The sequence below is a fragment of the Mesoplodon bidens genome, assembly GCF_964165515.1.
Source record: "Mesoplodon bidens genome assembly, chromosome: X".
In the NCBI taxonomy this organism is placed as follows: domain Eukaryota; kingdom Metazoa; phylum Chordata; class Mammalia; order Artiodactyla; family Ziphiidae; genus Mesoplodon; species Mesoplodon bidens.
Window position 1 is genome coordinate 48,610,894 of NC_138163.1, and position 60,948 is coordinate 48,671,841.

A 60,948-nucleotide genomic window follows, 5' to 3' on the forward strand; every position below is an offset into this window, starting at 1 on the left:
GGTGAGGTCTGGGGGGGCGAGTACCAGGCAGAGGGCCCCCCGCCCTGGGAGCTGCGGGAACCCGCAGAGGGGGCGGCATCCCAGAAGGCAGAGGAACCTGCGGCGGCGGTAGTGGAGGCCGCGTTCTGGGTGTGCGAGGTCCTGGCTGATGGCTCCGAGTCCTGGGAGGCTGGGGCGTGTGGACCCGACGACGGGGCCGAGGCTGGTGAGGGGCGGCCCAGTCCCCTGTCCCTTGCAGCCCCTGACTGGGCATCGGCCTCAAAGGCAGGGTGCACTCAGCGCTGGCCTCTGGCGGTTAAGCAGCGGGTCAAAGCTCTCAGAAACCTTCAGGCACGATATGCACAAGTAGAAGCCCAATTCTCTAAAGAACTTTAGGATCTTGAGAAAAAGTATGCTGCCTTCTACGAACTGAAGGGCAAACGAATGGCATACCTCACTTTTGGTTGACGGGCTTCTAAAAATGTTAAGATTCTTAGTAGGATGACCTGAGAAAATGATGAATTGGCACAGGGGCACTTTTCAGTGGTTGAGGAATCAATGAGGTTCACGGTAGAATTTGTCTTGAAATGGGGTGAACATTTTCCAGTGACATTCTGGCAGAAACATACAAAATTGCTCTCAGGATCAAATGATTTCGATCCCTTCTCTAAAGGGCCAGAAATAATCAGCAGCACAGTGTGTGTGAGATCTCCTGGAAAGAGGGGGAAAATGTTGTGAAAACTGTCAAGCAGCAGAAGTGTGAGGGCCAAGGAAGTGCTGAATCAACCAGTAGGAACATGACCAGCTAGTCTTCTTATTTATTTATTTATTTTCTTACATATTTCTCTTCTCCAGATCCTCCTGAGAGCAGAGAACTAGATTCTGCTGCTGATTTTAAATCGGGAAATGTTTCCCACCACCTTGGGATGCCAAAGTCCGTATCATTCGACACTAAAGAAGAGAGTGAATATCATTATGAAAATGCTGAGGAAGAGAAAGAGGATGGAAATGAAAAAGCAGAAGAAGGACCGAAGCTGGATATGGTCTCAGCAGAGGGCAGCTCTGGAGAATACAAGGTATTATTGTATAGTGCCACCGGTCCTGACATATACCTGTTACTGACAGCTTTATGTTTTGTTTTGTTTACATCCTTAATCTATTTTTTGTTTATCTTTTTAACATCTTTATGGGAGTATAATTGCTTTACAGGGGTGTGTTAGTTTCTGCTTTATAACAAAGTGAATCACCTATAGTACACCTATATCCCCATTTCTCTTCCCACTTGCGTCTCCCTCCCACCCTCCCTATCCCACCTGTCTAGGTGGTCACAGAGCTCCGAGCTGATCTCCCTGTGCTACGCAGTTGCTTCCCACTAGCTATCTATCATGTTTTTAATTTTTTTGTAAAGTAAATAAGAAAAAATTGTTGAAATTTAGTTTTGGAAAAACAGTTTAATGTTAATAATGTGCTTGTATTCTAGATGGTATGGAAAGAAGTGTGTTCTGAAATGTATTTCATTTACAGCCACAAGTCCATTGTCCTGGAGCTTTAAGTCTACTGCAGATGGGAAATGTATCAGACCTGGAAATAGAGACCTATATTTTTTTAGAGGTCTAATATATAGAGACCTATATTTTTAGAGACTGGTCACCAGGAGAAGCAGCTAAAGCGACTAAGCTGTGCACTAGCTGTACCTTCATCACCTGGCCACAGAAATGAAATCTCTTGGAATAGCAATGCCTTTGAGACGGGGACTCCTTACAAAGTAGTAAAAAGTTTAGGATTTCAAATAAGACTGCATTTCATGAGTAATTCACAAATATTAGTTCAATTTAGATGTTTTATTCAAAAGGAAAGAAAATTAGCCATAGTATTATTATTGGCTCTCACTGAGTTGGTAATTCAATCCTAGTTTCTCTTTCCGCTACCCATTCATCTTTTCCTTTCTCTCTCTCATCTCTCTCTCTCTCTCTCAGTATCACACTCTTTCTTTCTCCCATTCTTAATTTTCACACCTGTGGATATTTGATAACAGCCTCATTCTCATTATACAGATATGGAAACTGAAGGTCTGGGATTATAAGGGATTTATGATTTGGTAAGGAGCATAGGCTCTTAAGGTGGAAAGACACTTAAATCACAGAGTGGCCTTTCAAGAAAAAAAACTAACATATATAGTGGTTGGCAAGAGAGAGATGTGGTTGGTGTGATGAAATGATGTGCACCCTGACAACCAAGGGTCTGGGTTATAAGAAGAAAACATTTTGTTTTCTCCTTGGAGAGCCAGGAGATGTACATAGTATTGACTCATATTTAGAAAGTCCCTGGTGCATGTTATTGGTGTACAATTGTTAATTGACTCTTATCCCATCCTACAGTTGGAAGACATAAAAAGAAGTGGACAGCGAAAGAAAAGAAGAATTTGTCCTTCACGGAGATTCTAGTTTTCATTAGCCCACAACACAGATTTTGTTTCAAAGTTCAACATCCCAAAATGATATTAACTGCTATCTGACTTTATTCTTACCTTTTACATATAAATTTGACAGTATTGTTCACACTGAAAATAAAAGCTTGTTTGACATGAATAAGCTGCAGAGGTTTTTTTTTTTAACATAAATAACACTGACTCCAATGTATCTTTGTTCTATGTATTTCGGCCCACCTTACTGTCATTGAAAGGGATTTCTTTCAAGTATTTGGTAAGCCTGTTTGACATCCTTTTATAGCAGCCTCAAATAAATTAAAATATTAGATTATAAACAACTTGTGTGATGATAGAGATGGTGGCCCAGCCTCTAGTATATGTTATTGAATGAAACTGATGGATGACCTAGCTTGCCTGGGGACCAGATGGTGCTATTGGCCCGCCATGGAGCAGCAGCATCAGCATCAGCATCAGCATCAGCTGGGAACTTGTTTGAAATGCAAATTCTCAGACCCTGCCCCAGACCTACTGGATTGGATATTCTGAAGGTAGGCTGCTAGCCATCAGGTTTTGACAAGTCCTCCAAGTGCTACTGAAGCACACTAAAGTTTGAGAACCACTGCTTTAGAGCAGTGGGGGAAACGTTTAACCACACCTACAGTAGAACTAGCCTTAATTCACTGACTTGGTACTATTGCAGGGAAACTGAACAGGATGGTAAGATCTGGACTGAGGAAGGTACTAGAATTCTCAGGGGCCTGAGACACAAAGACCTCCCGGAGGGAGGTGTTAGTTTCCTAGGTTTACCGTAACAAATTACCACAAAGCAGGTGGCTTAAAACAACCGAAATTTATTCTCTCACAGTTCTGGAGACTAGGAAGCCCAAAGTCAGGGTGCCAGCATGGTGGAGTTCTTGGTGAGGGCCCTCGTTTTGCCTTGAAGATAGCCGCCTTCTTCCTGTGGCTTCACGTTGGGGTGGTGGGAGGAGAGTACCATCTATGGTCTCTTCCTGTCAGGGCAATAATCCCAATGTGTGGACCCCAGCCTCCTGACCTTACCAAAACTGAATGACCTACCAAGGACCCAGTCTCCAAATACCATCTCCTGGGGGTGGGGTGGGGCTGGGGACGGGCTTCTTGTATGAATTTGGGAGGCAAGGGGTGTGCACATTCCAGTGCAGAGCAGGTGCTCAGCACAGTCTTTAAAAGAAATCTCTCTCTCTCTCTCTCTCTCTCTCTCTCTCTCTCTGTCTCTCTTCCCTCTCTCTCTCTGTCTTCATTTCTTGGAGGCTGCAACGGAATTGGGGAGCCCTGATGAAACACTCTCCAGCTCCTGTCTTTACGGCTTCTTCCACTCTCCATTCTCACTGCATCCATATCGACTCTGTATGTCCTTTTCTAAGGAGCCTTAACAGCATTAAAACCTCCAAATTCTCTTGCTGTCTCCTGTGGGAGGTTTTAAGCGTTGCTGAGATTTGATCTATACACCTTCTCTCTCTCTCTCGTTTTTGAACTGTGTCTGTATCAGCGTGAGCTGCCCCAGGGTGGCAATTGGGGAACACATGCAGGTTCCCATACCCCAGGGCGCCGCCCTTTAGGCGCATTGTAGTTTTGCTCTTGCAGTGGTGGAATGAAAAGGAAGGGATTCCTGTGCCCTCACAGAGGCTGAGGGTGAGCTGGGCCTTTAAGGCCTCCAGGGAAACTGAAGACCTTGATCACTCATTGGAGGGTGGTGCTGTCAATCCTTGGCTGCTGGCAAATGAGCTTAGAGTCGGCGCTGGAGGAAGTGGCCCCTCGTTGGCCCTTCTAAGTTTCGCCTCCCGTCACCAGCCAATCAAGCTCTTTCCCGCCCTGTGCGCGGCGGCCTCGGCCCAATCTCGCCGGGGCGCTCGGCGGGCAGGCCGTCTGCTCTTCCAGTAGCGGGGCTCCCAGAGGCGTTTTCTCTGACTCTGGTGCCGTGGGCAGCCGGCTTCTCTGCAGCCCCCACCCCGTGCCGGAGGCCCCGCTGCCAACAGCGTCCCCTCCCTCAGCGACACCCAGCCCGGTGGCCGCCATCTTCCCCGCGGTCGTCACTGCAGCCCGATCCGTGTCTGGCGTGTCCCTCCTGCCATGTCTGCCACCGAGGAGCGTGGGCCGATCCCAGGTGGCCAGGACGGAGCTGGAGGCGGGGCGGGTGGCGACCCCAGTCCCCTCGGGGTCCGTGCCTCCCCTTCGGGAGGGATGGATGGAGTCGAGGGGGACGCGGCCCTTCTGGCCTCCCTGGGGCTCTCCAGAGCCCTTCACGGGGAGGATGGTGGGCAGGAGGCCGCTCAGGCCGCAGTGGCAGAAGACTGGGATGCAGAGCTGGTGGAGGAGGAGGAGGAAGAGCTTGAATTAGACATCGAGGACCAGGAGGAGGCTGAGTACCAGTCAGAAGAGGGGGAGGAAACTGAGGAAGAGGTCGAGGAGGAGGAAGAGACAGAAGAGGAGGACGAGCATGGGCAGGGAGGCGCGGGAGTGGTCCCGGGCCATGGGGCGCCCGCGGTGCAGTATCAGTCCCTGCACCGGGATGTGGCCCATTGCCTTGTGCCCGAGGACCACTACCACGTCCATGCCGTGGCCGGGCCCCACGCCGAATTCGTGATGGTCAGTCGCTGCTCGCGACGGCCCTCGGACCCTGCAGAGGATGCCGCGCCTCCTCAGGGTCAGGAAGCCCCGGGAGAGACAGGTGAGGTCTGGGGGGGCGAGTACCAGGCAGAGGGCCCCCCGCCCTGGGAGCTGCGGGAACCCGCAGAGGGGTCGGCATCCCAGAAGGCAGAGGAACCTGCGGCGGCGGTAGTGGAGGCCGAGTTCTGGGTGTGCGAGGTCCTGGCTGATGGCTCCGAGTCCTGGGAGGCTGGGGCGTGTGGACCCGACGACGGGGCCGAGGCTGGTGAGGGGCGGCCCAGTCCCCTGTCCCTTGCAGCCCCTGACTGGGCATCGGCCTCAAAGGCAGGGTGCACTCAGCGCTGGCCTCTGGCGGTTAAGCAGCGGGTCAAAGCTCTCAGAAACCTTCAGGCACGATATGCACAAGTAGAAGCCCAATTCTCTAAAGAACTTTAGGATCTTGAGAAAAAGTATGCTGCCTTCTACGAACTGAAGGGCAAACGAATGGCATACCTCACTTTTGGTTGACGGGCTTCTAAAAATGTTAAGATTCTTAGTAGGATGACCTGAGAAAATGATGAATTGGCACAGGGGCACTTTTCAGTGGTTGAGGAATCAATGAGGTTCACGGTAGAATTTGTCTTGAAATGGGGTGAACATTTTCCAGTGACGTTCTGGCAGAAACATACAAAATTGCTCTCAGGATCAAATGATTTCGATCCCTTCTCCAAAGGGCCAGAAATAATCAGCAGCACAGTGTGTGTGAGATCTCCTGGAAAGAGGGGGAAAATGTTGTGAAAACTGTCAAGCAGCAGAAGTGTGAGGGCCAAGGAAGTGCTGTATCAACCAGTAGGAACATGACCAGCTAGTCTTCTTATTTATTTATTTATTTTCTGACATATTTCTCTTCTCCAGATCCTCCTGAGAGCAGAGAACTAGATTCTGCTGCTGATTTTAAATCGGGAAATGTTTCCCACCACCTTGGGATGCCAAAGTCCGTATCATTCGACACTAAAGAAGAGAGTGAATATCATTATGAAAATGCTGAGGAAGAGAAAGAGGATGGAAATGAAAAAGCAGAAGAAGGACCGAAGCTGGATATGGTCTCAGCAGAGGGCAGCTCTGGAGAATACAAGGTATTATTGTATAGTGCCACCGGTCCTGACATATACCTGTTACTGACAGCTTTATGTTTTGTTTTGTTTACATCCTTAATCTATTTTTTGTTTATCTTTTTAACATCTTTATGGGAGTATAATTGCCTTACAGGGGTGTGTTAGTTTCTGCTTTATAACAAAGTGAATCACCTATAGTATACCTATATCCCCATTTCTCTTCCCACTTGCGTCTCCCTCCCACCCTCCCTATCCCACCTGTCTAGGTGGTCACAGAGCTCCGAGCTGATCTCCCTGTGCTACGCAGTTGCTTCCCACTAGCTATCTATCATGTTTTTAATTTTTTTTGTAAAGTAAATAAGAAAAAATTGTTGAAATTTAGTTTTGGAAAAACAGTTTAATGTTAGTAATGTGCTTGTATTCTAGATGGTATGGAAAGAAGTGTGTTCTGAAATGTATTTCATTTACAGCCACAAGTCCATTGTCCTGGAGCTTTAAGTCTACTGCAGATGGGAAATGTATCAGACCTGGAAATAGAGACCTATATTTTTTTAGAGGTCTAATATATAGAGACCTATATTTTTAGAGACTGGTCACCAGGAGAAGCAGCTAAAGCGACTAAGCTGTGCACTAGCTGTACCTTCATCACCTGGCCACAGAAATGAAGTCTCTTGGAATAGCAATGCCTTTGAGACGGGGACTCCTTACAAAGTAGTAAAAAGTTTAGGATTTCAAATAAGACTGCATTTCATGAGTAATTCACAAATATTAGTTCAATTTAGATGTTTTATTCAAAAGGAAAGAAAATTAGCCATAGTATTATTATTGGCTCTCACTGAGTTGGTAATTCAATCCTAGTTTCTCTTTCCGCTACCCATTCATCTTTTCCTTTCTCTCTCTCATCTCTCTCTCTCTCTCAGTATCACACTCTTTCTTTCTCCCATTCTTAATTTTCACACCTGTGGATATTTGATAACAGCCTCATTCTCATTATACAGATATGGAAACTGAAGGTCTGGGATTATAAGGGATTTATGATTTGATAAGGAGCATAGGCTCTTAAGGTGGAAAGACACTTAAATCACAGAGTGGCCTTTCAAGAAAAAAAACTAACATATATAGTGGTTGGCAAGAGAGAGATGTGGTTGGTGTGATGAAATGATGTGCACCCTGACAACCAAGGGTCTGGGTTATAAGAAGAAAACATTTTGTTTTCTCCTTGGAGAGCCAGGAGATGTACATAGTATTGACTCATATTGAGAAAGTCCCTGGTGCATGTTATTGGTGTACAATTGTTAATTGACTCTTATCCCATCCTACAGTTGGAAGACATAAAAAGAAGTGGACAGCGAAAGAAAAGAAGAATTTGTCCTTCACGGAGATTCTAGTTTTCATTAGCCCACAACACAGATTTTGTTTCAAAGTTCAACATCCCAAAATGATATTAACTGCTATCTGACTTTATTCTTACCTTTTACATATAAATTTGACAGTATTGTTCACATTGAAAATAAAAGCTTGTTTGACATGAATAAGCTGCAGAGGTTTTTTTTTTAACATAAATAACACTGACTCCAATGTATCTTTGTTCTATGTATTTCGGCCCACCTTACTGTCATTGAAAGGGATGTCTTTCAAGTATTTGGTAAGCCTGTTTGACATCCTTTTAGAGCAGCCTCAAATAAATTAAAATATTAGATTATAAACAACTTGTGTGATGATAGAGATGGTGGCCCAGCCTCTAGTATATGTTATTGAACGAAACTGATGGATGACCTAGCTTGCCTGGGGACCAGATGGTGCTATTGGCCCGCCATGGAGCAGCAGCATCAGCATCAGCATCAGCATCAGCTGGGAACTTGTTTGAAATGCAAATTCTCAGACCCTGCCCCAGACCTACTGGATTGGATATTCTGAAGGTAGGCTGCTAGCCATCAGGTTTTGACAAGTCCTCCAAGTGCTACTGAAGCACACTAAAGTTTGAGAACCATTGCTTTAGAGCAGTGGGGGAAACGTTTAACCACACCTACAGTAGAACTAGCCTTAATTCACTGACTTGGTACTATTGCAGGTAAACTGAACAGGATGGTAAGATCTGGACTGAGGAAGGTACTAGAATTCTCAGGGGCCTGAGACACAAAGACCTCGCGGAGGGATGTGTTAGTTTCCTAGGGTTACCGTAACAAATTACCACAAAGCAGGTGGCTTAAAACAACCGAAATTTATTCTCTCACAGTTCTGGAGACCAGAAGTCTGAGGTTAAAGTGTCGGCAGGGCTGGTTCCTTCTGGAGGCTTAGAGGAAGCATCCGTTCCATGCCTCTCTCCTAGTTTCTGGTGGTTGCTGTGAATCCTTGGCATCACTCGGCTTGTACATGCAGATTTCCAGTGTCTTCATCTTTACATAGTGTTTTCCCCTGTCTCTGTTTCTGTGTTCTTTCTCTTCTTATAAGGACACCAGTCATATTGGATGAAGGGCCCACCCTAATCCAGTATGACCTCATCTGATCTTTATTACACCTGCAAATACCCTATTTCCAAATAAGGTCACATTTACAGGTTCCGGGGGTCAAGACTTCAACATATCTTTTGCGGGGATACAATTCAGCTTATAACAAGGGGCAAAGATTCAGTAGTGGAAGGGACAAATAGATAAAGGAAGAACCTAGTTCCAACACGATAAAAGCATTATGATACCATGCACATATGAAGTTTAAAGGCATTCAAAATTATTAGATTGATTATACATACATCTATTTGTAGTAAAAGGCATACATAGGAGTAATGCATGCATATGTAGAATGCAGAAAGGTGTGTATGAGAACAATAAACTTATTTAAGACAGTGGTTAAATGTATGGAAAGAGAGGGAGAATTCAGTTGGGGAGGGGAATAGTGGGTTTCAATTTTATTTGTAAGCTTACGTTTCTTAAGACGGCTGATGGTTGCATGGGTGTAGCATTCTCTGTACCTTTGTCGAGGTCTGAAATATGTCCTAATTTAAAGAAAACTGAAAGAGGAAATGGGCATAGTATCTGGAACTTCTTTAAGGGAAAAGAGTGAAGTGGTCCTTGAGCAGAGCAGACGATCAGAGAAGGGGAGGACCAGGGGTTTGAGGGTACAAAGCCTTATTTCTACATTTAGTTAAGGCTGCTTGAGAGCTTCCTGGTTAGCATCAATACATTTTCTGTTTTCCATGCTAGTTCCTCTCGTATCCTAGAGTAGATTAACATTATTTATGTGTGTATCGCCCCAGCTCCCTAAAATGTGAGCTTCTGACTTGTTCAGAACGTCAAGGCTTTTATTGATTTCTCTCTTCTAAAGCACTGTGTTTTCTTCTTCATAGATGCTTGATAAAGTTCTGTTAAAGTGAAGTGAGTGTAATGTATCCACAACCCTTTCCCCTGTCAGTGGGGTTGACATTTAAAAATGCATTGTCATGTAGTAACACAGAGTATTCCTCATGGCTAGAACAACAACAACAAAAGGCACGAGGCCTTTTGTCACCATTGTTTAATGAAAGAACAGTCCAAGTAGAAATTTATCCATGTACGGTCCCTCGGAAGACCTCAAATTGGTTTGGTTCCATATGGTTCATGCCATGCCAGCAGGGTGTGTGTGTGTGTATTTCTGTGTTATATAGTTAGTGTATTAACTATAGTTAATAGTTAATATTAAAGGCCTTTACCTGCGCTTAAAAATTTTCGGAGGTTCACTTTATTTATATATTTATTTGTTTGTCTATTTATTTATTTATTTATTTATTTATATTTTTGGCCATGTCATGTGGCATGCAGGATATCAGATCACCGACCAGGTTTCGAACCCGTGCCCCCTGCATTGGGAGCACAGAGTCTTAACCACTGGACTGCCAGGGAAGTCCCGGGAGTTTCAGTTTAAACAAACGCATGCATACCTCTTTTTGAGAGAAGCCTTTTTTGGTGCATGCTCGGAGTCCTTATCCCTGCCCCTTACCGAGCTCCAGTTACCTAGGGCCCTGAATTTACTCCCCAGGTGGCCCCATGTCCCAAGCCCCAAGGGGCATGTGTGTTCCTCTTCACTGAGTCTGTGCTTCTGTGGGGTGAGTTGCACTGTTAGTGTTATACTCTCAGGACTGAGGGGTATCTACGAGGTGATGGCCATGTATACAGGTAACAGGAAAAGTGGGCTACGTTATCCACATGTATGCACCTGAAGCCTCTCATGTTGAGGGAGGAAGCTCAGGCTTGCTGCTCTGAGGGTTTGCTGTAGATCTAACATATCAGGCTTCTCTGAGTCTCTGAGAGACGGTCCCTAAATCAGGTCAGGGACAAATCCTGTGTTTCCTATCTCTCTGGGTGTTTGTGGATTTGTCTGTATCCACGTGTATAAAATATGTTTTCAATGAGTCCTTCAGCCTTGAAAACTGTGCTTTTTCTAGGAAGAGACCTGTCTTGTCCCTCCCTGCCTGGTCCAGGAAAGGTTAGGATGTTCTGATATTTTCCTTGGTTATGGCTCCATCTTCTGAAAGGACTTGATCCAAAAGTTCTCCTGTTATTCCACTACCTGAGAGGTGACCATTGGGAGAAAAGCAGAGGGGTAGGGTGGGTGCCGAAGTTGGAAACAGTTTTCTGTACCAGTTAGGTGTATGCTAATGACACTAAAGTTAGTGATGAAGAATCACTTTTACTCTAAGCCACCTATTTTCAGATGCTTATAACTCCAAGGAATACAAATGAGTACAGGTTTACAAGTCTAACAGGGCAGGATTCTCAGACAATGGTGTTTTGTGAAATGTAGTATTATCCAGTCCTGTGAATCACGTCATATAGTAGGATCCGTGTTGAGGCATAAAATGTACATTTCGTAGAAGTCTGAGCAATGAATTATGTGTGTTTATAGATAAGGAATTGATTTCATCCCCAATTCTATGAAGAAAATGAATTTAAAATGATTCAAAGAGGCACCTAAAGGTTGGCTCCTCCCTCTCTCTCTCTGTCTGTCTCTGTCTCTCATCCAATTAGTTATTTACACTGTTGCCTTTCTCTCCGTTTTCCTGCATTATTTTAGACCGCATCACTTCCTGACAAATTTTATGAACTGTTTCACGTATACAGAAGATAATACAGAATATATGTAAGGTATATCTTAATAATATGTAAACCTGTGTACTCACCACCAAGCTTGAGAACTAGAACACGGCTAATGCCTTGGAAGCCCCCCTGTGCCCTTCCTGATTCATCCCCTCATTCCTTCCCAGAGGTAACCATGATCCTGAACTGGGATGATAATTCACATTTTTATACATTCACTGCAGAGGAATGTTCCCTTAAATAATGTTATTTCGTTTCCATTTTGGAGTTTATGTAAATCTAACTATACTAGATGTATTACTTGTCTTGCTCTTTCTCTACCCCCGCAATTTTGTGTTTGTGGTATTTATCCATGCTGATGTGTGCAACTGTAGTCATCATTATTCATTGCTCTATAGTTATCCATCATATGAAAATTCCACAATATGTCTATTTCCTGTTGATGGACATGTGGCTTGTTTCCAGCTTTATGCTTTTGCAAATTATTTTGCGATGAACTTTCTCATTCATATCCCACTGTGCCCTTATACAACAGCTTCTTTAGTTTCTCAGTTGAGAGCAATTCTCCGCACTTCCCCATCCGCCCCAGCCAGGGTGATATTTGATAACGTCTGGAAGCATTTTGGGTGACATAATTGAGGGTGTGCTACTGGCATCTAGTGGGTGGAGGCCAAGGATACTGCTAAACGTCCTACAATGCACAGGACAGTCCTCTACAACCCAGAATTATCTTTCCAACATGTCAGCAGTTGAGAAACCCTGATCTACAGTATAGGCCTAGACATGAAATTTCTGGGTCTTAGGTTCTGTCCAAGTTCAGTTTACTAGGTAACACCAATTATCTTTCAAAACGGTTGTACTAGTTCATATTCCCGAGAGCAGAGGATGAGATTTCTATTTGCTCCACATTCTTGCCAACTCTTAGTATCATTACCTTCATTACTTCTTGCCTGAACTTTGCCCTAGACTCCTAACCTTCTCCTACCTCCCTGTCTTTCCCCACAGATACATGCTTCATATACTTGCTAAGTTAACCTTCCTAAAACCCGACTCTGGCCATGCCAAATTCCTGTAAGAAAAATTTGATGACTCTACTGCATACACAATAAACTTGGCATTTAAGACGCACACAAAAGGGCCCACTAGCTCTGTAGTGCTAGTAATACCAACTTATTAGGTGGTTTTCAAATAAGCCCTGCCTTTTCTCTGCCCTCTGCAGCATGTGTGTTGTTGAAGACTTACCCTTTCTTAAGTCTGTTCTACATTAATGTCTATGTCCGTTAATTCAGCCAGTTATTAATTCTTTTTAATTTACTGAGTATTTGTCTTTCTCTGTCTCACTCATTTCTCTTAACATAATACCCTCCAAGTTCATCCATGTTGCTGCCAATGGCAAAATTCTTTTTTTATGGCTGATTAGTATTTCTTTGTATATATACCTGACATCTTCTTTGTCCATTCACCTGTTGAAAGACACAGATTGCTTCCATACACTGGCAATTGTAAATGACACTGCTATGAACATTGGGATGCATGCATCTTTTTGAATTCGTGTTTTTGTGTTTTACAGATGGATGCCCAGCAGTGGAATTGTTGGGTCGTATGGTAGTTCTATTCTTAGTTTTCTGAAAAATATCCATACTGTTTTCCACAGTGGCTGCAACAGTTTACACTCCCGCGAAACTGTGTAGGATGGTTCCCTTTTCTCCACATCCTCGCCAAAATTTGTTACGTGTGTCCTTTTGTGAGGTGATGTCTCATTGTGGTTTTGGTTTGCATTTCCTTGATGATTAGTGATGTTGAACATGTATGCATGTGCCTGTTGGCCATCTGCATTTCCCCAGAGACAGCAGTGGAGACTTCATTCTTAAGGCTACAAGAAGCCATCAAGGGGCTCTACTTTGGGAAATAATTTGTGTTTTAGAAATGTCACTCTGAAAGCAATGTGAAGAAAGGATCAGAGAGGAGCAAGAATGGAGTGCTCATCGTAGCAGTGATTTATGTGAGAGATGCTGAAGTCCTAGACTAAGGTAGGGGTATTGAAAGCACATGAAGAAGTGTATAGAACTGAAAGTCAACAGTGATTGGCTATGGGTGATAACTGGATGTGGAGATACAGAAGGTGTTATAAGCGTAGAAGAATAAGTGGTGGTAGATGTATTGAGAACTTAGTATGCCTGAGTGGGAGCAGGAAAAGAAGGAAAAGAGGAGAAACGCCAGGGAATCGCTGGCAGTCCAGTGTTTCGGACTCGGCAGTGGCCGGGGACCAGGGTTCGATCCTGGGTTGGGGAACTAAGATCCCAGCAAGCTGCGCGGCACGGCCAGAAAAAAAAAATAGGGAGAACCCCAAAACAAATCAATAGTGACTGGAGGGAGAGACAGAAGAGGGAGAGTGCAGATGGGCAGAAAATAGAGAGGCCAAGGGATAGGAGGGCTCAGTGAGATAAAAGAAGACGTGTAGATAGAGTGGAAGAATGAGAGAGCAGCATGGCCAGGGGCTTGCGGTCCAACACTGGGATATTTTCCTTTTAGAGGTGAGAGGTAGAGTAGTTTAGGGTGAAGAATAAACCAGAGTGTCTCTGTGAGAGGGGTTGGCTAGTATGTTGTAAAGATGTTCATTGGAAATGAGAGCGTCAAATTGTTGAGTGATTGATGTGGAAGTTGGAGTCATGTAGAAGGTGGTAGGATGGGGCAGAGATCAGTGGATGGCTAGGGTCAGTGGATGATAGTGTGAGGGAGTTATAGAAGGTGGTAGAGCAGGATAGCTTAAACCTCAATGATAAATTTTATGACTGTAGGGACTGATAGATACGTTAACAATGAGAGCTGGAGATTTTAACCCACCACTCTTAGAACATGAACGTCCAAGCAAACAGAAATAAGCAGTGATATCAAAGGCCTAAGCAATAATACATTTGAGCTATTAGATACTATCAAACTTTATACCCAACAAGCAGAGAACATAAATTCTGCTGAGCATATTGACCGTTTACAGAAATAGACCTTACTAAGAAAAAGGAAGCCTCAATAAACTGCAAAGGATCACTGGCATGAAATCTAGGCTCTCTGAAGATAATGCTTAACGCAGTGGGTAATAACACAGAGATAGCTTTAAAACACCCAGATGTTTGGAAACAAAATAGCATACTACTAACTAATCCTTGGATTGGAGGAAATCAAGAAATATTCAGAACTGAATAACGGGAATATTCAGTATCCCTCAAAGTTTAAGATATATTTACCCTGGACCCACTAATACTACCACTAGGCGCTTCGCCTAGAGAACCCCATGCCCATGCAAAGCAGATGACAAGGCCAAGGATGCACAGAGCTGCATTGTTTGTAATTGTCCAGAACTGGACACAACCCAAATTCAAATACTAGTTGGGTAGGTATATGAAGTGATATATGCATCAGTGGAATGTCATACAGCAAAGAAAATGAACAATCTTGGCTACATACAAGTTAGATGAATCTTATGAATCAAGATATCAAGCCAGAAAAAGAAAAAGAACACACACACACAAGAAAACATTCTATAGGAGGCCATTTTTACAAAGTACAAAAACAGGCATGCATAAATAAATCACAAGAGCCTACAAAATACCTGGGTGTATGAGGGAAAAGCACAAGAGACTTTTGCACGGGGGCGGTGGTGGTCATGTTTGTTTTAACTCAAGTAGTAGTTATAATTTCCAGAATTGTTTTCTTGAATAATACCCCAGAACTGGTACAATCAGGAGGGTGGAAAGTGAAGAAGACATTGGACCACTCTGTTTCTGCTGAGAGCATCACAAATTTTGACTTTGAGACCACATTGCCTCCTTCTCCATCTATACAAAGTTGATGTCCCATGCCTTGCCTTTTGATACCCACAAAACTAGGAACTGTACCCTGGGACCTCTATTATTACTGCTGCAGGAGAAGCAACAGTTTCTGAGCCCATGCTCACTTAAGAGAAATCAGAAACCACAGAAGAAGCAGCACAGACTCCACCTTCCTGCTCCCACCAAGTCTCATGGGGGTTTATTATCTGCTTGCCAGAGGCTAAGCTATGTGTGGAATCCAGGCCATAAGGGCGGGAGTTCAGGAAATGTAGACTTGGTCTGCAACCTCGACCAAGCCTTACCTGCTGTGATTGGGATTGTAATGGAGTCAAGTGAGCTAACCTACGATATTTGCCACAGGATATAAAACTGGAAGTGGGGAAGCCAATTAGGAGGCTATTGGAGTAGTCCACTTGAGAGACGATGGGAGCTTGGACCAGAGTGACAAAAGCAAGGCGTTATAAAGTGGTTGGATTTATATTTTACTCAGAAAATAGGACTTGTCTATAAATTATGGCAGGGTTGAGGGAAAGACATAAAAGTGTGAAGATTAATACTTCCTTTCACTCCTGCCCCAGACATCCAGTTTTCTCTGCAAACCCTCAAGCCTGGTTCAGGAGTCCCTCTTATGTATATCACTGCACCATGTGTTTTGAAATTCCTTGGCTCATCATCTATATTTCTACTAAAGAGTTGTTTCCCTGGGGGCAGACCGTGTGTGTGGCTGTGCATGGCACAAGACCTGGCATATGTCTCTCTCTCAGTAAATACTGCTATCATGAGGAATGGAGGAATACCACATCACCTTGAGTTCACAAACTCAGTGACCTGGGGAATTCCTCTGTATTAAGGGGCCCTATGACTCCTTGCTTATTTCCAGTGTTGCCAGATGGGGCTACATCTTCTAGTGTGCATTGTGAACACATGTGGGTAGTCAGAAACTGGAATCCAACCCCAAGGGAGGGGCACGGGACTGAGGCTTACTCAAGTCAACACACATTATGTTCCGCTAAATTTCCCCTTTGCTCTCCATGGGAGTGATTGCCCTAAGCACACTTATCCCTCATTATAGTAAATCAGAAACACAAAAACATTCTGCATTTTGCCCTGGGCTCCGTTGTGAACAAGGCTGTATCCACATGAATATCTGAGACAAAGCTGCTGACAGAAAGGTATAAATGCTGAAGCTGCTCTAGGAACTACTTGAGAGTCTTAACTGAAAAGTAAAGGGGAAGGTAGTTTGATATGGACTAAGGGCTTTGAACAAAGTAATAGTTGAAACCATTTACATTCTGTGATGACAACGGAACACGAAATCCAGCCATTAGAAATTATAAGGTAAGGTGATAAGGTGGTTGCGTGTCACTCAGGGGTTTGACATCCGTACTGGGTAAGCCAGAAACTGCTTCAGGTCTCCCAAAGAAAAACTATGATGAACAATCAGTTGCTTCATACATTGCCACTTGTAAATTAAGAGGGTAAACTAGTACTTTTAAAGTGAATGTATTGTGATTCATTGAGCTTAGTAATTTGTATATTCCTTGGGGTTCTAAACGCTTCCTGGAGCCTGTGTGGGAAAGGGCCTTCTCTCATCTCCGGGATTCCAGGAGCTTCTGGCTGGGCAGACACATTTGGGACATATCTTAGGCACTGGCTCCCCATGGAGTGCCTTCTCCAACCCTTGTAGACACCTCCCACTGCCCCCAGTCAGGGTCACACAGCTCATTTCAGGAACTATGGATAATAAGGCCAGGCTGCTCCCATGACCCATGTTTCTTCTTCTAGTCGGCTTCAGTGATGCGTATTTTTGCTTCTCATTCGTGCTATTAAGTGGCCACAAAAAAATGGCCTCGTATCTCTAGAACAAGTAGATTTTCCATATTTTGAGCACTGATTGTATGATTGGCCATAATAATTTAGGTGCCTTCCATGAATTAACTCATTGCAGCCTCTAAAGAAGTCCTATTATTATCTTACTCTAGAGATGAGGAAACTGAGGCACAGAGAAGCTATGTAACTTGCTTAAGATTCCACGGCTAGTGGGTAGCACAGGTGAAATTCCAACCCAGGCAGTCTGGCTTCAGAGTCTAACCTCTGACATCTACTATATCATCTCCCCTCCTGGCTGGAAAATGGGAAGAATAATACCTACCTCACAGAGCTGAAGTGCGGATTAAATGATTATTATTCATCCTCTGGAGGAGGGTGGCCATTTTCTGATCAGTGGGATGGGGTAGAGAGTACATTTTGTCAGTTAAGGTCCACACATAATCCTCAAGGTGAAATAAGCGTTTCCATTTATTTTTCATAAATTCAAAGTGAAGTTCTGTATAAGCAAGTTGCCATAATAATGCATTTCAGTGTAAAGATGCTCTCTTAATATGTTTGCATTAAATGGAACACAAGAAAGGTCACTCTGACTTCATTTCCATAGCTCACTCCTAAATAGGATCTGCAGATCCAAACAGAAGCTTTTCCAGACCTAATAGCTCCCGGAATAGGTTTATGCACTTGAAATTCTTCCTTAGCCCAATCAAGGTGACACATAAAATTAACCGTCATAATTCCTATGGAGAATACTCACCCCTTTCATAGCCCATGAGATGACATACTTATAAGATGATGACCTTTCATGTATGACTAAGAAAATTTGAACAGCTCCTAGGTGTCAGGTTGCTCTAACAAATAGATTTGTTAGCAAATGTATTTTATTAATGAAGAATGAAATGGAGAATGTTTATAAAATAGTCGTTCATGGTAAGTCTGAGCAAAAGGTATTCTAAAGGCAAGCGTGTAGAGGCCCATCCCCTTGTCTTTATTTCTTCTGCTCCTGCCCAAGGTCAAGATTCATTATCTCTAACTTGGATCATTAATATAGCCTTCATTCTTTCTGATTTCCTGCACTTTCATTATGATGTGTCTAGGAGTGAATATCTGTTTTTTATCCTGCTGAGAATTCACTGGGCTTCTAGAATCTGTGGATTGGTGCATTTCATCTGCTCTGGAAAATTTCTGGCCATCATCTTCTTTCCCATTTCTCACTTCTGTCCTTCCAGGATTTAAATTAAATGTATATTAGACTTCTTCACTCTATTCATTGTGTCTCTTCTCCTACATGTTTTTCATATAATTCATTTCTCCAGGCAAAATTCTGGATGATTTCTTTGGTCTATCTTCGAATTCAGTAATTCTCTCTTGGGTTTATTTCTCTTCATCGCATTTATCATCATCTAATGATTATGTATAGCCTTCTGTTAAATGCATACTTTGAACCCTCAATCGTTATATTGTTTAGTCCTAGATGTCCTGTTTGATTCTTTTTCAAATTGGCTATGCCACTTTTTAGGATTTTCTGTTCCCTGAAAATATTTTAAAGCTTTTTAAAATTTTTTTGAACTATAGTAGGCCATAGTGACTATAGTCTGTGTCTCATAATTCGGATATCTGAAATATTTGTGAATTTGTTTTCATTGCCTAGTTTTTCTTTCAGCTGTCACTTACAATGTATTTTGTGGCTTATGTGTCCACTTATCTTTGACTATGTGCCAATATATTATTGAAAAATTATTTATCAGACTGATTTCAGGCATAGGAAGACAGAACCTTCCTGCAGAGAGCATTTTTACTTGCTGCTGCGAAAGGCCTGGGGTCACTACCTGTCCAAGACCACTTTAATCCAAGTTCAGGGCTTGAAGTTCCTTGGGTCACTCTGGTGATGGATATCTAGACTCCAGTTCCATGCCAGGGCTTGTTGCTTCTGGTTCACCATTATCCCAAAGGGGTAGTCACTTATTTTAGAGTGGCTGGAGGGCTTATCAGATCTACTCACTGGGGATGAGAACTTCAACTTTTCATCTCTTTTCCATGAGGCCACCAAAACCACAGCTCAGTGTTACAATTCTTTCTTCTGGATTTGCCAATGCCCTCAGGCAAAAGTGGCTTTGAGTGCTGGGCTTTCCTATTTGGGTTTTTGCTTTCCTCTAGATTTTAGCCTCAGAGTTTCTTAGCGCTTAATGAAGATAATTTCTTTTTCACACTTCACCCAGTATTTTTTACTTGTCCTCATTGGGATGGTGAGTGCAAATGACTTAGCCTGCCATGACTGGAAGCAGAGGTGTGCACCACCCTCCTAACTTCTCTCCTTGTCCCCAGTCTCTCTTTCTTCTAGTTCTTCCTCCAGAAAGTAACTGGTAGTTTCTTCCTGATGATGCCATTTTCCTGCACAAATCCTCCAAAAGCTTACTGTTGAATGTAAGATGGAATTCAAATTCCTTTGTTTGGACAATCAGATCTAAAACTCTCTTTCTGAGAAACTAGTATATAGCACAGGGAACTCTACTCAATACTCTGTGGTGACCTAAATGCTAAGGAAATCTAAAAAAGAGGTGATATACATATACATAAAAATGATTCACTTTGCTTTAAAGCAGAAACTAAAACAACATTGTAAAGCAACTATACTTCAATAAAAATTAACTTAAAGAAAAAATAGAGGGCTTCCCTGGTGGCGCAGTGTTTGAGAGTCCGCCTGCCGATGCAGGGGACTCGGGTCTGTGCCCCGGTCCGGGAAGATCCCACATGCCGTGGAGCAGCTATGCCCCTTAGCCATGGCCGCTGAGCCTGCGCATCCGGAGCCTGTGCTCTGCAGCGGGAGAGGCCACAACAGTGAGAGGCCTGCGTACCACAAAAAAAAAAAAAAAAGAAAGAAAGCAAACAAAAAACAAACATAGAATAGATGCAGATGAAAAATGGAGTATGTGGAATAGGTTATGGAGAGAAAGGTTGAAGAAGAAAAGTTCTCTGCCAGTCAATCAGAAGACTTTGGACTTTTTAAAGCAAGAAAATGATGTGATTTTATTTGGGTTTAGACATGGCACTTTGTGGGCAGTGTGGAAATTGGGTAGGTATCCTAAATAGAATGTTTGCATTTCCCCCAAATCTGTGTGTTGAAATCCTAAACCCCAAAATAACGGTATTAGAAGGTGGTGTCTCTGGGAGGTGGCTAGGTCATAAGGGTGGAGCCCTCATGAATGAGATTAGGGCCTTATTTAAGGGGGTCCAGAGAGATACTTTGACCCTTCCACCAGTGAGTACATAGTGAAAAGTTGCCACCTATGATCCAGGAAGTGGCCTTCACCAGACACCAAAGCTGCTGGTACCTTGATCTTGGACTCACCAGCTTCTAGGACTGTGAAAAATAACTGTTAGCTGTTTATAAGTAAAAAAATAAAATAAAATAAAATTCTCTTTCTTAGCTTCACATATTCACTGAGTAGTTATTTCCTGTGCACTGAATGTGCAGCCCTCACTAGGCCAGGTACTACCTATTCTTTTTCTTCTTACATGTTTTACCTCTTGCCTTACCTCCCAATCCACCTCATACTCTAGACAAACTGGAATACTCGCAGTCATGGGTCAGAGCTGGGTCAGAACACAGATGGGCTAACTCCTAGGTCAGTGCTATGTCCTCTACACCGTGATCCCATATTCAGGTTTAAGTGCATTCAATCTGGATATTGATGTACATTCTAATAAATGAACTAGACAAAAACTCAACAAGTATAAATTATACTGGCTTTTTCATATTCCTTGCTGCCTTCTCGGCTCTTTGTCATGTGAGTGTGGGACGTAAGCTCTGGAAGTAAATTCATTCTTGCCATCAAGTTTTTGGCCGTATCCATAGTCACAAGGATGCCTAGGAAAAAATCTTGAGGCTTGCTTTTCCTGTCAGTTGAGACACTGATTGAAGAATTTGATTCCAGGAATAGGAATAACCTGCTTTCAAACAAAACAATACCCACATGCCTGTGGCTGCCTGAAATAGCAGTCAAAGCTGAGTTTCACTAGAAAAACACACTTTTCTGGAAGTAGGCCAACCTGGAAATAGGGTTCTAGTTTCGCTCTTTGCCACTGTGTAACCTTGGGCCCATCGACCCTCCTTCTCTAGGCAGTCCCCACACCTCCTCGCCCATATACAATTCAGATGCTCAGACAAACTGAACTGAAATGGCCTTTTCATTTTTAACCAGCAAGCATTGTCTGTTCGAGGATGCCTGGGTGACCAGAGACAAGGGGTGCAGGATTAAGAGCAGTAGGGCTGGGCTCAACTGACCCACTGCTGTTGTGATGGTTCGTCATAGAGGGATCCCCCACCTAAGTAAGTGGGTTAGTTCTATGCGGATCTGCCCCGTAAGTGAGAAGAGAGCACTTACTGCAATAGAAGGAAAAAGAGGGGGAAAGGAGAGGGAAAACGAAGTTGTGAAGATGCTCTGCTGGTGAAGAGAAGGAAGGAAATTAAGAGACACAGTTTAAACACGTGTGATTCTAAAATCGTTTAAAAAAAAGACAGAAGAAGAAAGAGGGTGCTTGAGAAGAGGTCGAGGTGGGGTAAAGAGTTAAATTTTTAGCTGTACAAAACACTCAGCCACCCCAGAGAGTTCCATGCAAATAAAGCTGTGCAATATGCTGGGCACAAGCAGTCCCAACTATTTTCACCAAATACTGAAGGAAAGGGGAAGGGGGGGAATGTTTGTTTTGAATATTCTAGTTGACCAAGAGTGAACCTGAAATCCATTTTGATTTCAACACTTTTACATGGCATGCCTCACGAGGTCCAGCGCCGCTGAATATGACTGAGGTCTATCTGTCCATTGCCCATGTGGCTTATGTGCTCTGAAGAAGCCTCTTTCTGACCTTGCTTCATCAAGGTACCTGAGATGGGAAGGATGAAGGGTAGTGAATGAGTGGAAGCATCTCCTCTTTCTCTGAGATATTTCTACTCTATGTGGCAATGTTCAGGGTAGCGGAAAGAAGAGAAGCCCTCTAGCAAAAATGTAAGGCTTTTTTTTTCCCCACATGCGGGGCCAGAATGCTGGAGCATTAGAGTGGCCTGCTCTCCGGGGGCTCACTGCCTTGAAGATCCGATACACTGACCGTTGCCTTCTTTTCCCCTTCAATGCTGTCAGCCAGGAACCCTCACTTCAACTGTGCATCCCTTAGCTATGGGAGGGGGGCTCCTGGAGCCCAATTTCGGTCCTGATGATGGGCCAGAACCGTGTCACAAAACGCACTGGTTGAACCTCCTCTATGGCTTCCAGAGGACAGGCAGTCTGGTTCACTGGAGGCCCGAGGGTCAGGGAATGACCACCAGTCAACTAGGTCCTGATTCCTCAAAGGTGTCCAGTATTTTCAAAACGCAGATTGAGCCTGGGTGGTCAAATTACTACTTTCACCACAAAAAGCAAACTCTTGGGCATACGCTGTTCCAAGTGAAAAGCACATTTTGCGTTTTTGCAGAGGGGAGGTGCAGGGCGGGGTGCCCCACGCCGCCGACCCCCGGCCCAGCTCTCCAGCTGCCAGGGAGCTGGAACTGCGGCTGACCCGGGAATGACTGCAGACGCCAGAAGGAGCAGAGGGCTGGGCGGCACACAGGCTGTGGTAGGAGGCGGGACCATGCATCTCGTTGAAAGGCTCCCGGCGCCTGCCTGATTGGCGAAGCTCGCTTGCCATCGGGGTGGGCGGAGCCAGTTGTGCGCCGGGCCTCAGGCCCGCCCAGCGGCCGCCAGAAGTGCGTCAGACCCATCGTTGTCTGCAGCGGCTGGGTTCGTGGTCGGGGTGCTGCGTGGAGTGAAGTTGCTGGGCTGCTGCTCTTCTTGCCCCTCCCTGGCTCAGGGCCGCTGGTCGACCCGCACCCTCCGCGCTCCCCTTGGCCTCGATGTTGTCACCTTACAGGCGGCTCTTTGCAGAAGCACGACCTCCTCGGCCCGCTCCTCTTGGTTATCCCGCGCCCCCCGTCGTCTATCGGCCTCCCGCTCTGCAGCGGTCTCCAGGGTTCTCGGACGGTCGGAGCTATGGCGTCCCGACATGCGGCGGGCCGCTGTGCGCCTACTCCTCATCAGGACCCGGCCCTTGGCGGGCGACGACCCCAATCCCAGGTGGAAATTCCACTTTGGCTTCTGACCTCTCCTCGCCTGATGTTCCTGACGTCGTTCTGGACTTCTTTGATTGGTGAGCGGGGTCGCCAGGCTGCCATGAGCTGGGCGGGCAGAGGGTGAGTGGGCGACCTCTTAGAAGGAGACGGCTGGAGCAGACGTGGGTCTGGGCTTTTGAACCGCTGCCCACGCGCGCTGCCTGCTGGCCAGTCCGTAGAGGAGTTGGTGGTGGGGCTGGGCACGTGCAGCTGCGATGGAGCCCCCTTGTTTCAGCCCCTGTGTTGCTGTGGTACCTAATAGCGCTGAAATGGCGGGGGTCGGGGAGCTACCGCCCCAGGGTCCACCCCTCCATCTCCAGGGACTGAGTTCTCCTCAGCCAGGTATACTGGCCCCTGTGTGTGTGTGCGCGGGGGGAGGGGGTGATGGTGCGGTGAGGGCTAAAGTTAGTATTCCGTGCTGAGTTGAAGGCTGGTAAAACTGGGAGGGCCTCGAACGGCCTAATCCCAGATTCCGCTCCCCACTCTGCTCCGCCAGATAGGGTCCTCTAGCAACGACCCTTCTTATTAAATGCACCGGATGCATTCCTGCTTCTTACCCCTGAATAGACCAGGGTTCAAACCCGTGTCCCCTCCATTGGCAGGCGGATTCTTTTTTTTTTGTTTTCGCTTCGCGGGCCTCTCACTGTTGTGGCCTCTCCCGTTGCGGAGCACAGGCTCCGGACGTGCAGGCTCAGCGGCCATGGCTCACGGACCCAGCCGCTCTGCGGCATGTGGGATCTCCCCGGACTTGGGCACAAAGCTGTGTCCCCTGCATCGGCAGGCGGACTCTCAACCACTGCGCCACCAGGGAAGCCCAGGACATTCTTGTAGGTCGCCATTGCCACAGTGCTGCCACAACATACTCATTACATTTTTATGCAAACAATCACACATTCACTTACCCATATTGTCACAAACAGGAATTAACTCACGTAGGCACGTCAAAACAAACATGCTCACACCTCCCAAGAAGCTCACAAGTTATCTCAAACTCAGAAAAAAGTACACTCACACACATACTTCCACACATTCTCTTATACGTGTATACTTACATTCACATATCACACAAAAACACACGTACACAATCATCACATAGGAATATGCTGACATGCACTCAGATGCTCACCAATTCACTCATACAGATGAGTACACACAAAATATTCACTTAAACATACAGACTCCTTCACAATAAGGCACTCTCAGCCGTGGAAAGGCTTGCATATACCCAGTAACGTACACTCACCTAGTAACAAGACGCTTTCACACATGAACTCCTAAGAACATGCTGATGAATTCCCTCATACATAAACACTCTCAGATGCACACATACACACACTGACACATTCACTGCACATAAACCTACCCAAGCAGAACTGACACATTCACTGCACATAAACCTACTCAAGCAGTCATTCAACCACATGAGCATGCTGACAGTTTCATGCACATAGAGACCTATATTCATTTCCCAACACACGCATTCACATTTCATGCACCTGAACATGCTCACGATCAGGACCCTACATATACACTTGCACATAAACATGATCACATTCGTCACGAAGCCCCAGCATTCACTCACATAAACTCACAAACATACTCCCATGCTCACATTCCACTCATACAGTGTACTCACACTTTAACAAGCTCACATAAATAAACACAATAAACCCTCACACCTACATGAATATGCTATCATTCATGAACATGCTCACACATTCACATGCACACACAAATGCTTTTTCAATAAATTCAAACATTTCAAATATAATCACACTTGAAGACGTGTAAAAGTTCATATACTCAGGCTCTCAATGTGCATGCTCACCTATAGACACACAATTGCGTTAACACACGTAGTGTTGACTCATCCAAATGTACATACTGACTAAAAACTCAATACTACTCATTCACATTCACACCATATGCTCGCACGTTTACTCAGGTATGCTCACAACTTCACTCACTTCCACGAGCGTGGTCAGACATTGACTCCCTCACTTGAACATGCTCACAATTTCACTGATGTACATACTCAGAGCTGCTCATACAAACACACTGATACATTCACTCCATAAAAATGAGCTGACACCTTCACTCAGTCGCATACCATGATTACCGTTTCTCTCACAGGGATACCCAAAAATATACTCTCCAGTGCTCCCATTTAGCTACCCACATTAACATGCTCACCATCAGGAACATGCTCACGTACGCCCTTGCACACAAATATGCTCGTGCTCACCACAAAGCTCACGCATTCATTAATCCATACGCTCACATGAACTCAAGTCATGCGCTCACATTTCACCCACACAGTATACATGCATGAATATGAGCATAAAATACATTCATACACGCCCGTGAACATGCTTTCATCCAAGCATACAGTCACAAGGTAATGCATACACATGAACACCAAGAAACCTTTACTTGACCACTCAAATATTCTTCCGTGAGCATACTCCAAGACACGTACAAATTCACATAATCACTTTCAAAAATGTGCATCCTCACATATACGCACAGGATCACACACTGACTGACCAACATTAAGATGAGTATAGTTCACTTCTTGCAGTGAACATCCTGACGAGTTCCTCACATATGTAAACATGCATACATTTGCACTCACACACACACTTCCCTTCACTCACACAATCATGCCGACAACTCAGTGAGTCACAGCAGTATTACCACACATTCACACAGATGAATATGATGAAAAATTCATTCATACGCCATACATATTAGGTTTAGAGTTCCACAATCACACGTTCACTTTCAATTTTATGCAAATTCTCATTGTCTCAAACGGAAACATGCTTATACATTCACTTGCACAGAAATCTTGTTACAGTCACCAAGAATCTCACAAATTCTTACAACACATAAAACACTTTCCCTTACAACACACTTTCACACATGACCTTACTCAGATGTACTCCCACATAAACAAGATAAAAAAGAAACCCACCATATAGTCACTACACAGAAACATGCTAATGTGTCTGTACATGCTCACCATCCATACATACAATGAGTGCAATGAAACATCACTTGAAAAATGCTTGCTCACAATGAAGGGGCATGAGCAGGCTCACACATACACTTACACAGAGACATACATATATACACACACTCACACATTCATCACTCAGCAAAAAGTTTAAGCATTCAAGCATCGAAATATGCCCACCAAGTCACTCATATTTAAAGACGTGCATTCACACACGCGGACTGACACATTCAGTCACACAACGTGGTGACATTCACTCAGCCACATGACCATGCCCACATTCATTCACACACAGGCTCCCACTGAGACATTCACTTACACATGCAGATTAACATTGAGAAGATCAGGATCATGCTTGTAAGAACCCTCACACAAAAACATGCTCACATCCACTATGAAACATAAGAGTTTAAAACACACATATGTCAAATTTCAAATGCCATCCTAACACACTGTCACATGTATAAGTTTACACATTCATTCTCACGAGTGTACATGCTTACATATGTTCACACGCTCAAACATTCCCTCAGTCCTGTTAACATGCTGATAGTTCACTCACTCAAATGCACATACAAACTGGCTCACACACATACCCATACTAACATATGCACACTCAGATCCTCAAACATTCCCACAAAGTAGCTCGTACCACACTCGCATAAGCATAATCACATACTCACTTATACACACGAAAGGGATTACAAATTCCCTCACATTCTAGACACATTCATTGCATGTATATGCACACACTCACACATTCACTTTTCCACGCAAATTATCATTGTCACAAACACAGCATGCTTACAGACTCACTTGCTCAAGAACATACACTAAGAATCTCACCCATTCGCTCAGTTACATAAAATCACATTCACTCACACATGCTCTCAGAGTAGGTTATTCAAATATAGTTGTACGTTATCAAGATCACATGAAAACCACCTGCTCATACCCGCTAATATGCCAATAGGATTGCACATGCTAACAAATGGACGCGTAGAGATGGGAACACAAATATTCACTTTGTAAACACAAATTTACACTTAAGAACGCAATCACCCATGAGCCGGCTCACACTTAAACCGTCATAGAAGACATGCTTGCGTACATAAACATGCTCACACAGTCACTCACAAAACATACTCAAATACTCATTCAAATATGCCCACAAAGTTGCTCACATTCAAAGACATAGCAACATTCATGCATACCGACACATTCACTCCTTCGCACAAACCTACTCAAACGGTCACTCAATCACACGAGCGTACCCACAAATTCATTCACACGGGGACTCAAAGATATATACTAAGATGCTCCCACTAACACATTCACTTACACATGCACATTAATATTGTGAAAATCAGGAACATGCTCCCATGGACACTTACACATAAGTGTGCTCACTTCTAGGTGAAGGTCCAGTAGTCACTCACAGAAGAAAATACACTCACATGCACTTACACTCATGTTTGTATTTCACTCGCAGAAATACACTGAACGATTCAAGTCACGGTAATAAACTATACATATTCACTAACTCAGAGAAACATGATAACAGCTGTACACATGGTCACAAATTTAAACATACAGTTGAACACACAAACATGTCAGCATACACAGATGTACAGGTTCACATATTCACTCTAAAGAAGATAAATGCTCGCATAGAAGCGCGTGGTTACACATTCACTCACATTACCACTTGCATTCACTATGCAAATGCATATAGTGACAACTTACCCACATCCATACACATGGTAACTAACGTACATTCACACCCAAATCTTCATACTTTCACACACTCACAAAAAGTATCCCACACCTCACTCACTTTCATGAGCTGAATTACGTATTCATTCACTCATGAAAGTGATTACAAATTAACTCACTTGCAGATATGCTCATTGCAGTTATAAACACCCATTCACACATGCACATTATTATTGTCACTAAGAGTAACAAGCTCATATATTCACTTGCACACAAATATGGTCACACCAAGCTCACAAATTCACTCAATTACACTACTTAAGAATAGTTGCATTCACTCACTCACATGCTCACAAATTACTTTATTCAAATATATTCACTCATTTATGAGATCACTTGAAAAACAAACTCACTGACTGAGAACTCAGCATTACACTAACCTGCATTCACATGCTTATAAATTTATTTATACAGATGAGCACACATACATGTTCACTGTAAGTGTGCAGATTTACAGCCAGGAAATTACTCTTGCCCCTAAACCGTCTCACACATAGCCTGTTGCACACAGATATCCTGCCTTACATAGAGGTACACATTCACTCAGAAAGCACACCAAATATTCACAAACTCAAACTCAAAAATAGACTCACATTCAAAAACACATGCATTTACACTCACACACTGACACATTCACTCTTTCACACAAACATGCTCCAACGTGCATTCAATCAAACGACCATGCTCACACATTCTCTCGAACTGGGATACGAATATATATAGTCAGATGCTCCCACTCACACCTTCACTTACACATGTCATTCACAGTCTTAACCTCCAAAATGTGCTCACATGGATGCACGAACACAAACATGCTCACATCCACCTTGGAGCTCGAACATTTGCTCACAGAAGAAAATACACTCACATGTCCTTCCATGTACACACCCATAATTTACACGAATGCTCACACTACCTTAACTAGCTGAAAACAGTGAATCTGATACTTATTCCCTAACGTGCTAACATCCATACACATGGTCACAAATTAAAAGATGCACTTGAACACGCACAAACATGTACATCAACACAAATATTGTCTCAGATTTACATGTTCATATATTCAGTGTTGTGAGTGGACCAGCTCAGATATACGCATACTTTCAAACATTCATTCACTAATATTAACATGCTTAAAATTCACTACTCAGACACGTGAAGTGACAAATTTACTTACACATATACACATATACACATATATACCCCTTCAGACACTCAGGCATTCATATACCTACCCAAAATTTCCCACATCACCCTTGTGAGCAAATGCACACATTCACTTATACACACAAGAGTGATTGCAAATTCGCACACATTCCAGACATGCTCATTGTGTGTATATGCACAGTCCTACACATTCATTTACTCATGCAAATTTTTGGTCATAAATATTAACATAGTCACAAATATAATTGCACACAAACATGCTCACACTGACTTAGAAGCTCACAAATTCACTCATTTCTATAAAAACCCTTACATTGACTCACACATATGGGCATGAATGACCTCATTCGAATATACAGCTGACCCTTGAACAACAAGAGTGTCACCTGTGTGGGTCCACTTATATGCGGATTTTTTTCAATAAATATACGGCTAGCCCTCTGTATCAATGGGTTCTGCTTTCACAGATTTAACCAGCTGCATATCACGTGCTATGTTTATGATCCACAGTCGGTTGAGTCCGCGAATGCAGACTACGGGGATAGAGAGGGCTGACTATGGGACTTGGACACTCTCAGATTTTGGTATCCTTGGTGGGTGCTGGAATGAGTCCCCCGTGAATAGTCTGCAACTACTGTAGTCACATATTAACAAGGTCACAAGAAAACATACTTGCTCATCCACTATACGTGAATATGCTAACATGATTCGCAGGCTTACAAGTTCATTTATACAGATGAGCATACAAAAGTGTTCACTTTAAGCGTGCCAACGTAGATGCAAGAGATCACTCTCACCCACGAACAGGCTCACCTACACACTGTCACAGACAGATGGGCTCACATACATACACTCACACATTCACTCACTGACAAAACACTTAAACACTCAGACATTCTCAAACTTGCCCACCAATTCACTCCCACTCACAGACACACATACATTTACACGTACATACTGACATTCACTCCTTCACACGAACGTGCTCAAACACTCAATCACATGACCATGCCAAGAGATTCATTCACACAGGGACACAAATGCATACATTCAGGAGCTCCCACTCACACATTCACGTACACATGCACATTTTCACTCTTAGAATCAGGAACATGTTCACATAGGTATTCACATACAAACACGCTCACATCCTCCATGAAGCGCAGAATATCCACTCAGAGAAGCAAATACACTCACATGCACTTCCACTCATGTTTATTCAGGTTTCACTTACACAAATATACTCACCTGTGAACTAGCTCACCACAGTGAACCTGATACACGTTCACTTACTCATACAAACATGCTAACCCCCATGCACATGGCTGCAAATTCAAGGGTACGCTTGAACATACATTTACAGCAGTCCTCAGAGACTGAAATACTAGCACACTTTGAGATTACAAGGCCGCATATTTACTCTCACAAATGCACAAGCTCACGTACATGCTCACTTGTTCACTCACATTATCATGCTTACAGATAACTCACTCAAACACATATACTGGCAAATGTACTCACACATACTAACATACATTCACACTTGGTGGCTCACTGTTCACACACACACAGTAGCCCCACCTCATTCAGATTATCATCATCAATCATGCACTTAAAACATAAACATGGTTACAAGTTCACTCACACTCCAGGTACACTCATTTCATTTACACATGCACACACCCATTCCCTTACCCATATAAAATATCCTTGTCACCAACAGTAACATGCTTACATATTGAGTTGCACAGGAACATGCTCACAATCAGCAAGAAGCTCATGATTTCATTCCTTCACTTAAAAAACCATTACATGCATTCCCATATACATGCTCCCTTTTTCAAATATATTCACACATAAACAAGAACACACAAAAAACACATTTACCCCCAACTACTCAGAATTATGCTAATCTGCCTTCACGGGCTTACAAATTCATTCGTACAAGTGAACACACTTAAATATTAATTTTGAACACAAATTTGCACCTACGAAAACACTCTCACCCATGAACATGTTCACACTTATGTCACACAGAGATATGCTTACATACAGTCACATGTTTGCACACTCCCTAAACACACTCAGATTTGCCTACAAATTGAAGTTTAAAACACATACGTTCACATGCATCCACTTACACTTTCACGGCTTCACATAAACATGCTGATATATTCAGTTGATTTCATGACCATACTCATAAGTTTACTCACATGGGGACCCGAATATAAACACTCAGATGCTTCCCAATGCTGTTACTCACACTTTCACTTGCACATGCACATTCTTGAAATCAGGAACATGCTTACGTATAGATGTACACACAGATATGCTCACATCCACCGTATAGCTCCAACATAAGCTCACAGAAGAAACTCGCTCATATGGACTCACATTCTCACATTCTCTCACATGAATATGCAGACACATTACCTAGCTCAGCAATGATCCGGACACATTCTCTCACTCACAGGAACATAGTAACATCAATATTGTCAATAAAAAAGTATGCCATATGGAGTTTAAGGCATGGAAGGCTTTTTTCAGGACCATTGTAATAGGGGCCAGGGACTATTGCCATAGGGAAAATAAACTCAACTCCACATACAAGACAGACAGATGACAGTTTATGGCCAACAGGGAGGGTGAGGGAGTTAGTGAATGGCAGATTACTGAGAGGAACTTAGGTATTGTGTTGGTTAATTTTAGGTGTCTATTTGATTTGAGTAAAAGATGCCCAGATTGTTGGTGAAACATTTCTTGGTGTGTCTGTGAGCAAGATTCCGGAAGAGATTAGCATGTGAACTGGCAGACTTAGTCAAGAAAATTGCCTTCATCAATGCAAGTGGGCATTATCACAATCTCTTGAGGGCCTGAATAGAACAAAAAGGCAGTGGAAGGATGAGTTTTCTCTTTGCTTGAGCTGGGACATCCATATTATTCTGCTCTTAGACATCACTACTCCTAGTCTGGGACCTTTGGACTTGGACCAGGATTTGCAGCATCAGTCCCCTGATTTTTGGGCCTTCAATCTTGATCTGGGACTTTCCTGTTTGTCAGGCCTTCAGACTTAGAGTGGTTTATACCACTGGCGTTCTTGGTTTCCCAGCTTACAGACAGCAGATTGTAGGACTTCTCAGCCTCCATAATCTCATGAGCCAATTACTATAATAAATCTCCTCATCTATATCTATATCTATATCAACATCTATATCTCTATATAACAGAGAAATAGCATTAATATAAAGATATATCTATAAATATACAGATATTAGATATCTGACATAGCTATCTAGATATATATACCTACCATTGATATTGATCTGTAGATATAGATAGATAAGCTATCTATATGCCTATCTGTTTCTTACTGGTCCTGTTTCTATGGAGAACCCTGACTAACACAAGGATGAAGGGAGGCTGGGGGGTGGAACTTGATTAGACCTCAAGAGGAGGGATGAAGAGCTTAGATACCAAGGAGGGGGGATTCTTGCTAAACTGGCCTAGGAGGATTTTTGCTAAAACTGGGCTTGGCAGGCCAAAGATAGGATCAAGCTTGAGGCCTAGTGAAGAAGAGGACTCAGAATGGCCTCAAGTTTGGTTAAGAAGGGAGTTACTGTGAGTTCCCCTTCTTGTGCAAGGCAAGAAGAGGCATTCTTTTTTCCTGTGAACAATATAAGTCCATTTCTCATTCAGTCACCTTTTGTTCATTAAGGAACAACTGAGCCATCTGCTGATGTTTGGTAGTAGAGGATATTTGCTGGATCATGCCAGCAATGAGGCATTTAATGAGGAGGGTTTCTAAGAAAAGGAAAAGAAAGATTAATGTTTGTAGTGGACTATTTGAAGCCAGCTTCTGAGTCCAGAAGGACAGCCCATTGAAGATGCTGGGCTTGAAGCATGTTTAGATGGTGGAGTGAGGATGGCAGTGGCAATCTGATGGATTTCCTAGTTTACAGTGGATGTTTTCTGATGGCCTAGACATCAGTTAGGTTTGGGTAAGATCATCCACAGTCATGATTATTTCGTGGAGCAGAGCATGGAAGATAAAGTGAATTTCCCGAGTGGCCCACACGGCAGCAGTTCCAGGCACGAGGATCATACATGATCTGCTGCAGGGAAGAGTCCTTTGAAGTTTACATCAAGTTGTCCAACTTCAGCTCACAGGGCTTCTTTAGATCCTGTGAAACAAAGCCCGTTAGAAGAAAACCTAAGGATCCAGTAAGAATCTGGGTGGTCAGCTTTGAGTTCTCTGCGATGTCAAATCAGGAGGGTTGGAGAAAAATTGGAAACATTAGTTTGAAGAGTTGTAGCCAGATGTTGAAGGAAATTGGAAGAATTGAGAATTTGGTAAGGACTGACAAAATGTGTGAGATAGCAGGAGCTAGTCCAATTCACATGTAGGTAACACAACCACGTAGTTTACAAAGAAGTGCAAATTAGCTGAAAGATAATGAACGGGACCAGAATCTCATCCCTCACAAGGGTGTGTTTTGTATTGAAATATAAAATTTCACTCAACCGTCACTTCCTTTTTTTTTTTTTTTTTTTTTTTTTTTTTGCGGTACGTGGGCCTCTCCCTGTTGTGGCCTCTGCCGTTGCGGAGCACAGGCTCCGGGCCGCTCCGCGGCATGTGGGTTCCTCCTGGACCGGGGCACGAACCCATGTCCCCTGCATCGGCAGGCAGACTCTCAATCACTGCACCACCAGGGAAGCCCCGTCACCTCCCTTTTGATCAAAGATAATCAAAGTAAGATTATTCTTGCTTATAGAGTGTCTGGTCTTACTAGATTTGGCTTGCTTATTTGCACAATTGCAGCAAGAATGATAATTGACCACATAGGCCATTTTTAGTTTACTCTGCTGGAACTTTTCAGAAGGAGTCTCACTCCGATTGGACTTTTAAAAGCCTCTCAAAGCTAGGAATCCAAGCCCAAATCTCACCACCACAATTCCCCTGCGGTACCTATAGATCTGGGTAAATTAATCTCTTCTTGAAGGCCCCCAAAATATCCTAAGTTTCCTAGGCCTGCCAGGAGGTGACCTCTCCCACTCACCTATAAGGCTGAGAAAGCTGTAAACCAGGTTCCAGGCCCATTTTCCCAAGAAGACTTCGTAAGCATTGGCTCCATAAAGTCACCTTTAGTTCCTTAAAACTATCTGGTCATATCTGATTATATATATTGTTCTCAACTATGATAGTCTGGGACTTCCCTGGTGGTCCAGTGGCTAAGACTCTGTGCTCTGAATGCAGGGGGCCCGGGTTTGATCCCTGGTCAGGGAACTAGATCCCACATGCCACAACTACGAGTTTGCATGCCACAACTAAGGATCCCACATGCCGCGACTAAAAGACCCCACATGCCACAGCTGAAGTTCCCGCATGCCGCAACGAAGATCCCTCGTGCCGCAACTAAGACCTGGTGCAGCCAAGTCAATCAATCCATCACTATTTTTAAAAACACTGTATTCTTTCAAAACATGATAGTCCACTCAGAGCTTTGGTCATATAGTCAAATCAATTATGTTCTGTTCCCAGGAGGAAGGATTCTTAGTGAACCTAAGCAGTTCATTGTATTACTGTGAAAATAAGAATACTTAGTAAGAATATTCAAATTCTAGAGTGATCAGGCAGGCAAAAAAAGATAAATACTTCATTTCTGCTTACAGAAGTATGATCTACTAAACTGTTATGAATTGTAGATAGCTGAAGTTAGAAAAGTAGGCAGTTCTTTATATCCAGAAAACAGAACATTAAAGCATCAGCAGTAGTGCAAGCAAAAGCCATAATCGTCCTTGACCAATTCATTCAGCCCTATGTAATTCTTGTTGTGCTTGATCTTGGGTTAGCCATCTCATGAACTTATCAGCTTCTCCAGGAGAATTCTGGAAATCCTGACTCAGGCCGGTGGTACGGTCTCAAAGTTATTTAAGCAATGCCATTAGGAGTTCTGTGCCTCAAGAGTACCTGGCATAGTCCTTTCTGTGGGACTCCAAGATAGTGCCATTTTGTTGACGATAATTACTGTGGCCTGTAGCTGATTGCAAGAGCTTTCAGGGAGGCATCAAACTAAAACAAGTGTGGATGACAAAAGAGTGAAAATGGCCATGGTAAAAGACGTGATGAAAGTTCATTATAAAAATGATGCAATTGCCAAGGACATTTGGTTGTTTCTGTGGCATACAACATTTTAAGACACTAACTGGCATGACAGCTGATAACATTATGCTGATGTTGTCTAATTCTAAGGCAAAGCAGCACCAAGGTACGTCATGGACAGCAAGGGCACTGACATTTATAGGAATTAATACAACTTCTGAAGTATTTGTATTAATAACGTTTTACACATAGAAATATAAACTAGAGAAGGTGAAGCATCTCTTCATATTTGGCAGTGCTTCCTGTGCAACTCAACTTATCAAATAAACCTACTTATTGTAACATCTCTCATTTACAAGGTGAAAGAACAAACTCTGGATTTTCCGCAGGCCCTCTGGGAAATATCAGTGTCAGTATGAGATCAAGCAGATTTCATTTAGGATTTGAATTTGGAAAGACCAAATATCACTAGTTGTTAGAAATGGCAAAAGATTTGTACACTTGGCTAAATAGAATCATGGGTCACTAAGAAACTATTTGGCCACCTATTTAACCAGAGTACTAACATAAGATTTCAAAAGTAAATATTGGAAGTAATGTGATTAAAAAGAGCCTTCTCTCTTTTAGAGGTAAGAAGACTCATTTATCTTACAAATAAAGGACATGATAAATCAACAAGAAGCACAGGAAATTATTCTGATAAGACACAGAATCTCTGCTTTCTATGGAGATTACTTAGAAGGTAAGGAAAAACCTATTATCATCTCTTATTAAGAGCAAACCTAAGAGGGTTTTGTCTTAGCAACTTTCAAATATACAATATAGTAGTATTAACTGTAGTCATCACGCTGTACATTACATCCCCATGACATTTATTTTATAACTAAGAGTTTGTACCTTTTTTATGGCCTCATAGCTGCGTTTCATTTTTTAATATATTTTTATTGAAGTGCAGTTGATTTACAATGTTACGTTAGTTTCTGGTGTACAGCAAAGGGATTCAGTTATATATATAAATATATATATACATATATACATATATATATATACACAAAGACACACATTCTTTTGCATATTCTTTTCCATTATGGTTAACAACAGGATATTGAATATAGCTTCCTGTGCTATGCAGTAGGACCTTGTTGTTTACATATTTTATGTATAGTAGTTTATATCTGCAAATCCCAAACTCCTAATTTATCCCTTCCCCACCCCCTTTCCCCTTTGGTAACCATAAGTTTGTTTTCTATGTCTGTGAGTCTGTTTCTGTTTTGTAAATATCAATAAGTTCATTTGTATCATTTTGTACTAGATTCCACATGTAAGTGATATCATATGATACTTGTCTTTCTCTGTGTGACATACTTCACTTAGTATAATAATCTCTAGGTCCAACGATGTTGCTGCAAATGGCATTATTTCATTATTCTTTATGGCTGAGTGGTATTCCATTGTATATATGTACCACGTTTTCTCTATCCATTCACCTGTCGATAGACATTTAGGTTTCTTCCGTGTCTTGGCTGTCGTAAATAGTGCTGCTGTGAACATTGCAGTGCATTTATCTTTTTGAATTAGAGTTTTCTCTGGATATATGCCCAGGAGGGGAATTGCTGGATCATATGGCAACTCTAGGTTTAGGTTTCGAAGGAACCTCCGCACTGTTTTCCATAGTGGCTGCACCAATTTAATTTCCCACCAACAGTGTAGAAGGGTTCCTTTTGCTCCACACTTTCTCCAGCATTTAGTGTTCGTAAACGTTTTTTTTAAATTTTATTTTCTTTTCTTTCTTTATTTGGCTGTGCTGGTTCTTAGTTGGGGCACGTGGGATCTTTGTTGCCCCGTGCAGGATCTTCATTGCACGTGGGATCTTTTAGTTGTTGCATGCAGGATCTTTAGTCGTGGCATGTGGGATCTTTGGTTGTGACATGTGGGATCTTTCAGTTGTGGCATGTGGGCTCTTACTTGTGGCATGCGGGGTCCTTTAGTTGTGGCATGTGGGATCTAGTTCCTCGATGAGGGTTTGAACCTGGGCTCCCTGCATTGGGAGTGTGGAGTCTAAACCATTGGACCACCAAGGGAAGTCCCTGTTTGTAAACTTTTTGATGATGGCCATTCTGACCGGTGTGAGGTGATACCTCATTATAGTTTTGATTTGCATTTCTCTAATAATTAGTGATGTTGAACATTGAAGAAGATGTCTTCTAATCCTAGTTTTTTTGAGAGCTTTTATCATGGAAGTTTCTTGAATTATGCTAAAGGCTTTATAAATGTCTCTTAAGATGATCATGAGGATTTTTCTGGTATTCTGTTAGATGTATTACACTTTGATTACTTTTTTTAATATAAATTTATTTATTTTTATTTTTCTCTGCGTTGGGTCTTCATTGCTGTGCGTGGGCTTTCTCTAGTTGCGCTGAGCGGGGGCTATTCTTCATTGCAGTACGCGGGCTTCTCCTTGCAGTGGCTTCTCTTGTTGCGGAGCACAGGCTCTAGGCGTGCCAGCTTCAGTAGTTGTGGCACGTTGGCTCAGTATTTGTGGCTCAAGGACTCTAGAGCGCAGGCTCAGTAGTTGTGACACACGGGCTTAGTTGCTCCGGGGCATGTGGGATCTTCCCGGACCAGGGCTCGGACCCGTGTACCCTGCATTGGCGGGTGGATTGTTAACCGCTTCTCCGGCAGGGAAGTCCCTACACTGTGATTTCTTTTCTTTCTTTCTTTCTTTCTTTCTTTTTTGCTGCTGTTGCGTCTTCGTTGCTGCATGCGGGCTTTCTCTAGTTGCAGTGACTGCAGGCTACTCTTCGTTGCGGTGTGCGGTCTTCTCATTGCGGTGGCCTCTCTTGTTGCGAAGCATGGGCTCTAGGCACGCAGGCTTCAGTAGTTGTGGCACTTGGGCTCTAGAGCGCAGGCTCAGTATTTGTGGCGCATGGGCTTAGTTGTTCCGTGGCATGTGGGATCTTCCCAGACCAGGGCTCGAACCTGTGTCCCCTTCATTTTTGGGTGGATTCTTAACCACTGCTCCACCAGGGAAGTCCCTACACTGTGATTTCTTAATGTTAAATCAACATTATATTCCTGGGATACAAATCCAAATCAACATTATATTCCTGGGATAAAAATCCTTTGGTCAGGGCATACAGTCTTTGTGTATGTTCTTGGACTGCTACAGGCATTATACCCAAGGAGTCTAGGTCGTTTACAGGGAGAGTCCAAAACGGGTTCCAAACAGGCAAGTACAAACAGGCAAGAAACTCATACAATATGGAAGATTCTCTTCTATCATTATACACAATCATGCATGAAGTGAATCTTTTTTTAGAATGAGAAAAAGTTCATAATGAAAGAAGATAACAACTACCATGAACAAAAATTACAAAATATCACACACACACACACACACACACACACACACACAAACACACAATGCCACATATGGCATGATTCCATTTCTATGAAATGTCCAGATCAGGCAAATCCATAGTGGCAGAAAGGAGATTAGTGGTTGCCAGTGTTTGAGGATAGGAGGGAATGGGGTATGACCGCTTCCTGGGTATAGGGTTTCTTTTTGAGTTGATGAAGATGCTCTGAAACTAGATAGGGGTGATGGTTGCACAGCATCATGAATGTACTAAAAGAACTGATTTGTACATTTTATTTTTAAAACTTTTTATTTGATTTGTCCATTTTAAAGTGACTGAAATCATTAATTTTATGTTATTTTATTTTCACTTTAGTTTAAAAATAATAAAGGAAGAAATGTGCAACCCCGTCTTAACAGAGAAGAGGCTTCTTGTAAAAAAAAAAAAAAAAAAAAGCCTGAGTTGGGACGTTAAGGATGATTAGGGCTTAGAAAGTCAGTTTTGGCCAAAGCTATGCATAAGGTCTAGTTAGAGGAATGAAGATGGGCAAAGATCCATTAGAAGAAAGAGAACATAGCATATTTGAAGGATTAAAAGATGATCTGTGCAGCTACAGCAGTGAGCATGGAATGTGTTCATTTTGTGATGTATCCAGACATTAATTTGCACTTACTCTGTGCCAAGCTCGACATCAAGTAGGCCCTTGTAAAGTATTAGCTCATTAAATCTGTACAGCAATCCGATGAGGTTGGGACTATTTTTCACCTCATTTACTGATGGAGAAATTGAGAATTATTATAGAAGACAGGATTTGAGATATTAACTCCTGAGCCCAAGATCTCACAGCCTGTAAGTGAACTGGAACTTTTATCCAGGCAGTCTGGTTTGAGAGCTCACACCCTTTAACTGCCACAGCTGCCCAAAGACACCAGGTCCTGCCTCTGCAGGGCAGCTCATCTCATGAGTTTAAAGACACAGGGGATTGGAAAGTGTTTCTGTGTAGAGTTTATGTTTACAGTTTGCCTAAAGTTCAACCGAAACAAGCTTTACCCATACACTCACACACACCCACTCAACCCTCCAGATACGTTCCTGAGTCATACAACGTTTTTGCTTCTACATAGTGTTTGCACAGATTTTACCTTTAGACCTCCCAATTCTTCCCAAATCTTAAGGGTATTTTGAAATCCTTCAGGTAGAAACACTGCCTCACCTGAGAGTGGTGTTCCATCAGGGGCGCAGGCAGAGGTGTTGAGTATATCTGAGGCTAGGATATTAAACCAACATATGGGGAAGGAAGCTTTTTTCCTAATCTCTGAGTTTCCTAGGTGGCCATGGGAGAAAGAAGAGAAGTCATTATGTACATGAAATTTTCTACATCAAAATTAATGATATATGTAAATTTCATTAAAATCTGTCAGTGGTTCCCTATTTACTATCTAAACATGAGTACACTTCCTAACAAAGGTCTTAAATTTTGTTTTTGTGTTTTTGGAAGTGGGTGTGACTGATGTTATAGTCACTTCTGTGTTTATTTTGTGTCAGAAGGCACACTGTTTGCATTCTTTGTCAGGATATATAAGAGGAAGTAGATGCGAGGTAAGTAAAATTTGTTTAATATCTGAGCTCAAAATTCTATAACCTGTTCTAAGTTTCTGGGTCTCTGTCAACCCTATTTTGCCTTTCCAGCTGGCTCACTATTAAGCTGTGCCTGTAGAGATTTCCTGAGAGAGACAAGACGTCTGAAGGAAGGAGAATCTACCATGTCTTGTCTCTGTTCCTGTTCCTCTCTGTATCACCCCCAAAGACAAGAATAGTCTTGCAAATGAACTTTTATTACTTTATTTATTTTGTTTTTATTTATTTATTATTTTTGGCTGTGTCAGGTCTTCGTTGCTGCGCATGGGCTTTCTCTAGGTGCGGCGAGCGGGGACTACTCTTCGTTGTGGTGCGCGGGCTTCTCATTACGGTGGCTTCTCTTGTGCAGCACGGCCTCTAGACTTGCGGGCGTCAGTAGTTGTAGCACGCGGGCTCAGAAGTTGCAGCTCACAGGCTCTAGAGCACAGGCTCAGTAGTCGTGGCTCACAGGCTAAGTTGCTCCGCAGCGTGTGGGATCTTCGCGGACCAGGGCTTGAACCCATGTTCACTGCGTTGGCAGGTGGATTCTTAATCACTGTGCCACGGGGAAGCCCTCTGATGAATTTTTAAGAAGAATTCTTTGATATGTCTTTTATATAATTGTGATATGTTCTTTATCCTTTCATCGGCCCAGAACACTTAGCTTGTCTCCATTCCTTGGCTCTTGTGAATAATGCTGCAATGAGCATAAGGGAGCAGAGCAGAAATCACCTCCTTTGGATCTGTTTTCAGGAGTGGGATTGCTGGCTGATCTGACAGTTCTACTTTCAGTCTTTTGAGGAACCTCCATGCAGTTGTCCACAGTGGCTGCACCATTTTACTTTCCCACCAACAGGGCACGAGGGTTCCCTTTTTACCACACTCTTGCCAACACATGCTGTCTCTTGTCCTTTTGATAATAGCCATCCTAATAGGTGTGATGTCTTAATTGCAGCTTTGATTTGCATTTCCCTGATGGTTAGTGATGTTGAACACCTCTTCATATACCTATTTGCCAGTTGTATGTCTTCTTTGGGAAAATGTTTATTCGAACCGTGTGCCCTTTTATTAATTATTGGTTGATGTTTTTTTTTTGCTGTTGAGTTGATTGAATTCCTTTTATATTTTGCATATTATCCCCTCAACAGATAACATGATTCGCAAATATTTTCTTCTGCTTCACAGGTCAGTTGCCTTTCCATTTTGTTGATTGTTTCCTTTGCTGTGCAGAAGCTTTTGAGTTTGATGTAGTCCACTTGTTTATTTTTGATTTTGTTGCCTTTGTTTTGGTGTCATTTCAAAAAAATATCATTGCCATAACCTATGTCAAGGAGCTTACCCCTGTGTCTTCCTCTAGGAGTTTCACAGATTCAGGCCTTACGTTTAAGTCTTTAATCCATTTTGAGTTCATTTTGGGGTATGGTGTAAGATAAGGCTCCAGTATAGTATCTTTGCACGTGGATATGCAGTGTTCCCAGCAGCATTTATTGAAGAGACTATCCTGTCCTCATTGTGTGTTCTTGGAGTTCTTGTCAAATAGTTGAACATATACGTGTGGGTTTATTTCTGGGCTCTATATTTTGATCCATTGGTCTATATATATATATATCTGTTCTTATGCCACTACCATACTGTTTTCATTACTATACCTTTGTCATATAATGAAATCAGGAACCATGATGCCTCCAGGTTTGTTATTTGTGGGGTGGTTCATCAAAGGGTACAAATGATCAGTTATAAGATGAATACATTCTAGGGATCTAATGCACAGCATGCAGATTTAATTTAAGATATTGTATGGTATGCTGGAGACTTGCTGAGAGAGTAGATCTTAGTTTTATCCCACGCACCACCCCAAAAAACCTTCAGCTATGTGAGGTTATAGATGCATAAATTAGTTTGACTGTGGTAATCATTTAACAATGTGTACGTACACCAAGCATCACATTGTTCCCCTTCAATATACAAATTTTATGTGTAAATTATACTTCCATATAGTTGGAGGGGATGGGAGGAATGTGTATCCTGTTCACATGGAAAAAATTAATTACTATAAACTGTCAGAGGTGAAGCACAGTATTTGGGTTACTAGAAAAATAGACTTTTAGTCAGCTGTCTTCAATAAACTCAATGAGCAAAAGGAAACAGTGATCAAAGAACTAGGAAACAATGAGAAAGATGTATCCCAAAGAGATAGAAATTATAAATAGGGACAAAGTAAAAGATCTTCAGCTGAAAAGCACAGTAAGTGAAATGAAAAATTAATAAAAGATGTCCAACAGCAAATTTGAACAGGAGAAAAAGAATCAGCAAAGTTTAAAAGGTTAGTTGAAATATCCAGTCTCTGGAAAGGAAAAGAGGAGCAGAAAAAGCAAAGAATGAAGAATAATGAGCAAATCCTATGAGACTTATATGCATCAGCAAGCTTATCAATGTACACATAATGACAGTGGCAGAGGCAGAGGAGAGAGAGAAAGGGGCAGGAAATCTTTAAAGAAATGATGCCTGAAAACCTCCAAACTCGGAGGAAAGACATGAATCTACACACCCAGTAAGTTCTACAAACTCCAAGCAGGATAAAATCAGAGATCCCCACCTAGGCACATCATGATCAAATTATCAAAAGTCAAAGACAAAGAGTGAACCTTGAAAACAGCAATAGAAACAACTCCTCATATACAAGTAATCGTCGGTAAGATTTGTGCGCATTCCTCTACAGAAACCACAGAGGACAGGTGGCATTGGAATGGCATATTAAAAGCGTAGAACAAATGAACAAAAATACCCTTTCCACCAAGAATTCTATATGTGGGGGAAATGAAGGGGAGTTAAAGACATTCCAAGACAAACAATAACTGAGAGAGTACATAGCTAGTAAGCTTGCCCTATAGAAAGTACTGAAAGGAGTCCTTCAGGCTGAATTGAAAGAATGCTGGGCACGTATTTGAAGCAATATGAAGAAATAAACCACAAAGGCCAAGGTAACTACACAGGTAAACACAGAAGCCAGTATTGCTGCACTTTTGGCTTATATCTCCTTTTTGTTCTCATATATGATTTAAAATACAAATGTATAAAGCATTAACTATAAATCTCTGCTAATGGGCACCAAATATACAAACATGCCGTGTGTCACCATAATTAAATAAAGAAATGGGGCAGAGTTAGGGAAAAGCAGAGTTTTTGAATACTATGGCAACTATCTCCGTATTAATACAAACTTGATTATTATAAAGCTAAGATACTAATTGTAACTCCCAGTGTAACCACCGACACTGCCCCCACAAAAAGCTCCAGCACTAAAAAAAAACTAAAACAGTACAGCAGAAGGAGTGATAAAGGATCACTTTGTACACTATAAAAAGTAATTAATAACAGAAAGTAGAGTAATTGAGGAGTGAAGGAACAAAAAAGACTGACATGTGGAAAATAAATAGGAAAATGTCAGGAAAACTCTTTCCTTGTCAGTAATCAAAACAATAACCATAGATAAAACTGTTCAACGAAAAGACAGCACCAGTGAGTGAACTTCAGGCAGTCACCTTAGCGCTGGATGCTCTGGCCAACAGTTAGCACCATCTGCACATTTTCATAGACAATCAGGCCGTTGTCATCGGTCTGGCTGTCTGGTCCGGCCCGTGGTGGCAGCGACGTTTCCTTGTGTAAAACTGTCCCCTTTGGGGTAAAGAGCCTTGGGAATCTCTTGGCCCACAGACTCCCAAATTATAAATCCAGGTCACACGTGTCTCTACATATACTAAAACCACTACGCAGGGCTTCGCCAAGACCCTCCTTATGGGCTTTGGAGTTCCGGGCCTTATTGATGGTGATCGAAGCATGCATTTTACTTCACAGGATACACCACACTGGGCTCTTGAACAGCCTTCAGTGGACCTTATGCCTCCCTACCTGGCCTTAGGCTGCAGGACTCAAGAGTTCCAGAGTGGCTTACTTCCACAAGTTCAGATTCCATTACACGAAAATGGCACGTTTCTGTCGCTTGCAACACGCCAGAGGTGAATTATAGTATAGGGTCTGACTGCATCCTTTGATGTTTGACTGCTGAGGGCTTTTAAACGTCAACCCTCCCTCTTCCCCACTGCCCCACCCTCCACTCTCTCCTTTGGCACGGTTGTAGGGTGGAGGGCAGGAGGAGTGGGCATCAAACGACACTAGCTACTGCCAGCACAAGGGAACTGTCATGCTGGCCCCATCCACTAATCACAGTAGAACTCCCAAAGCAATTTCTTCCATTCCTGACTCTCTGAAGTCTATTTTGGAGCAGCTTGAAAAGGATGCCCTGCTCTCCCCGCAGAAGCCTCCTCACGTAAGGAATACACTTTGCATCGCGTCTCGGTAGTGTGTGTGTGTGTGTGTGTGTGTGTGTGTGTGTGTGGTGTCACCAGTCTTGATTGACCGTTGAACCCAACTTGGGATAGGAGGACTCCATAGTGACTCAGGGTGGCAACAACGGCTCTTCTCCTCAGCCTTCCCAGGAGCGCACTGCAGAATGTGTGCTTCCCATCTGTGAAGCGTTAGGATGTGTCAAATTAGATGTCCTGGATCCCAAGGCAGTGTGCTTACTGGAAGTAAGGGACATAGCTTATGTTCTCCTGAACGTGAAGTTACAGCTGACACCCAGTCTAGCTTCTATGCCCATCAACAGTAGTAACTGGGATTAGCATAAAATAGTTGTTGATTTCTTCCTCGTTTTCAGCATTCGTTACCCGTGACCACTCGGCTAAGTGGGGCTGAGTACAACAAAATGTCTTGGACTGTTGACCGAGAAATGATTCTAGGAAGCCTGTGCTGTTAAGGTCTGCCATGCTGTATTAGTCTGCTCAGGCTGCCCTAATAAAATACCATAGGCTGGGCGGCTTAAACAAGACAGTTATTTATTTCCTACAGTTCTGGAGGCTAGGAAGCCCAAAGTCAGGGTGTCAGGATGGTGGAGTTCTTGGTGAGGGCCCTCGTTTTGGCTTGAAGATAGCCGCCTTCTTCCTGTGGCTTCACGTTGGGATGGTGGGAGGAGAGTACCATCTATGGTCTCTTCCTGTAAGGGCAATAATCCCAATGTGTGGACCCCAGCCTCCTGACCTTACCAAAACTGAATGACCTACCAAAGACCCAGTCTCCAAATACCATCTCCTGGGGGTGGGGTGGGGCTGGGGACGGGCTTCTCGTATGAATTTGGGAGGCAAGGGGTGTACACAATCCAGTGCAGAGCAGGTGCTCAGACCAGTCTTTAAAAGAAATCTCTCTCTCTCTCTCTCTCTCTCTCTCTTCCCTCTCTCTCTCTGTCTTCATTTCTTGGAGGCTGCAACGGAATTGGGGAGCCCTGATGAAACACTCTCCAGCTCCTGTCTTTACTGCTTCTTCCACTCTCCATTCTCACTGCATCCATATCGACTCTGTATGTCCTTTTCTAAGGAGCCTTAACAGCATTAAAACCTCCAAATTTGCTTGCTGTCTCTTGTGGGAGGTTTTAAGCGTTGCTGAGATTTGATCTATACAACTTCTCTCTCTCTCTCGGTTTTGAACTAAGTGTCTGTATCAGCGTGAGCTGCCCCAGGGTGGCAATTGGGGAAAACATGCAGGTTCCCATACCCCAGGGCGCCGCCTTTAGGGGTATTGTAGTTTTGCTCTTGCAGTTGTGGAATGAAAAGAAGGGATTCCTGTGCGATCACAGAGGCTGAGGGTGAGCTGGCCCTTTAAGGCCTCCAGGGAAAGTGAAGACCTTGATCACTCATTGGGCGGTGGTGCTGTCAATCCTTGGCTGCTGGCAAATGAGCTTAGAGTCGGCGCTGGAGGAAGTGGCCCTTCGTTGACCCTTGAAAGGTCCGCCTGCCGTCACCAGCCAATCAAGCTCTTTCCCGCCTTGTGCGCAGCAGCCGCGGCCCAGTCTCGGTGGGGCGCTCCGCGGGCAGGCCGTCTGCACTTCCCGTAGCGGGGCTCGCAGAAGAAACTTCTCCGACTCTTGTCCCCTGGGCAGCCGGCTTCTCTGCAGCCCCCACCGCGTCCCGGTGGCCCAGCTGCCAACAGCGTCCCCTCCCTCAGCGACACTCAGCGCAGCGGCCGCCATCTTCCCCACGGTCGTCACTGCAGCCCGATCCGTGTCTGGCGTGTCCCTCCAGCCATGTCTGCCACCGAGGAGCGTGGATCGATCCCAGGTGGCCAGGATAGAGCTGGTGGCAGGGCGGGTGGTGACCCCAGTCCCCTCGGGGTCCGTGCCTCCCCTTCTGGAGGGATGGATGGAGTCGAGGGGGCCACGGCCCTTCTGGCTTCCCTGGGGCTCTCCAGAGCCCTTCACGGGGAGGATGGTGGGCAGGAGGCCGCCCAGGCCGCAGTGGCAGAAGACTGGGATGCAGAGATGGTGGAGGAGGAGGTGGAAGAGTTTGAATTAGACACTGAGGACCGGGAGGAGGCTGAGTACCAGTCAGAAGAGGGGGAGGAAACTGAGGAAGAGGTCGAGGAGGAGGAAGAGACAGAAGAGGAGGACGAGCATGGGCAGGGAGGCGCGGGAGTGGTCGCAGGCCGCGGGGCGCCCGCGGTGCAGTTTCATTCCCTGCTCCGGGATGTGGCCCATTGTCTTCTGCACCACAGCCACTACAAGGACCGTGTCCTGGTCGGGCCCCACGCCAGCCGCGTGATGGTCAGGCGCCGCTCCCAACGGCCCTCGGACCCTGCAGAGGCTGCCACGCTTCCTCACGGGCAGGAAGACCTGGGAGAGGCAGGTGAGGTCTGGGGGGGTCGAGTACCAGGCCGAGGGCCCCCCGCCCTGGGAGCCGCGGGAGCCTGCGGAGGGGGTGGCATCCCAGAAGGCAGAGGAACCGGTGGTGGGGGCAGGGGAGGCTGAGTTCTCGGCGGGCGAGGTCCTGGCTGATGCCTCCGAGTCTTGGGTGGCTGGGACTTGTGGACCCGTCGAAGGGGCCGAGGCTGGCGAGGCGCTGCCCAGTCCCCTGTCCCTTGCAGCCCCTGGTGCGGCATCGGCCTCAAAGGCAGGGTGCACTCAGCGCTGGCCTCTGGCGGTTAAGCAGCGGGTCAAAGCTCTCAAAAACCTTCAGGCACGATATGCACAAATAGAAGCCCAATTCAATAAAGACCTTTAGGATCTTGAGAAAAAGTATGCCGCCTTCTACCAACCTAGGGGCAAACAAATGGCATACCTCACTTTTGGCTGACGGGCTTCTAAAAATGTAAAGATTCTCAGTACGATGACCTGAGAAAATGATGAAATGGCACAGGGGCACATTTCAGTGGCTGAGGAATCAATGAGATTTGCGGTAGAATTTGTCTTGAAAGCGGGTGAACATTTTCCAGTGAGGTTCTGGCAGAAACATACAAAAATCCGCTCAGAATCAAATGATTTTGATGCCTTCTCCAAAGGGCCAGAAATAATCAGCAGCACAGTGTGTGAGATCTACTGGAAACAGGGGGATAATGTGAAAACTGTCAAGCAGCAAAAGTGTGAGGGCCAAGGAAGTGCTGTATCAACCAGTAGGAACATGACCAGTTATTTTTCTTATTTATTTATTTATTTTCTGACATATTTCTCTTCTCCAGATCCTCCTGAGAGCAGAGAACTAGATTCTGCTGCTGATTTTAAATCGGGAAATGTTTCCCACCACCTTGTGATGCCAAAGTCCGTATCACTCGACACTAAAGAAGAGAGTGAATATCATTATGAAAATGCTGAGGAAGAGAAAGAGGATGGAGATGAAAAAGCAGAAGAAGGACCGAAGCTGGATATGGTCTCAGCAGAGGGCAGCTCTGGAGAACACAAGGTATTATTGTATAGTGCAACCGGTCCTGACATACACCTGTTACTGACAGCTTTATGTTTTGTTTTGTTTACATCCTTAATCTATTTTTTGTTTATCTTTTTAACATCTTTATGGGAGTATAATTGCTTTACAGGGGTGTGTTAGTTTCTGCTTTATAACAAAGTGAATGACCTATAGTATACCTATATCCCCATTTCTCTTCCCACTTGCGTCTCCCTGCCACCCTCCCTATCCCACCCGTCTAGGTGGTCACAGAGCTCCGAGCTGATCTCCCTGTGCTAAGCAGCTGCCTCCCTTTAGCCATCTATCATGTTTTTAATTGTTTTTGTAAAGTAAATAAGAAAAAAGTGTTGAAATTTAGTTTTGGAAAAACAGTTTAATGATAATAATGTACTTGTATTCCAGATGGTATAGAAGGAAGTGTGTTCTGAAATGTATTTCATTTACAGCCACAAGTCCTTTGTCCTGTAGCTTTAAGTCTACTGCAGATGGGAAATTTATCAGACCTGGAAATAGAGACCTATATTTTTTTAGAGGTCTAAAATATAGAGACCTATATTTTTAGAGACTGGTCACCAGGAGAAGCAGCTAAAGCGCCTAAGCTGTGCACTAGCTGTACCTTCATCACCTGGCCACAGAAATGAAGTCTCTTGGAATAGCAATGCCTTTGAGAAGGTGACTCCTTACAAAGTAGTAAAAAGTTAAGGATTTCAAATAAGACTGCATTTCATGAGTAATTCACAAATATTAGTTCAATTTAGATGTTTTATTCAAAAGGAAAGAAAATTAGCCATAATATTATTATTGGCTATCACTGAGTTGGTAATTCAATTCTAGTTTCTCTTTCCGCTACCCATTCATCTTTTCCTTTCTCTCTCTCATCTCTCTCTCTCTCTCAGTATCACACTCTTTCTTTCTCCCTTTCTTAATTTTCACACCTGTGGCTGTTTGATAAAAGCCACATTCTCATTTTATAGATATGGAAACTGAAGGTCAGGGCTTATAAGGGATTTATGATCCCTGTAAGGAGCGTAGGCTCTTAAGGTGGAAAGACATTTAAATAACAGAGTGGCCTTTGAAGAAAAGAAACTAACATATATAGTGGTTGGCAAGAGAGAGATGTGGTTGGTGTGATGAAATGATGTGCACCCTGACAACCAAGGGTCTCTGTTACAAGAAGAAAACATTTTGTTTTCTCCTTGGAGAGCCAAGAGATGTACATAGTATTGACTCATATTTAGAAAGTCCCTGGTGCATGTTGTTGGTGTACAATTGTTAATTGACTCTTATCCCATCCTACAGTTGGAAGACATTAAAAGAAGTGGACAGCGAAAGAAGAGAAGGATTTGTCCTTCACGGAGATTCTAGTTTTCATTAGCCCACAACACAGATTTTGTTTCAAAGTTCAACACCCCAAAATGATATTAACTGCTATCTGACTTTATTCTTACCTTTTACATATATATTTGACAGTATTGTTCACGTTGAAAATAAAAGCTTGTTTGACATGAATAAGCTGCAGAGGTTTTTTTTTTAACATAAATAACACGGACTCTAATGTATCTTTGTTCTATTTATTTCGGCCCACCTTACTGTCATTGAAAGGGATTTCTTTCAAGTATTTGGTAAGCCTGTTTGAGAACCTTTTATAGCAGCCTAAAATAAATTAAAATATTAGATTATGAACAACTTGTGTGACGATAGAGATGGTGGCCCAGCCTCTAGTGTATGTTATTGAAAGAAACTGATGGATGACCTAGCTTGCCTGGGGACCAGATGGTGCTATTGGCCTGCCATGGAGCAGCAGCATCAGCATCAGCTTCAGCATCAGCTGGGAACGTGTTTGAAATGCAAATTCTCAGACACTGCTCCAGACCTACTAGATTAGATATTCTGAAGGTAGGCTGCTAGCCATCAGGGTTTTACAGGTCCTCCAAGTGCTACTGAAGCACACTAATGTTTGAGAACCACTGCTTTAGAGCAGTGGGGAAAACATTCAACTGCACCTACAGTAGAACCAGCCTTAATTCACTGACTTGGTACTATTGCAGGTAAACTGAACAGGATGGTAAGATCTGGACTGAGGAAGGTACTAGAATTCTCATGGGCCTGAGACACAAAGACCTCGCGGAGGGATGTGTTAGTTTCCTAGGGTTACCGTAACAAATTACCACAAAGCAGGTGGCTTAAAACAACCGAAATTTATTCTCTCACAGTTCTGGAGACCAGAAGTCTGAGGTTAAAGTGTCGGCAGGGCTGGTTCCTTCTGGAGGCTTAGAGGAAGCATCCGTTCCATGCCTCTCTCCTAGTTTCTGGTGGTTGCTGTGAATCCTTGGCATCACTCGGCTTGTACATGCAGATTTCCAATGTCTTCATCTTTACATAGTGTTTTCCCCTGTCTCTGTTTCTGTGTTCTTTCTCTTCTTATAAGGACACCAGTCATATTGGATGAAGGGCCCACCCTAATCCAGTATGACCTCATCTGATCTTTATTACACCTGCAAATACCCTATTTCCAAATAAGGTCACATTTACAGGTTCCAGGGGTCAAGACTTCAACATATCTTTTGCGGGGATACAATTCAGCTTATAACAAGGGGCAAAGATTCAGTAGTGGAAGGGACAAATAGATAAAGGAAGAACCTAGTTCCAACACGATAAAAGCATTATGATACCATGCACATATGAAGTTTAAAGGCATTCAAAATTATTAGATTGATTATACATACATCTATTTGTAGTAAAAGGCATACATAGGAGTAATGCATGCATATGTAGAATGCAGAAAGGTGTGTATGAGAACAATAAACTTATTTAAGACAGTGGTTAAATGTATGGAAAGAGAGGGAGAATTCAGTTGGGGAGGGGAATAGTGGGTTTCAATTTTATTTGTAAGCTTACGTTTCTTAAGACGGCTGATGGTTGCATGGGTGTAGCATTCTCTGTACCTTTGTCGAGGTCTGAAATATGTCCTAATTTAAAGAAAACTGAAAGAGGAAATGGGCATAGTATCTGGAACTTCTTTAAGGGAAAAGAGTGAAGTGGTCCTTGAGCAGAGCAGACGATCAGAGAAGGGGAGGACCAGGGGTTTGAGGGTACAAAGCCTTATTTCTACATTTAGTTAAGGCTGCTTGAGAGCTTCCTGGTTAGCATCAATACATTGTCTGTTTTCCATGCTAGTTCCTCTCGTATCCTAGAGTAGATTAACATTATTTATGTGTGTATCGCCCCAGCTCCCTAAAATGTGAGCTTCTGACTTGTTCAGAACGTCAAGGCTTTTATTGATTTCTCTCTTCTAAAGCACTGTGTTTTCTTCTTCATAGATGCTTGATAAAGTTCTGTTAAAGTGAAGTGAGTGTAATGTATCCACAACCCTTTCCCCTGTCAGTGGGGTTGACATTTAAAAATGCATTGTCATGTAGTAACACAGAGTATTCCTCATGGCTAGAACAACAACAACAAAAGGCACGAGGCCTTTTGTCACCATTGTTTAATGAAAGAACAGTCCAAGTAGAAATTTATCCATGTACGGTCCCTCGGAAGACCTCAAATTGGTTTGGTTCCATATGGTTCATGCCATGCCAGCAGGGTGTGTGTGTGTGTATTTCTGTGTTATATAGTTAGTGTATTAACTATAGTTAATAGTTAATATTAAAGGCCTTTACCTGCGCTTAAAAATTTTCGGAGGTTCACTTTATTTATATATTTATTTGTTTGTCTATTTATTTATTTATTTATTTATTTATATTTTTGGCCATGTCATGTGGCATGCAGGATATCAGATCACCGACCAGGTTTCAAACCCGTGCCCCCTGCACTGGGAGCACAGAGTCTTAACCACTGGACTGCCAGGGAAGTCCCGGGAGTTTCAGTTTAAACAAACGCATGCATACCTCTTTTTGAGATAAGCCTTTTTTGGTGCATGCTCGGAGTCCTTATCCCTGCCCCTTACCGAGCTCCAGTTACCTAGGGCCCTGAATTTACTCCCCAGGTGGCCCCATGTCCCAAGCCCCAAGGGGCATGTGTGTTCCTCTTCACTGAGTCTGTGCTTCTGTGGGGTGAGTTGCACTGTTAGTGTTATACTCTCAGGACTGAGGGGTATCTACGAGGTGATGGCCATGTATACAGGTAACAGGAAAAGTGGGCTACGTTATCCACATGTATGCACCTGAAGCCTCTCATGTTGAGGGAGGAAGCTCAGGCTTGCTGCTCTGAGGGTTTGCTGTAGATCTAACATATCAGGCTTCTCTGAGTCTCTGAGAGACGGTCCCTAAATCAGGTCAGGGACAAATCCTGTGTTTCCTATCTCTCTGGGTGTTTGTGGATTTGTCTGTATCCATGTGTATAAAATATGTTTTCAATGAGTCCTTCAGCCTTGAAAACTCTGTGCTTTTTCTAGGAAGAGACCTGTCTTGTCCCTCCCTGCCTGGTCCAGGAAAGGTTAGGATGTTCTGATATTTTCCTTGGTTATGGCTCCATCTTCTGAAAGGACTTGATCCAAAAGTTCTCCTGTTATTCCACTACCTGAGAGGTGACCATTGGGAGAAAAGCAGAGGGGTAGGGTGGGTGCCGAAGTTGGAAACAGTTTTCTGTACCAGTTAGGTGTATGCTAATGACACTAAAGTTAGTGATGAAGAATCACTTTTACTCTAAGCCACCTATTTTCAGATGCTTATAACTCCAAGGAATACAAATGAGTACAGGTTTACAAGTCTAACAGGGCAGGATTCTCAGACAATGGTGTTTTGTGAAATGTAGTATTATCCAGTCCTGTGAATCACGTCATATAGTAGGATCCGTGTTGAGGCATAAAATGTACATTTCGTAGAAGTCTGAGCAATGAATTATGTGTGTTTATAGATAAGGAATTGATTTCATCCCCAATTCTATGAAGAAAATGAATTTAAAATGATTCAAAGAGGCACCTAAAGGTTGGCTCCTCCCTCTCTCTCTCTGTCTGTCTCTGTCTCTCATCCAATTAGTTATTTACACTGTTGCCTTTCTCTCCGTTTTCCTGCATTATTTTAGACCGCATCACTTCCTGACAAATTTTATGAACTGTTTCATGTATACAGAAGATAATACAGAATATATGTAAGGTATATCTTAATAATATGTAAACCTGTGTACTCACCACCAAGCTTGAGAACTAGAACACGGCTAATGCCTTGGAAGCCCCCCTGTGCCCTTCCTGATTCATCCCCTCATTCCTTCCCAGAGGTAACCATGATCCTGAACTGGGATGATAATTCACATTTTTATACATTCACTGCAGAGGAATGTTCCCTTAAATAATGTTATTTCGTTTCCATTTTGGAGTTTATGTAAATCTAACTATACTAGATGTATTACTTGTCTTGCTCTTTCTCTACCCCCGCAATTTTGTGTTTGTGGTATTTATCCATGCTGATGTGTGCAACTGTAGTCATCATTATTCATTGCTCTATAGTTATCCATCATATGAAAATTCCACAATATGTCTATTTCCTGTTGATGGACATGTGGCTTGTTTCCAGCTTTATGCTTTTGCAAATTATTTTGCGATGAACTTTCTCATTCATATCCCACTGTGCCCTTATACAACAGCTTCTTTAGTTTCTCAGTTGAGAGCAATTCTCCGCACTTCCCCATCCGCCCCAGCCAGGGTGATATTTGATAACGTCTGGAAGCATTTTGGGTGACATAATTGAGGGTGTGCTACTGGCATCTAGTGGGTGGAGGCCAAGGATACTGCTAAACGTCCTACAATGCACAGGACAGTCCTCTACAACCCAGAATTATCTTTCCAACATGTCAGCAGTTGAGAAACCCTGATCTACAGTATAGGCCTAGACATGAAATTTCTGGGTCTTAGGTTCTGTCCAAGTTCAGTTTACTAGGTAACACCAATTATCTTTCAAAATGGTTGTACTAGTTCATATTCCCGAGAGCAGAGGATGAGATTTCTATTTGCTCCACATTCTTGCCAACTCTTAGTATCATTACCTTCATTACTTCTTGCCTGAACTTTGCCCTAGACTCCTAACCTTCTCCTACCTCCCTGTCTTTCCCCACAGATACATGCTTCATATACTTGCTAAGTTAACCTTCCTAAAACCCGACTCTGGCCATGCCAAATTCCTGTAAGAAAAATTTGATGACTCTACTGCATACACAATAATCTTGGCATTTAAGACGCACACAAAAGGGCCCACTAGCTCTGTAGTGCTAGTAATACCAACTTATTAGGTGGTTTTCAAATAAGCCCTGCCTTTTCTCTGCCCTCTGCAGCATGTGTGTTGTTGAAGACTTACCCTTTCTTAAGTCTGTTCTACATTAATGTCTATGTCCGTTAATTCAGCCAGTTATTAATTCTTTTTAATTTACTGAGTATTTGTCTTTCTCTGTCTCACTCATTTCTCTTAACATAATACCCTCCAAGTTCATCCATGTTGCTGCCAATGGCAAAATTCTTTTTTTATGGCTGATTAGTATTTCTTTGTATATATACCTGACATCTTCTTTGTCCATTCACCTGTTGAAAGACACAGATTGCTTCCATACACTGGCAATTGTAAATGACACTGCTATGATCATTGGGATGCATGCATCTTTTTGAATTCGTGTTTTTGTGTTTTACAGATGGATGCCCAGCAGTGGAATTGTTGGGTCGTATGGTAGTTCTATTTTTAGTTTTCTGAAAAATATCCATACTGTTTTCCACAGTGGCTGCAACAGTTTACACTCCCGCGAAACTGTGTAGGATGGTTCCCTTTTCTCCACATCCTCGCCAAAATTTGTTACGTGTGTCCTTTTGTGAGGTGATGTCTCATTGTGGTTTTGGTTTGCATTTCCCTGATGATTAGTGATGTTGAACATGTATGCATGTGCCTGTTGGCCATCTGCATTTCCCCAGAGACAGCAGTGGAGACTTCATTCTTAAGGCTACAAGAAGCCATCAAGGGGCTCTACTTTGGGAAATAATTTGTGTTTTAGAAATGTCACTCTGAAAGCAATGTGAAGAAAGGATCAGAGAGGAGCAAGAATGGAGTGCTCATCGTAGCAGTGATTTATGTGAGAGATGCTGAAGTCCTAGACTAAGGTAGGGGTATTGAAAGCACATGAAGAAGTGTATAGAACTGAAAGTCAACAGTGATTGGCTATGGGTGATAACTGGATGTGGAGATACAGAAGGTGTTATAAGCGTAGAAGAATAAGTGGTGGTAGATGTATTGAGAACTTAGTATGCCTGAGTGGGAGCAGGAAAAGAAGGAAAAGAGGAGAAACGCCAGGGAATCGCTGGCAGTCCAGTGGTTCGGACTCGGCAGTGGCTGGGGACCAGGGTTCGATCCTGGGTTGGGGAACTAAGATCCCAGCAAGCTGCGCGGCACGGCCAGAAAAAAAAATAGGGAGAACCCCAAAACAAATCAATAGTGACTGGAGGGAGAAACAGAAGAGGGAGAGTGCAGATGGGCAGAAAATAGAGAGGCCAAGGGATAGGAGGGCTCAGTGAGATAAAAGAACACGTGTAGATAGAGTGGAAGAATGAGAGAGCAGCATGGCCAGGGGCTTGCGGTCCAACACTGGGCTATTTTCCTTTTAGATGTGAGAGGTAGAGTAGTTTAGGGTGAAGAATAAACCAGAGTGTCTCTGTGAGAGGGGTTGGCTAGTATGTTGTAAAGATGTTCATTGGAAATGAGAGCGTCAAATTGTTGAGTGATTGATGTGGAAGTTGGAGTCATGTAGAAGGTGGTAGGATGGGGCAGAGAGCAGTGGATGGCTAGGGTCAGTGGATGATAGCGTGAGGGAGTTATAGAAGGTGGCAGAGCAGGATAGCTTAAACCTCAATGATAAATTTTATGACTGTAGGGACTGATAGATACGTTAACAATGAGAGCTGGAGATTTTAACCCACCACTCTTAGAACATGAACGTCCAAGCAAACAGAAATAAGCAGTGATATCAAAGGCCTAAGCAATAATACATTTGAGCTATTAGATACTATCAAACTTTATACCCAACAAGCAGAGAACATAAATTCTGCTGAGCATATTGACCGTTTACAGAAATAGACCTTACTAAGAAAAAGGAAGCCTCAATAAACTGCAAAGGATCACTGGCATGAAATCTAGGCTCTCTGAAGATAATGCTTAACGCAGTGGGTAATAACACAGAGATAGCTTTAAAACACCCAGATGTTTGGAAACAAAATAGCATACTACTAACTAATCCTTGGATTGGAGGAAATCAAGAAATATTCAGAACTGAATAACGGGAATATTCAGTATCCCTCAAAGTTTAAGATATATTTACCCTGGACCCACTAATACTACCACTAGGCGCTTCGCCTAGAGAACCCCATGCCCATGCAAAGCAGATGACAAGGCCTAGGATGCACAGAGCTGCATTGTTTGTAATTGTCCAGAACTGGACACAACCCAAATTCAAATACTAGTTGGGTAGGTATATGAAGTGATATATGCATCAGTGGAATGTCATACAGCAAAGAAAATGAACAATCTTGGCTACATACAAGTTAGATGAATCTTATGAATCAAGATATCAAGCCAGAAAAAGAAAAAGAACACACACACACAAGAAAACATTCTATAGGAGGCCATTTTTACAAAGTACAAAAACAGGCATGCATAAATAAATCACAAGAGCCTACAAAATACCTGGGTGTATGAGGGAAAAGCACAAGAGACTTTTGCACGGGGGCGGTGGTGGTCATGTTTGTTTTAACTCAAGTAGTAGTTATAATTTCCAGAATTGTTTTCTTGAATAATACCCCAGAACTGGTACAATCAGGAGGGTGGAAAGTGAAGAAGACATTGGACCACTCTGTTTCTGCTGAGAGCATCACAAACTTTGACTTTGAGACCACATTGCCTCCTTCTCCATCTATACAAAGTTGATGTCCCATGCCTTGCCTTTTGATACCCACAAAACTAGGAACTGTACCCTGGGACCTCTATTATTACTGCTGCAGGAGAAGCAACAGTTTCTGAGCCCATGCTCACTTAAGAGAAATCAGAAACCACAGAAGAAGCAGCACAGACTCCACCTTCCTGCTCCCACCAAGTCTCATGGGGGTTTATTATCTGCTTGCCAGAGGCTAAGCTATGTGTGGAATCCAGGCCATAAGGGCGGGAGTTCAGGAAATGTAGACTTGGTCTGCAACCTCGACCAAGCCTTACCTGCTGTGATTGGGATTGTAATGGAGTCAAGTGAGCTAACCTACGATATTTGCCACAGGATATAAAACTGGAAGTGGGGAAGCCAATTAGGAGGCTATTGGAGTAGTCCACCTGAGAGACGATGGGAGCTTGGACCAGAGTGACAAAAGCAAGGCGTTATAAAGTGGTTGGATTTATATTTTACTCAGAAAATAGGACTTGTCTATAAATTATGGCAGGGTTGAGGGAAAGACATAAAAGTGTGAAGATTAATACTTCCTTTCACTCCTGCCCCAGACATCCAGTTTTCTCTGCAAACCCTCAAGCCTGGTTCAGGAGTCCCTCTTATGTATATCACTGCACCATGTGTTTTGAAATTCCTTGGCTCATCATCTATATTTCTACTAAAGAGTTGTTTCCCTGGGGGCAGACCGTGTGTGTGGCTGTGCATGGCACAAGACCTGGCATATGTCTCTCTCTCAGTAAATACTGCTATCATGAGGAATGGAGGAATACCACATCACCTTGAGTTCACAAACTCAGTGACCTGGGGAATTCCTCTGTATTAAGGGGCCCTATGACTCCTTGCTTATTTCCAGTGTTGCCAGATGGGGCTACATCTTCTAGTGTGCATTGTGAACACATGTGGGTAGTCAGAAACTGGAATCCAACCCCAAGGGAGGGGCACGGGACTGAGGCTTACTCAAGTCAACACACATTATGTTCCGCTAAATTTCCCCTTTGCTCTCCATGGGAGTGATTGCCCTAAGCACACTTATCCCTCATTATAGTAAATCAGAAACACAAAAACATTCTGCATTTTGCCCTGGGCTCCGTTGTGAACAAGGCTGTATCCACATGAATATCTGAGACAAAGCTGCTGACAGAAAGGTATAAATGCTGAAGCTGCTCTAGGAACTACTTGAGAGTCTTAACTGAAAAGTAAAGGGGAAGGTAGTTTGATACGGACTAAGGGCTTTGAACAAAGTAATAGTTGAAACCATTTACATTCTGTGATGACAACGGAACACGAAATCCAGCCATTAGAAATTATAAGGTACGGTGATAAGGTGGCTGCGTGTCACTCAGGGGTTTGACATCCGTACTGGGTAAGCCAGAAACTGCTTCAGGTCTCCCAAAGAAAAACTATGATGAACAATCAGTTGCTTCATACATTGCCACTTGTAAATTAAGAGGGTAAACTAGTACTTTTAAAGTGAATGTATTGTGATTCATTGAGCTTAGTAATTTGTATATTCCTTGGGGTTCTAAACGCTTCCTGGAGCCTGTGTGGGAAAGGGCCTTCTCTCATCTCCGGGATTCCAGGAGCTTCTGGCTGGGCAGACACATTTGGGACATATCTTAGGCACTGGCTCCCCATGGAGTGCCTTCTCCAACCCTTGTAGACACCTCCCACTGCCCCCAGTCAGGGTCACACAGCTCATTTCAGGAACTCTGGATAATAAGGCCAGGCTGCTCCCATGACCCATGTTTCTTCTTCTAGTCGGCTTCAGTGATGCGTATTTTTGCTTCTCATTCGTGCTATTAAGTGGCCACAAAAAAATGGCCTCGTAACTCTAGAACAAGTAGATTTTCCATATTTTGAGCACTGATTGTATGATTGGCCATAATAATTTAGGTGCCTTCCATGAATTAACTCATTGCAGCCTCTAAAGAAGTCCTATTATTATCTTACTCTAGAGATGAGGAAACTGAGGCACAGAGAAGCTATGTAACTTGCTTAAGATTCCACGGCTAGTGGGTAGCACAGGTGAAATTCCAACCCAGGCAGTCTGGCTTCAGAGTCTAACCTCTGACATCTACTATATCATCTCCCCTCCTGGCTGGAAAATGGGAAGAATAATACCTACCTCACAGAGCTGAAGTGCGGATTAAATGATTATTATTCATCCTCTGGAGGAGGGTGGCCATTTTCTGATCAGTGGGATGGGGTAGAGAGTACATTTTGTCAGTTAAGGTCCACACATAATCCTCAAGGTGAAATAAGCGTTTCCATTTATTTTTCATAAATTCAAAGTGAAGTTCTGTATAAGCAAGTTGCCATAATAATGCATTTCAGTGTAAAGATGCTCTCTTAATATGTTTGCATTAAATGGAACACAAGAAAGGTCACTCTGACTTCATTTCCATAGCTCACTCCTAAATAGGATCTGCAGATCCAAACAGAAGCTTTTCCAGACCTAATAGCTCCCGGAATAGGTTTATGCACTTGAAATTCTTCCTTAGCCCAATCAAGGTGACACATAAAATTAACCGTCATAATTCCTATGGAGAATACTCACCCCTTTCATAGCCCATGAGATGACATACTTATAAGATGATGACCTTTCATGTATGACTAAGAAAATTTGAACAGCTCCTAGGTGTCAGGTTGCTCTAACAAATAGATTTGTTAGCAAATGTATTTTATTAATGAAGAATGAAATGGAGAATGTTTATAAAATAGTCGTTCATGGTAAGTCTGAGCAAAAGGTATTCTAAAGGCAAGCGTGTAGAGGCCCATCCCCTTGTCTTTATTTCTTCTGCTCCTGCCCAAGGTCAAGATTCATTATCTCTAACTTGGATCATTAATATAGCCTTCATTCTTTCTGATTTCCTGCACTTTCATTATGATGTGTCTAGGAGTGAATATCTGTTTTTTATCCTGCTGAGAATTCACTGGGCTTCTAGAATCTGTGGATTGGTGCATTTCATCTGCTCTGGAAAATTTCTGGCCATCATCTTCTTTCCCATTTCTCACTTCTGTCCCTCCAGGATTTAAATTAAATGTATATTAGACTTCTTCACTCTATTCATTGTGTCTCTTCTCCTACATGTTTTTCATATAATTCATTTCTCCAGGCAAAATTCTGGATGATTTCTTTGGTCTATCTTCGAATTCAGTAATTCTCTCTTAGGTTTATTTCTCTTCATCACATTTATCATCATCTAATGATTATGTATAGCCTTCTGTTAAATGCATACTTTGAACCCTCAATCGTTATATTGTTTAGTCCTAGATGTCCTGTTTGATTCTTTTTCAAATTGGCTATGCCACTTTTTAGGATTTTCTGTTCCCTGAAAATATTTTAAAGCTTTTTAAAATTTTTTTGAACTATAGTAGGCCATAGTGACTATAGTCTGTGTCTCATAATTCGGATATCTGAAATATTTGTGAATTTGTTTTCATTGCCTAGTTTTTCTTTCAGCTGTCACTTACAATGTATTTTGTGGCTTATGTGTCCACTTATCTTTGACTATGTGCCAATATATTATTGAAAAATTATTTATCAGACTGATTTCAGGCATAGGAAGACAGAACCTTCCTGCAGAGAGCATTTTTACTTGCTGCTGCGAAAGGCCTGGGGTCACTACCTGTCCAAGACCACTTTAATCCAAGTTCAGGGCTTGAAGTTCCTTGGGTCACTCTGGGGATGGATATCTAGACTCCAATTCCATGCCAGGGCTTGTTGCTTCTGGTTCACCATTATCCCAAAGGGGTAGTCACTTATTTTAGAGTGGCTGGAGGGCTTATCAGATCTACTCACTGGGGATGAGAACTTCAACTTTTCATCTCTTTTCCATGAGGCCACCAAAACCACAGCTCAGTGTCACAATTCTTTCTTCTGGATTTGCTAATGCCCTCAGGCAAAAGTGGCTTTGAGTGCTGGGCTTTCCTATTTGGGTTTTTGCTTTCCTCTAGATTTTAGCCTCAGAGTTTCTTAGCACTTAATGAAGATAATTTCTTTTTCACATTTCACACAGTATTTTTTACTTGTCCTCATTGGGATGGTGAGTGCTAATGACTTAGCCTGCCATGACTGGAAGCAGAGGTGTGCACCACCCTCCTAGCTTCTCTCCTTGTCCCCAGTCTCTCTTTCTTCTAGTTCTTCCTCCAGAAAGTAACTGGTAGTTTCTTCCTGATGATGCCATTTTCCTGCACAAATCCTCCAAAA

General features: G+C 43.1%; 1 protein-coding gene across 2 annotated transcripts; it reads left to right on the plus strand.

Moving 5' to 3' along the window:
- The first annotated feature begins 22,654 nt into the window (after positions 1-22,654).
- Positions 22,655-49,217, plus strand: LOC308608565 (uncharacterized protein). 2 transcript variants are annotated; one of them, XM_081221795.1, is made up of 4 exons: positions 22,655-23,050; positions 46,654-46,784; positions 47,614-47,834; positions 49,137-49,217. In XM_081221795.1, exons 1-4 carry the CDS (start codon positions 22,758-22,760, stop codon positions 49,200-49,202), a joined length of 711 nt encoding a protein of 236 aa, XP_081077921.1. In that variant the 5' UTR covers positions 22,655-22,757; the 3' UTR covers positions 49,203-49,217. The 2 variants fall into 2 exon arrangements, 1 of the variants encoding a protein (XP_081077921.1); XR_014014198.1 differs by lacking the exons at positions 22,655-23,050; positions 49,137-49,217 and adding an exon at positions 35,698-35,816 and having other exon boundaries at positions 47,614-47,800.
- The last annotated feature ends 11,731 nt before the right edge of the window (positions 49,218-60,948 follow it).

Coding starts and splice junctions, on each gene's coding strand:
- LOC308608565 (XM_081221795.1), top strand. CDS start 22,758: ATGTTGTCACCTTACAGGCGGCTCTTTGCAGAAGCACGACCTCCTCGG. Junction 46,785..47,613: donor GGAAGACCTGGGAGAGGCAG/GTGAGGTCTGGG, acceptor TCTCTTCTCCAG/ATCCTCCTGAGAGCAGAGAA. Junction 47,835..49,136: donor GCAGCTCTGGAGAACACAAG/GTATTATTGTAT, acceptor CCCATCCTACAG/TTGGAAGACATTAAAAGAAG.